This window comes from Monodon monoceros, unplaced genomic scaffold, assembly GCF_005190385.1.
Source record: "Monodon monoceros isolate NGI ecotype Baffin Bay Population unplaced genomic scaffold, NGI_Narwhal_1 Super_Scaffold_18, whole genome shotgun sequence".
Taxonomy (NCBI): domain Eukaryota; kingdom Metazoa; phylum Chordata; class Mammalia; order Artiodactyla; family Monodontidae; genus Monodon; species Monodon monoceros.
Genome location: NW_021703774.1, coordinates 33,086,743 through 33,157,146, shown reverse-complemented (window position 1 = coordinate 33,157,146; position 70,404 = coordinate 33,086,743). Strand labels below are relative to the sequence as shown.

The window sequence follows — 70,404 nt, the reverse complement described above, 5'->3', positions numbered from 1 at the left end:
AATCTTATCGCTGCTAAAACCCTATCCCTTCTAGGTCCTTATGTAGTTGAAGGAGAGCGTGCCTGTGAGCTGGGAGATGCAGGGATTTGGGAGTATTTATAGTGGCAGCTGGAGGGGCTTAGCTGAGCTTCATACATTTTTTTTCTTAATCATAAAGACAAACAATATACCTTACAAACAATTCAGAAAATATTGCTGGCATACACTTGGAGTATTTCTTTCCGTGCTCCTTCACTCTGCCAATAAGTACACATATTTTACATTCGCCTACCTGGAGATCAAAGCTTTACACAGAGCCTGCGGCTTGGAAGCTGGGAGGGGTAGGTGTTATGCAGTGAGGAGGGGATACGAGGCTGGGCTCTTGAGCGGAGCTTCCAAACCACCCTTATAGATCAGCCACCCTTATGAGGGGCGGGGAGGGGAGCAGAGAGAATTCTTCGTCTCTGGAGCTGCGTGTCCAGTTGAGGTGAGGGAGGAGGAGGTAGAGCTGAGCACGGCCTTGCCTGCTGGGAGCTGGCGCCCCAGAGCTATGTGCTGGCCTTGTCCAAGAACAACAGTCCCCGAGTTCCTCCAGCGTAGACGGGGCTCACTGGGGCTGCCTTCTCTTTGGGGGCCCAGGGATGAAAAGGGATTTGCATCCCTCCTGGCTCTTCCTGTGGGTGCCTGAAAGCTCAGCAACTGTGGCTGGGGGACAGGCGGTTTCTTTCCCATCCTTAGTTTTCAGAAAGAAGAGCCTTCCCTAAAAAAGTCCTGCGCCTTCCACCAGTGAGGAGCTAGGCCAGGAGCTCAGGTACAGATACGCTCCAGCCCTAGCGAGATGAGCCCTTCCCCTGGGTCCTGGTAGGGACTCCCCCTGCCATCAACACCCCACACACACCCACAAAAAGAACTCTAACAGGAAAAGAGAGGTCCTTGCCTTTATAGGACTCCCCAGTGTCCAGCCTCCCCTGGACTCTAATCCTGGCCTTAGCCCCCTCTGATTTCCGTGCTCCTCTTTTTTTTTTAACTGTGGTAACAAACACATAAAATTTATCATCTTAACCATTTTTAATGTATAGTTCAGTGCTGTGAAGTATGTTCACATTGTTGTAAAACAGATCTCCAGAACTTTTTTATCTTGCAAAACTGAAACTCTACACCCATTAAACAAACATGAACTTCCCTTTTCCCCCTCCTCCTAGCCCCTGGTAACCACCATGCTACTTCTATTTCTAGGAATTTGAATATTTTAGATGCCTCATATAAGTGGAATCATATAGTATTTGTCTTTTTGTGACTGGCTTATTTCACTTAATATAATGCCCTTTTTTTTTTTTTGCTGTTCGTGGGCCTCTCACTGTTGTGGCTTCTCCCGTCGCGGAGCGCAGGCTCCGGATGCGCAGGCTCAGCGGCCATGGCTCACGGGCCCAGCCGCTCCGCGGTATGTGGGATCTTCCCGGACCGGGGCACGAACCCGTGTCCCCTGCATCGGCAGGCGGACTCTCAACCACTGCGCCACCAGGGAAGCCCAATATAATGTCCTTAAGGTTCATCCATGTTGTTGCATGTAACAGGATTTCCTTCCTTTTAGGGCTGAATAATATTCCCTTGTATGTATAGACCATGTTTTGTTTATTCATTCATCTGTCAGTGGACACTTGGGTTGCTTCTACCTCTTGGCTATTGTGAATAATATTGCTATGAACATGGATGTGCAAATATCTCTTCGAGACCCTGCTTTAAGTTATTTTGGGTATATACCAGACGTGAGATCGCTGGATTGTATAGTAGTTCTCTCCTTAATTTTTTAAGGAACTGCCATATTGTTTTCCATAGTGGTTGTACAATTTTACATTCCATCGACAGTGCACAAGTGTTCCAGTTTCTCCACATTCTCACCAACACTTGTTATTTTCTATTTTGTTTTGTTTTTTAATCATTGCCATCCTAATGAGTATGAGGTGATATCTCATTGTGCGTTTGATTTGCAGCCTTGCTCATCATTAACTATAGAGTTGTCAGTGCTGGAATTGCCTTTAGGGACCATCTGATCTGGTCCCTGAAGTGTACCTTTTATAGTCAAGAGCTCAAGGCCCTTATAACTTGTCTAAGGTACCCCTGCTGGTCTCTGTGGGAGGATGTTGGGGACACAGCATGAGGCCTATCCTTGTGGTCTCTTGTGGGAGACCCACGGCTCTCAGTCCAGTGCCTTTGCTCATTAGAGCACTTTGCCTCCTGACCTTGATGCTCTGATCAGCCTGCATACCTCTGTCTGGCCTCCTGACCCCTCCCCTCTCCAAACCTGAAGGCTTTCCATTCTTAAAACAGATAAAGGCACGGGGAAAGGAATCCACATTGCCCTCAGGGCAACCCAGTCCCAGCCTTTTTTGCAAGTCTTCAGTTTCAACGGCAGCTAAAGTAGCTTTCAAATAACCAATCCTGGCTCCTACATTTTTCCTACTTAGCAGTAAGGAGTGCAGTGCTCTCTGAACCTCAGTTTCCTCATTTACAATGTGGAATAATAATAGCTCCTACCTCACTGGGTTGTTGATAGGCTGTAATGAGAAAATGCACATAGAGCCTTAGGCTGGCACATGGTGCAGACCTAAAAGATGTTAGCTGAAGAAATAGGTAGGAGAGCCAGGCCTGATGGTCTCAGGGCTGGAATCCCTGACTCCCAGTCCAGTGCTCTTCCTTGCAGGGGTACACTTACCTTTCCTAACTGAGAGATTGGGGCAGGTCTGTAGGGTGAGAGAATGCAGAGGAGGAATGAAAAACCTCTTGCAGACCAACACTCTGAGGTTTGGGGGCCACGGTGTTAATTCAGAGCCTGTTCTAAAGGAGAGCTGCTGTGGCTGAGGCACAAAGCCCTTGGAGATAGATAGAAACCAAACAAACTCTCTAATCTCCTCAACCCCAGCCCCATGGAGCCCAGTGCTCAACAGCTGAGACAACACCGCTCAAGGCTGAGGCCACAGAGAAACCAGACTGAAGACAATTGGAAGGGAGATCGCAAAGGAGTTCTGGGGTGTAAGCCAGCCTGGGGTGACTCAGCTGTGTGGGTCCCTGCCGTCTTCTCCCCCAGCTCCACAAAGCAGGCAGAAGAAGCAGAGACGGGCTAGGGCCTCCTGACTGGAAGGGACCCTCCACGTCTCCCCTGTTCTGGGTGGCGGGAGGGGGGGCTTTGTTGTTTGGAGTACCACGGACTTGGTTTGCTTCCAGGGTTCCTGGAGGAAAGGCGTCTGACGTGCTCACTCCCTGCTGATTCCATTTTCTCCTCAAGCCCCTGCTCCCAGACTATCCAGTCGTAACCGAACAAGGGCTCGTGTACCCACAGCACAGAAAGCCAAACTCTGACAGCAGGTTCGCAGCAAAGTAAGGGCTTACTGCAGGGCACCAAGCAAGGGAGTGGGAGACAAGCCTCAGATCCACTCCCACTTGGTCTCTGAGTGAGGGGGATTTAAAGGGGAAGAACAAAGAAGCTGGGGTTAATCATCGTCTTGTGACATTTCTTCATTGTACTTTTGGGACTCAGAGTTTAAGAGTCTATGGTCTGGTGGTCCATGACCCAAGGGTCTGTTAGCTCATTTTGACCTAGAGAAACAGCCTGAGTCTGTACTTTAATGATGTTATGATTGACCTCAGAAATCTTGGTCATGTGACTCTGGCTGATTGGTGTTCAGTTAGCACAGGATTGAGGTCAGAAGGGACAAGAAAGGGATTAAAGTTTTGAATAAAGACATTAATCATAACCTTGGAACAGGAACTCACTTTTAGGAGGACTCAGTTTCACGTTCAACCTCGATGCCAGCCCTTTGGGGCCCTGAAATGCCTGGGTTCTGTTTTCACCTTGCAGCACTGGGAAGTCTTCCAGAAAGTGACAGAGGTCTTCATCCTGGTGCCTGCACTGCTGGGGCTTAAGGGGAACCTGGAAATGACCCTGGCATCAAGGCTTTCCACCGCAGTGAGTGTCCTGGCTGGGAGGAATGGGACACACAGAGGACTCGGGGGCAGCACAGAGCCTGACTAGGAGATCACCACAGGCCTTTCTCAACTGTCCAGGTCTGCAGTGTGGGTCTGGGGTGGAAAGGAGTAGGGAGACCCCAGGCCGGTTGTCCTGCTCCTGGGCAGGAGCTCCCTGCCCAGAGTGGTTCCCAGGCTCGGTTTCTGGATGTCCCAGCCATCCTTGGCCTCCTGCCCCACCCCCTGCTTCGCAACCCGCCTCGTGACTGTTTGTGCAGCTTTGACAGGCGAGCATCATGCTGGTCCCTCCACCTGCACAGATGGGGGCCTCCTCTGATCTCCAGCCCTACTCTGCAGCTGGGCAGGAGCAGAGCCAGGCCTTCCCAGCCCCCCTCCAATCCCATTCCCTTTCCCCCATGGCAGGCTGCTCTTCTGTAAGGGAATAGATGAAGAGGGGCTGCTCATCACTCCCACCTCCCCAAACTCTTAGATCGGCCGTCATGGTTCGGAGACTGAACCAGATACAGGCCCCATGGGTGGGAGGCAGGAAGCAGTACAACTCAGGAGGCCAGGGGAGCCAAGTGACAGGGGTGTCCCTGCACGGCCATGAGCCTGGAGAAGGCAGCAGAGAGAAGTGGCAGCCAGCCTAGCCCTCCCCAACTTGCCCTCCTGGCCTGTTCCCATGCCGCCTCACTCCTTCCCAAACACTCTCGTGGCCTCCGTCCTGCACCAGCAGCTGACCTTTCTCCCCTAAGATGGCAAGCTGGCTTCAGAGCCAGGGAAGGATCAGGTCATTTTAACCCATGTGGGAATGAGCTGCCCAGGTGAGCAGGGCAGAGCATGGAATCGGCCTCTGCTCAGTGGCTGTCCTGAGAGGAGGGGAGAAGAGGAGGCTGCCTTGGGAGCCCCCTTCCCAACCCCAGCCAGAGGCAGGAGCTCAAGGCTCTTTTGCTCCTTCCCTCTCACCCCAGCCCCTCGACCCTGCTTCACTTTCCCTGGGGGTCACGTCCTGGTCCCAGAGTCTTAGGTCACATGCACTGCCTGCTGATCCAGGCAAGGTCCTAACGGATGGAGCTGCAGGCCTTTTCCAGCCTGGAGCTCCAGACCCTTGTCCTCCCTCTCCCAGGCCAACATCGGGCACATGGACACACCCAAGGAGCTCTGGCGGTTGATCACTGGGAATATGGCCCTCATCCAGGTAAGAGAGCAGGGACCAGAGACAGCGGGGCTAAGCTTCCTCCCTGGTCAGGAATTTGAAAGGCTTAAGTCAGCCCCTGCCGGCTCCTGAGTAAAGCTCCAGCATCCTGCTGAGCTGGCTTCTCCTGAAGGGACTCCAGGAGGTAACCAGGTTTCCCAGGAAAACAGCCAAGATGGGGGGGGACCCCAGTATCTCCACTGTCAGTTCTTGGCTTCCGGTGGTGCAGAGGGCTTGTGTCCCCACAGATCAGACTCAGGAGGAGACTCGGGAGTGCTGAAGGTCCTTGACTGCTGTTGTCCCATCTCCCCATGAGGCCACACAGGTTCCGAACTGGGAGTCTTCCCCGTTGAGTCCCAGGCCTTGTGTCTGGACTGAAGTCTCAGGCTCTATTGAACCTCCCCCAATCCCCAGAGGAACACTCATTCAGCCAGTAACATGTCCTGGGTTCCTGCAGGGTGCACTACCCAGTACTTGTGTCTGGTGTGAAACTAAATAAATAAAGACATCATTCCAGCCTGGGAGGACTGGACAGGCCAGCCCCGCCTGCCTCCTGGGGCTGCTGAGGGCAGGAAGAGGTCTGGCTAAGTGCTCAGTGACCTCAGCTAAGACACGCTCTGCTCTCCGAGTTACCACTCCCTTCCTCAGGTGCAGGCCACAGTGGTGGGCTTCCTGGCGTCCATCGCAGCCGTTGTCTTTGGCTGGATCCCTGACGGCCACTTCAGTATCCCACATGCCTTCCTGCTCTGTGCCAGCAGCGTGGCCACGGCCTTCATTGCCTCCCTGGTACTGGGTAAGGAAGGGAAGGGAGGGGCAGGGGTGTAGGAAGGGCTGCCCCAGGGGTGTCAACTAAACCTCCAGTCTCTCTTTTTGTTGGTTGATACCCCATTATCTCTTCTTACCCTGCCTGGCCCCTCTCCTTCCTCCCCAGGCATGATCATGATTGGAGTCATCATTGGCTCTCTCAAGATTGGAATCAACCCAGACAATGTGGCCACGCCCATTGCTGCCAGCCTGGGAGACCTCATCACCTTGGCACTGCTCTCAGGCATCAGCTGGGGACTCTACCTGGAGCAGGGTGAGGCTGAGGCAATCAAGGGTGTGACCAGGGTGGACTCCTGGGTGGGATTGGGAGAGATGGTAGTGGGCTTGCACATGTGTAAGGATTTCTTCTATGTTCTTAACTATTTGGTTGGAGCACAGTTTGTAATAACTCCCTGCCTTAGAGAGGTGAGGCTAAGTACTTATCTCAAATTCATGCAGGCAGCAGGAGCAGGGGTGAGAGTATTTGAGAAATATGCTTGGTGCTGTATATTCTCACTTATCTTGGAGGGGTAAGGGGGTAAGGGCAAAGGAAAGGAACTAGAGGCTGGAATCTGCTTGCAAAATGAAGAAGAAGAGGGGAGATAGGGATTTCTGGGGAATCTAAGCAAGAAACCTAGGATCTGGTCTGTGCCCCTAATAAGTTCAATGTCTGAGGAGGTTTCACCTTGGTTTCCTTATCTACAAATGGAAAAGGCTGGCCCCATCCACCTCCCGGGTTTACAGTGAGCATCAAATGAGGTAATACATTTACTGGCATTTAGTGTGGTGTTACTGTTGATCAGTTGGGGCATTTGCAGGCTGAGCCAGGGGGAGGCTGGGAGCAGGGAGCCGCAGTGCTCACCTCCCTCCCATCTCTGCCTCTCTCAGATGTCTGGCAATATATCTACCCCCTGGTGTGTGCCTTCTTCGTGGCCCTGCTGCCTGTCTGGGTGGTGCTGGCTCGACGGAGCCCAGCCACAAGGGAGGTGTTGTGCTCAGGCTGGGAGCCTGTCATCATTGCCATGGCCATCAGCAGGTAGGCCCGGGCTCTTGATGCCCACCCTCCCCCTCCCCCCTCCCTTCCACAGACTCACTTTTAAGCCCCGGAAAGAGGAAGTGTGGCACAGACCCTAGAAATGCCTTCAACACTGGATCAGTCACATGTCCTTCCGGTGCAAGTGACAGAAGCCATCTGAAATGGGTTTCATTAGAAAGCAGAACACACTGGCTTAGAGAACTAAAGAGGCACAGCTGGATTCAGGGACATAAATGATATCATTAGGGCCCCAGTATTCTCCATGTCTCAGCTCTGCTTTTCTCTGTGTTGGCCTGCAGCTTCAGGTTTGCACTTCCTTATGCTTACTGATTCCAGCAGGGATTCTTTCTCTCAACGATTCTGCAGGGTCCCATTATAGAATGTCATTGGCTGTCATCCAGTCATGTGGCTATCCCTGAACCAATCACTGTGGCCTTAGGGATGTGCTGCTCTGATTGGATGGGCCTGGGGCCTCACCATCATTGGAGCAGTGTCACTCGAACCACAGTGACTGAGTTTGAGAGAGGTGGTTCCCTGAGGAAAAGCCCAGCACTGTTACCAGAAGGGGAAATCATACTGAGCAGGCAGAGCAGCAGGCGGCTCCTCTAGCCAACTTGGGAGGTGGGTAAAGGAGACAGCTGCCTGCCCCAGCTTGCTCCGGGTGCTGCGCCAGTGTGTATGTCAGGAGCATCAGCTGGGCTGGCAAGGGGAGGCGAGGACTGGAAGGACAAGGGACTCCTGGGAGCCACCTTGCTGCCCACGTCCAGATGGACCTGTACCTCTCATCCCGAGGTCCGGAACAGAAGCCTTCAGTGGTCTTTGTGTCTTGTCTTTGTGTCTGTGTAGTGTGGGAGGCCTCATCTTGGACAAGACTGTCTCAGACCCCAACTTTGCAGGGATGGCTGTCTTCACACCTGTGATTAATGGTGAGGTCTTGGCATTAGCTGCCTAGGGGAAAGAAGAGGGCGGGATCAGAGGATTTAGGGGGCTTTGTATCAGTCAGGCTTCTAGCAGGCAAGAGAGTCCAGCTCAGATAGTTCACGACTTGAACTGCTACTTGAAACTGTTACTGGAACCAGCGCATGAGCATTGCATACCTGGGTCCACGCAGAGCTTTGGAGAGGGGCTGAGCCAGGCAGGGCCTTGTCCCCTCGGCTGTGTCTGACCGCAGGTGTACACTCTGCATTGATGGAGAAGGCAGGCTCCCTGAGTCTGCAGATCCACCTGTGTCCCTTCCTGCACTTTCAGCCGTGTTAGGAGTACGTGGGACTGCCACCTCTCCATAGCATGGGGGATGGGAGGAGCCTGGAAGACTCCCTGGAAGGAAGGGTGTCTTTGTCTTCCTTCTTAGTGTCTCTTTTCCTGGGGCCTGGTGAATGGGTCATGCCCTCCCCACTCCCCACCCCCACGTCTCAGGTCTTACGTGTCTCCGCAGGTGTTGGGGGCAATCTGGTGGCTGTGCAGGCCAGCCGCATCTCCACCTTCCTCCACATGAACGGAATGCCAGGGGAGAACTCTGGGCAAGCCCCTCGCCGCTGCCCCAGCCCTTGTACCACCTTCTTCAGTCCCGGTAATGCCAGAGTCCCCACCTCCTAGGTTCACTCCATCACTTCAGAAACAGCTGGGGCCTGCATATGTAGGTTCTCCTTCTCTGTTGGGCTGTATGTACCAGCTGTTCTGGAGGGCAGAGCCCAGGCAGGAAGGCTGTCCTTTCCTGGGTCACCCTGGGGGCTGGGGACCATGGGATGGAGACATAGAGATAGTCAGCTGTCTGCTGCCCTGGAGTGTAGCGTGGTACCTCCTGACTTTGAAAGGCCTCTTGGAGCCCGTTCTCCTCCTCCCCTTCTCCTCCTCACACCATCTCTCCCCTGGTTCCAGATGTGAATTCTCGCTCGGCCCGGGTCCTCTTTCTCCTTGTGGCCCCAGGACATCTGGTGTTCCTCTACACGATCAGCTGTATGCAGGGCGGGCACACCACTCTTACACTCATCTTCATCGTCTTCTACATGACAGCTGCACTGCTCCAGGTACGGACTGGCAGGGGCACGGGGGCGGGGGCCAGGGCTGCCCTGCATGGATGGGAGGGGAGGTCCAGGCTTGGCCCAGAAAGAGTCTTCCAACTCTTTCTCTGTGACTGTGTGGCCGGTAAACACTGGACAGGGGCTCAGGTGAACAGGCTGTAGTTCCAGCAAAGTCACTAACATGCTGTGTGACTTTTGCTCAGTCATTTTACTTCTCTGAGGCTCAGTGATACATTTGTAAATTGAGAGGAGTGGACCAGAGGTGGTGGACTTCAGGCAGGTGCCACCCCCTCTTGCCTGGCCACACAGCTCCATGTGGTTCTGTTCACATGCTGGGGTTCCTTGGGAGATTTCATTTGAATAAAGGGTTTCACAGCTTGAAAACGTGTCAAAACCACTGCACTAGATAATCTGTTGGATCCCATCCAACCTTGCCATTCTGTAATACTAGGATGCTTTCTCCCTGGCTTTTTATTACCTTTTTTTCAACTTTTTGTTCTGAAATAATTATATATTCTCAAGAAGTTGCCCCCCAAAATGCAGAGAGATCCCATGTACCGATCACCCAGTTCCCTGCAGTGGTAACATCTTGCCATAATTATAGCACAACATCAAAACCAGGAAATCAGTGTTGGTACAATGCACAAAGCTATTCAGATTGCACCAGTTTTAACATGCACTCATGTGTATGTGTGTGTGTGTGTGTGTGTGTGTGTGTGTGTGGTTCTAGTGTGTGTGTGTGTGTGTGTGTGTGTGTGTGGTTCTATGCAATTCTATCACGTGTACATTCATGCAACCACCACCACAGTCGAGATACAGAACAGCTCCATCACCACAAGCCTCCCTTATGCAACCCCCTTATAACCAAACTCACCCTTAGTATCACATTTTCAATTTCTACAGATTTGCTTTTTGAATAGGTAATAACAGTCACATAGTTCAAAAAATTTGTAAGGTTCGTAGTGAAACCTCAGTGAAAAGTCTTTTCTCTGCTTTTTCCAGCCATCCAGTTCTGTTCCTCACAGGCCATTGGTGTTATCTGTTGCTTTTTTTTTTTTGAAGTATAGTTGATTTACAGTGTTGTGTTAGTTTCTGGTGTACAGCAAAGTGACTCAGTTTTATATATACATATACATATATATATATACACACATATATATATAAAAGAATATATATATAAGAATATATATATATAAGAATATATATATATAAGAATATATATATATATAAGAATATATATATATATAAGAATATATATATTCTTTTCCATTATGGTTTATTACAAGATACTGAATATAGTTTCCTATGCTATACAGTAGGACCTTGTTGTTTATATCTGTTTCTTATGTATCCTTCAAGTTTATTCTATATTTATGCAAGCAAACATACATATTTTTCTTATTTTCCTCCTTTTTTTTAAATGCACATGTAGCACACTATACGTGCTGTCCACACCCTGCTTTTTTCACTTAACAATTTATCTTAGAGATCATTCCACACCCATATGTGAAGAACAGAACACCCTGACTTTTATGGCTGCATTCTCTCCTGTTGCATAGACGTGCCATAGTTTCATTTAACCAGTCCCCTATTGATAAGCCCTTATCCATAACTCCAACCCCTCATCCCCAACTTTAGAAATGTTGTGTGTTAGGACATCCTAGCAAGGGCTGGGCCAACCACATGCAGTTTCCCCGCGGCAGTTATCCAAGTTGCCACGTTCCATTGTGAGTTGGGGTGAAGCACATTCGGTGGGAAAAGGGAAGGTGTGTGTACCGAGGGTCTGTGGCTGGAGGGTAGCCCTTGGCCACGTCGGGAAGGATGGGCCCTGCTTCATTCCCCATTGTGAACACGCTGGGGGACACTCTCACCTCTACTGTCTTCTCTAGCCTGTGCAGGGCCGGAGCATGGCACTTGATCCCCTCTAAAGGTTCTTCCCGATCCCCTCACTGCCCCCGCCCAGCCATGTGTCCCAGGGCCTGCTCGGGAGGCTGGAATGTGGGGACAGCTGCTGCCATTCCCTTCGTGGGACACGTCCCAAAGTCCTTCTGGCCACACTCTTTATTTGGGATGCTTCTGCAGCTGCTGGCCAGGGTGTGAAGTTATGGGGGGCTGGCCCTCACCCAGGGCTGGGGCCAGGGCCACAGGAGTCCAAAGCAGCCGTGTGTGGGGCAAGGTGGAACGTGAAGGTGCTAGAACTGTAACCTCTGGCTTCCTTGGAGAGAAGACAGGAGAGCAACCAGGTTTGCCTAAAAATAGGTATCACTTCTGGCTTCTGGATCCCCCAGTGGCCCTGGTTCCGGCATCTGAGCCCCTCAGGGCAGAATTTGCATACCACAGTATTTACAAAGTACAGTCAGGAGTAAAACCTCCCAAATGACTGTGTTGGAGCTTTACCGTTAGAAACCGTTTCATTCTCACGCAGATGCAGTCATTTGGGGATCCCCAAATGTCAGGAATCATGCAGACTATATCAAAGATGCAGGCCAGCCCACTCCACCAGAATATTTTAGACCGAGTTCATCACCAACTTAAAAGTGCGTGTGAATCTTGTTAAAATGCAGATTCCGACTTAGGAGATCCAGCGTGAGGCCTGAGATGCTGCATTTTTCAGAAGCTCCCAGCTGTTGTTGATGCTACTGGTCCTGGGCCCACTAGCAAGGTTCTAATGTAGATCATTCTTAATTTTCTGTAGTAATGGAAGAAAAGCAAGGGCACAGATAAATCAAAGCAGCAGATAATCCAAAACGTCTTTTGAATTGGTATGCACTGTCTGCTTTGTATTTAGCCGACTCATTCTTAATTCTGTTTTGCTAGGACTAATGTTAAAATAAACTTGCATTCTCTGAGCCCACAACAGCAGAATGGGAAGGGTCAGGAGGAAGGCAGCTTGGGATAATCAACTGTTACTCAGACAGCTGTGCGGGCAGCAGCCTCAAACGCCGTCCTTATTCCACTCTGCTCTGAGGACAAATCCCTGTATGAAAGGCAAACTCCAACCCCCAGCCCCCTGCTGGGCTCCCAAAGAGGCCAACATGGCAAGAATTGGAGTGACCTGAGGATAGGATGACCCAGAATTAGAGGCAAGAGGGCTGAATTCCTGCAACCAGTGGGATGTCAATTAGGAAGCCTCTTGTTTAGTAAATTTGAGAGCAGAATGTAATGCTGATGTGGGAAACTCCACGGAGTAGGGGCCTCTTCCTCCCCAAAGAACTCGAATTACTCCTGTCATCTGTTCAAGGTGGTCACTGTGGGGTGAAGGAACATAGAGGGGTTGCTGGGGCAGAGAGACGAGCTGTCCCAGCTTAAGGACTGTGGATAGTCAAGCCTTGTGATGTAATGAATGGGTTGATGGCATGGCCTCTGTCTCCCCCTGGAGAGAGGGGATGGCTGCAGGCTGGGCCCTTCTGTTTCTCCAGGTGCTGATTCTCCTGTACATCGCAGACTGGATGGTGCACTGGATGTGGGGCCGGGGCCTGGACCCGGACAACTTCTCCATCCCGTACTTGACAGCCCTGGGGGACCTGCTTGGCACTGGGCTCCTAGCACTCAGCTTCCATGTCCTCTGGCTCATTGGGGACCGAGACACGGATGTCGGGGACTAAGCCTGGTCACTCGGCCTTCTCTCCACCTCTCTGCACTTTCTGTGTGAAATTTTTTTTGGTTTCTCTTTCCCCACCCCACCCCACTCGACACTCCCACCTCTTTCTAGGACTTCACTTTGATACCGAATTCTCATTATTTTCAATGGGAATTTTTATACATTGAGCCAAGTTTGTAGAGCAAGAATTCAGGCAGGACAGATGGACTGAGATGAATAGTACAAGTAGATTTTTGAGACAATCACCAAGTGCAGTTTCATGGTGGGTGCCTCCAGGTGAAGTGGATTGGGGCAGGGGTTTCCATCTGGGATCTGGGGACATTTGGTTTAGCTTTAGCAAACTCAGCCTCTGTGAGTGAGCTCTGGTTTTGGGGGTTTGTCTTTCTTTTTTTCTTTTCGGTTGAACAGAGGGATAAATGTCACTCTCCCTTCCCCTCCCACACACACATACTTTTTCTAGAAATGGACCAACTTCAAAGCACTAAGCAGGAGACAGCTGCTCCTGGCCCCAAATAATCCTAGCCCTATTCTCTACCCTGCTCTCAAAAAGAATGAGGTGAACTCCTTAAATTGTGTACATGCTCCTTACCCAATTGCCTGATAAATACCACCAGCCCCTCCCTTTAATCTTCTTTCCAATTGATTGTCTCATTCCGGAAGATATGAGCAGTGGCCTGGTCTCCCTGTTGACCCACGTCTACCCATAGTTTGCCAAGATCTACATCCTCCCTGGGCCCAGAGAACTGATTATCTCTGTTCAACCTTTATCTCTAATTGCTTCTAAGCACGACCTTTCCCAGAGCTTGCCGGGTTGGGTTCCAAGATTAGGGATGGAGGATGGGTATGTGAAAAATGGTTGGGAGGTTGAGGGCAACCAGGGGTATTTCACTGCTGCTGTTCTCCTGAAGACATAATCACGTGGTCACCTTAGACCCTGTCACTTCCTGAAATCGCTCATTCTTTCATGCCATGGAGGTCAGTTTTCCTCTCTCTTGGCTTCTGCTCACATTCATTATTCATTCACTCATTCATTCATTCAGCAAATACACAGCCTCCCCAAGAGCAGCTCTTCTGCAGGCACGGTCTGAAACATTTGTTGAGCACTATCTGTTGAGTGCCTACTACGTGTCAGGTCCTGTTTGCACAGGCACTGACTAGCCAGCAGTAAGGGAAACACAGTTCTAACCTCGCCTCGTTCCTAGATATAAAGGCCATGTGCCCTTTTCAATCTGGCAGAGAGTTTCCTCGCTGTATTTCCATCTTCGTCACCGAGCCAGCTTCCGCCTCTAGATTCCACTCCTGGATCCCACTTGTGCACAACACTGACCACGGCTAGAGCCCCTAGCCCCATTGCTCAGCCACTGCTGATTTCCCTAAACTCCCCTTCCTCACCCTCCCTTCCCCCCATCTCCTCACCAGCCACGCAAAAGAGGATTCAGAACTAGAAGGCTGGATATCAACCAACTGCTTCCACTTTTCTCTGCCCAGCACAAGACTGGGAGAACACTGGAGTCTGCACCTTCCCCACACGTTACCGTGAACAGATCAGGATTCTGTTGTCCACACTCACATGTACAAATCTGGGCGTTTGGATGCAGGTTTTTTTCTAGCCTGTCTATCCACAGCTTTCCCTTAAGCCCTCCGCTCTGTAGCCTAAAGGGCCCCTCTCCAGGGGAAGGCTAGGCAGTGACCCTGACTTTTACCACTACCATGCCTCATCCCAGGAACTTGCCCTTTACTTCCAGAGACTCCTCTCCCTCCATTTCCACCCAGGCCACCTTCCAGAGCCTAGAACTTTAGAATTGGAATCATAGAGGTTATCTAGCTGGGGTTGTGTCCAGCAGAGTTTATTAACACCAGCCTGGCCTTGTTTCTGCTCTTCCTCAGGCCTTCTTTCGTCTTGTCTTCCACCTCCAAACCCACTTGCACACAGACTCTTATACAGGCACCAAAACCAACTCTTCCGCCCCTGAGGCCGTGCCCCTCTGGTGTGCAGTCACCCCTGCCCCAGTCACTCACCGCTTCCTCATCTCTGGAGTTCAGCCAGGCTGCCCTGGGGGATTCCGGAGTGTCCTTTGCCACAAAAGCAAGAAGGTAGGCGTGCCCCAACCCCTGAGTGTGTGAGCAGAGGGAGGACTGCGGGGTGAGAGGGAAAGAAAATGGACTTCATGACTTTCATGGAAGATCCATTTCTTTTCCCCCGATTGCACAAACTGCATGGACTTGTGGCCTGGCTGTGAGGAGCAACATTGGTTTACGCTTCTGTCCTTAAAAAGTTACAGAACTGTGTCCTATGACAATTATTTATAGTGACTATAACTGAATTGACAAATGTCAACGTAACTGATAAATTATATTTGGTAAAATAAAGAGGACGTTTATTTAGGTGGCTGGTGGTTCCTGTGTGTCTCATCAAAAAGCAGCTTCCACTGTTGCTTTGGGCCCCCTCTGTAGTCCCACCCCCTCCTCGCACAGAAGTGGAAAGGGGCCAGAGTGCGACAAGAAATATTTCTTAAATACAGAGATGCGTGATAGAAAACATCAGCCATTTATTGAGAAGCAATCAGTGCTGCTCTGGGACATATTCCAGAAGCCTTACTCTGTCCTTGCTCTCCACACACTGACTCAGCCTCGGTTGGGGTATTGTGCAAAGGGTGCAAGCACCTATGGGTTAAGATTCCTTCCTGCCAGAGGTTTATAATCTGCTTGGGTCAAATAATAATAGCCATTCTTTGCTGAGTACTTGCACATGCTTTCACTGTGCTCAACCCTATAAACTCTTAGCAATTTACAATTGACTGCAAAGGGTTTAGAGTCAGGTGTGAATTCAAATCCCAGATCGTCTGCGTTGATCTGTGTGACCTTGAGCAGACCATTTACCCTCTCTGAGCTTCAGTTTCCTCATCTGTACTAATACGTATTTCCTAGGGTTGTTAAGCAACTTCAGTAAGATAATTGACATAAAGGACTAGACACTGTGCCTGGCATACACTAAACCCCAACATACTAGTCAACTCTGAAGTGAGGGGGAGGTGGGCCAATGACTAGGCAATGTCAATACTATGACCATAGGGGTAACCCGAGGGTTGCTGGGGAGCAGGCAGACGGAAAGGACACCTAACCAAGTCTTGAGGGGCAGGGAAGTCTTAGAGGAAGCCAACAAGAATAGGAGCAGCATGTAGGAGGAGAGAACCGTCCTGGAGAGGAAACAGTAAGCTAAGCAGAGAAGTGAGCCTGGTGCTTTGGGGAACTACAAATGGTTCGCATGACTGGGGTTTGAGGGCAGGGGGTGATAACACAACCCTCTGAGACACACACACGTTTGTGACGAAGCAGCTTTTCTGAGATGGCAGATAGGGAAGGGCAGAGTCACGGTGCAGTCCCACCCAGATCTGTCTGACTCCAAAGCCTCTGCTGGGAACCACTGCCCGAGCAGGACACGCTCCCCCAAGGATCCTTGACAATGATATAAAGCACAGAGTGCTGAGCATTACCCAGCTTGGTGATCAGCCCTTTTTTTTGAGATATAATTGACAAAGTTGTAATATATTTAAAGTATATAATGTGATTTAATATATGAGTACATTGTGAAAGGATTCCCCCCATTGAGTTAAGTAACACATCTATCACGTCGCATAATTACCCTTTTTTTTCTAGTGAAAACATTTAAGAAATCAGCCTTTTATAACGGGCCTGGACTCTGGGACTAACTCTTCAAAGCAGTAATATGTTAGTAAGGCCATTAAGGGTTAGTGGAAAGAGGATAATTGCTTGTTAATTATTATTAGTATAATATTTAATATATAGTATATTATACTCTGTGATATACTTTTAAATAATAGCCTCATTTACAACTGCAATATTATCTCTCAAAACTTTGCAAAAAAGATATTATCACCATTTTACAAGCGAGAAACTGAGGCCCAGAGAGGTTAAGTGTCTTGCCCAAGGTCATAGATTCACACCCAGGATTCTCTCAGCCTGGTGCCTTCCCACCATGCCTGGAGCCAGACGAAAGAGGTGTCCAAGGTGTCCCTGTGTAGAGAACATTAAAACGTACTGAAATGGTCAAAAATATGGTGCCTGTTATCTGTTTTGCCCTTGAGACACCTTGTATTGCTGTAAAATGATAATTGTCTACAGAAATAGACAATATCTTCCAGTGGACATTTAAAAACAAGCCTCCCAGGCGCCAGCCTATCCCTGATGATATTTTTGCAACATAATTACAGGCAACACCACCAACCCTGAGATCAGTCAGCTGACAGTCTCCTGAAATCCCGCTGTCTCCAGCTAAAATTCAGTAACTGAACAATCACAGTATAGTGCTGTTTAGTGCACGATATGTTATTACATTATCTAAAGATAAAATATTTTAATATGACTCCCAAGAAAATATATGGCTTGATTAAAAAAATTTTTAAGGGCTTCCCTGGTGGCGCAGTGGTTGAGAGTCCGCCTGCCGATGCAGGGGACGCGGATTCGTGCTGCGTTCCGGGAAGATCCCACATGCCGCGGAGCGGCTGGGCCGATGAGCCATGGCCGCTGAGCCTGCGCGTCCGGAGCCTGTGCTCCGCCACGGGAGAGGCCACAACAGTGAGAGGCCCGCGTACCGCAAACAAAAAAAAAACAAAAATAATTTTTTTTTAAAAGCTAGTAAGAAAACCAATTGCAGGGAGTTCCCTGGTGCCCTACTGGTTAGCATTCCCGGCTTTCACTGCTGTGGCCCGGGTTCAGTCCCTGGTCGGGGAACTGAGATCCTGCAAGCTGCGCGGCATGGCACAAAATGCAGGAATGTGAGAACCAATTGGCCAGAGAGAAAAACAATCCTAAACATAATTTGAAAGACTTTATGGCTATATTCATGTTTAGTTAGGTTGGGTTGACTAATATTGTCTAGTTATTTATTGGTGTTTTCTTTTAAAAAGTTAAATGAAAATAATCCCAAATAAGTAAAAATTATGTCATATTCAGACGATAGTATAAGTTCCTTATTTTGAACATACTAGAACAAATTTCTTATTTTGAACATTACAGAAATTATTTTCTCTTAGCTCCTATCAAAGAAATGTTGAGCAAGTAGATAGAAAACCTTGCTTTAAGGGAGCTCCAAATTGTGACCTGCCAGGGACACCCACATGTTTATCCATCCTTGACTCTGCACAGACTATCACATGTGTGACTTTCAAGTACATTACCTAAGTTGTTGACTACCTCACAAATTACTCAGAAATCAAGTATGTATCTGGTTTTTAGGAGTTAGAAATCTGTGGGAAAAGCAACTAAGTCAAATATGAAATATTAACTAAGATTACCAGGCCAAAAATCAAACCAGCCTTCGATACAGGTTCAGGAAGGCGCAGGGGAGAGATGTCACCATTGCCTGAGGTATTCTCAGGGGACCCAATCCCAAGCCTGGAACACAGCCACTGATCTTCTCCCTTGGGACTCCCATGCTATGGAGGACAGAACAGCACATCACGTGCCCACCTAGGCTTCTACATTCTCTATCTTTTGCTTTGCTTAGCATCCAGGTTATCTTTTTCCTGTGTCAGGGTCAAAGATGGTGGCCAGAATCCTCTGGGATACCCCGGGGCATCACTAGAATTCTCCTACTGCTCCAGTGAGGCACAGCTGCCAGCTGCCTTCTCCAATCAAGGCAGATTCTTATTTTTTGAGCTCAATAAGTAAGAGTCATCATGTCCACTTTTGGAATGAGGCAACTCTTAGAAAACATGATGAGGATGCTATACTCTTCTTCTGAGAAGTCACCCTACTTTCCTCACACAGCTTAATTTTAAATATAATAACAAGCACAAGCTTTAGAGGTAGACATAGGTTTGAATCCCAGCTTTCTCAGCTCTTTTGATCCCCAGTTGTCCCTTCTGTAGAATGGGACAGCAATGCCTTCACTGTGGGGCTGTTGAGCACACAGAAGTTTCAATAAACAGAAGCTTTTATTATTATTATACAATGTTGATTAAAACGAGAAGAGAAATACTCAGAATATAGAGTTTGGGATGATATGAAGGAACTAGTGAATTGAGAAGTTAATAGACCTGGACCCACCCTGGATTCTGCTCATTAGTGCCGTGGGTGCAGTTGAAATTGGACAAAGTTGTGCAGTGTGGCAGACCAGCCAGGTTCATAGGTCTCCGTTGGGTAAGTGCACTGTGACCCTGACCCGGCTTCATCTTCAGTGGCCCGAAAACTCATTCCCATCCAGAAGTCATCTCAGGGAGGCTGACTTAGGCCCACAAACTCACAGAGGCCTGTGCGTAAGACCAGATGGTCAGTGGGCCTGACACACATGTAAGCCTGACCAGCACATTCCCTCCCTGGAAGGAAGCTACCCAGGAAAAAGGTGATCAGAAGGTACTCAGAGAGTTGGGAATCTTAACAGAGAAGTTTGTTTTATAACTTGAAAATGTAATGGTGTCAGGCCTTGTTAGTCAGCTGCGGAGTCTCCACAATAGGGACACCTGACAGACAGCCAGATATTCCCTTAAGACTAAGGTGTCTGCCAGACAGAAGCCAGAGATGTGTAGCCACCCTTCTCCTCTCAATGTCTCCTTTCTTTACTTCTAAGACTGACCAACTTCCCTTCAGATCAACACATTTCTTCTTTAGATATGTTCATACTCCAATCAATCTAGTCTTCTGCCTAGGAACCTCTCATTACATGTTGATTTTAGAGTTTAACACAGTATTTCCACGTTCTTGGTGGAGGGGTGGGGGGTTGTCAGTGGGTAACTAAGGGTGGCCTATGGGTACAATAGTCTCTGGCTTGCTCCCCTCTTTCAGAGTTGACAGGTCATAGAAAATTAGAATCATCTGTGTTAGAAGGGAATGCCTTCATTATATAGATGCGACTTTCTCAGTGACACGTTGACAGTTGGGGCCACACACTCAGCTCTTTAAACCAAAAATTCTCCTCTACCCCTTTTCCTATCTTCTTCCCCTGGTTTTATTTGGGGTGGATGGGAGGGTATCCGTGGAAGAAGGCAAATGTGGCAACACAAGCAGTAAAAACTAGGGTATAGTGTTTTCCCTGGATACTCCCAGGCTCAAAGCTAGCTGCAGACTATTGGGTACAAGCCCGCAGAGGAGTGATTGACACATTGCCCTTTGAGCCCACCAGCCTCTCTCTAGAGGGTTTCCTAGGGCACCTTGCTGCGGAAACTTCTGGCTGAATGCTTAGCTGGGTCACAGGCATTCCTGTGCTTCTGCTTCCTGTGCCCAAAGCAATCACCACAAAGTTATGATTACTTAAGTGAATCTGGAGTTTGGGGCTTAGGGACAGCTGCAGCCCCATGGCCTGACCCTTCTCTGGGTCCATCCCTCCCATCCGTGCTCCTGGGCCACGTGCTGTATCACTTCAGTCTCCATTTCATGTTACAAAGCATTTTTCCACCTTCTTCCTAGCACAGGGGTGGAGGCTATGGAGATTATATAAACTTTCTCTTTTTTTTTTTTTTTTGCCACGCAGTGCAGCTTGCAGGATCTCTTAGTTCCCCAACCAGGGACTGAACACAGGCCACAGCAGTGAGAGTGCCAAGTCCTAACCACTGGATCACCAGGGAATTCCCTAAACTCTTTCTCTTCTATTTGAAGTCAAGCTCCCAAGTTCTTAGGCGATTTCCTAGTGCTGGGTCACTTCTTTAATAAATATTTATTGAAATCATATGGTAGTCATCACCAACCTGAAATTAGTGATGTAATAAGCTATACACCACCTCCTTTAGGTAGGGCTCTTGCCAAAAACGTTTTTCCAGAATCTAATCTTGAGAAAACAATCAGACAACCTAGAATACGGATTGACAACCCAGACTCTCTACAATACAACTCTTTAAAAAGAAAGTCAGTGTTATGAAAAGCAAAAAAAATGGCAAGGGATTACTGTAGATTAAAGCTCTCCAATAGAACCGTCAGTGATAAGGAAAACAGTCCACGTCTGAGCTGTTCAATATAGTGGCCACTATTACATGTGGCAACTGAGCACTTGAAACGTGGCCAGTGTGACTGATGAGCCGATTTTAAATTTATTTAATTTCCATTAATGTGAATATAAATAACCACGTATGGCTACTGGCTCCTGTATTGGACACAGCATAGTTCTACATTAAAAAAAGACTAAAGAAACAAAACGACCAAATGCAATGCATGAACTTTTATTGGATCCTGGATCAGAGGAAGGGAAGTGAGAAAAAAATATTTCAAGGGATATAGATAAATGTGAATTTTTTATGATATTATTGAGCTAAAGTTAATTTTTTTAGGTGTGATAAGGGTAATGGTATTGTTACCGAGCCCGAGCTCCTACTGCTTGCGCACAACAGGCCGATAAGTGGAGAGCTGAGTTCTTGGGGCACGGAATAGCGGCTATGTTTGGAAAGCCAGATGACCAAGAAGATGATGGACTAGTGTTCCAAAGAACCACCTTACCCTAGGTAGAATTCAGGCTTCTTTTATACTAACAGAGAAAGTGGTGTGGTTGGTTGTTGAAATGTCTTGGTGTTGGTGATGTAATCCTTTGTGCTTGCAGCTGTCCACATAGGTCAGATCACCATGTTTCTATAAACCTCCAACAGGACAAATGTTATTCTCTGTTCTGCAACTTTTTATCTCTATATGAACGGAAAAGTGTTATACTTACTTTTAAAGGTCAGAGCCTGGACTTCCCTGGTGGCAGAAGTGGTTAAGAATCTGCCTGCCAATGCGGGGGACACGGGTTCAAGCTCTGGTCCAGGAAGATCCCACATGTCACGGAGCAACTAAGCCCGTGCGCCACAACTACGGAGCCTGTGTGTGCTCTAGAGCCCGCGAGCCACAACTATTGAGCCCACGTGCCACAACTACTAAAGCCCATGTGCCTAGAGCCCGTGCTGTGCAACAAGAGAAGCCACTGCAATGAGAAGCCCACGCACCACAACTACAGAAAGCCCGCACACAGCAACGAAGACCCAATGCAGCCAAAAATAAATAAATAAATTTATTTTAAAAATAAATAAATAAAGGTCTGAGCCTTGAGAATGCACTATCCTGTATATTTCAGGTGATAGGCAACATTCTTAACTTACAGCAAAAGTAACAGAATACAAAGGTTAAAGTAAAAGAAACAGATCTAATATGGAGTCAGATTTGTTCTTCCTTATACAGTATTTTGGTTTTATAGGAGAATTTAATTATTAGGGCCTATGTACTAAAGTATTTAGGGATGAAGTGTGTGCTACTTACTTTCAAAAGGTTTGATATGTATACACAAAGAGACAAAGCAGATGAGGCAAAATGTCAGTAATTGAAAATCCAGCTTTAGGACATACTGATATACATTATACTCTTCTTTTAACATTTCTATGGGTTTGAAATTTTTAAAAAAAAAAAGTGGGAAGTAAAAAGGAGAGAGGCAGGCACCAATTGGAAGTGTGATGGTAACAGAGCAAGGCTGACCACTTCCCCAGCTTCCAAAAAGCTGTGTTCCAAACATGTACCTGTAAATCTGTTGTTGGCACTCTGAATGTGCTTTCCCTCTCTCTTATTTATGACTGTCTATCTGGGAGACTGAAGCTTACTATCGAAGAAATACAATACCCCTACCCCCACCAAAGGAATTGTCACTCCTTTAATAGAAACTCTGTGACTTGGGGGGATACCAGGAACTTGCTAATCTTCCCTCTTAAATCCTCACTCTTCACACTTCTGATTTGGCAAACTTAAAGTAGCTCCTCTTACAGACAACCGGGGCCAAAGCCAAAATTTTGTATTTGAAATTCTTGTTTACTTTGCAATGTACTATTTGCATATAAGTTAAATAATTTTAAATTGGTCACACAGTTAAAGGAACACAGATCAAACCGATTGTAAATGCTCCAGGTGATGAATAAGGGTTGCAATAATAAGGGAAATATTCCTAAATCGGTTGATGCATAAGTCAGGCTTTAAAGCAGCATTTCTCAAAGTGGAATCTGGTCTGGGTATCACCTCAGTACTTGACAAAAAGGCAGATTCCCCTGGGTCCTACCACAGCCCTGCAGAGTCAGAATGTTCATATTTAACAAGCATCCCCAGGTAATTCTTATGCACACTAAAGTTTGAGAACCCAAAGTATGGTAAGATTTAGGTGTGTGAAAAGAAGCCTGAAGGGTATTCTGATAGGTGAAGCACCCCGAGCGAAGATACAAAGTAAAAAATGAAATTGGGCTTTTAAAGAGCAGAAGGAACATCACCTTTTGGAGGGGGAAAATTCCCGTTTGAGATCAGGTGAGATAGAGTTGTTAGGTAGGGTGGGGCTTTGGACACCAATTCAGGAAGGTTGGACAATTTTTGGATAATTGGTAGACAATGAAGGAACAATGATGTTTTAGGAAAATCATCCTGAGTGGTTGTACAGGATGCACTGAAGATTTTAAAACACTAAAATCAGGGAGATCAATAAACAGGTTTCTGAAGATGATCCAGGTGCGAATAATGAAAGCCTGAACATGAAAGTGGCACTGGATACAAAGCATAAAGATGGGTGGGAGAAATGTCTTTGAAGGAAGGATCAGTAGGATGTGGTGACTGACTTTTTAAAAGGGAGGGGCTGTAGAGGAATGTGTGTAAGAGGAAATATTAATAATGCTCACTACTACACACTACTATATATAAAATAGATAACTAATAAGGACCTACTGTATAGCACAGGGAACTCTACTCAATACTCTGTAATGACCTATATGGGAAAAGAATCTAAAAAAGAGTAGATATGTGTATATGTGTAACTGATTCACTTTGCTGTGCACCTGAAACTAACACAACACTGTAAATCAACTATACTCCAATAAAATTTTTTTTAAATGCTCAAGGTCTACAAGCAAAAACAAAAACCTAATAACAAAGTTTTAAAATTGGCTAAGGAGTTGAATAGATTTTTCTCCAAAGAAGACATACAAATGGCCAAAAAATACATGAAAAAACGTTGAATGTCACTAATCATCAGGGAAATACAAATCAAAACCACAATGAGATATCACTTCACACCTATCAGGATGGCTATTATTAAAAAAAAAAAAAAGACAACAAGTGTTGGCGAGGATGTGGAGAAATTGGAACCCTTGTACACTGTTGGTTGGAATGCAAAATGTTGCAGCCACTATGGAAAACAGTATGAAGTTTCCTCAAAAAACTAAAAATAGAACTATCATATGATCCAACAATCCGATTTCTGGGAATTTATCCAAGAGAATTGAAATCAGGATCTCAAAGAGATGTTGGCACTTCCATGTCCATTGCAGCACTATTTACAATAGCCAGGATAAGGAAGCAACCTAAATGTCTATCAAATGATGAGTTTAAAAAGTAGTATATGCATACAGTAGAATATTATTCAGCCATTACAAAGAAGGAAATTCTGCAATAAGCGACAACATAGATGAACCTTAAAGACATTATGCTAAGTGTAATACCCAAGTCACAGAAAGACAACTACTGCATGATTCCACTCATACGAGGTATCTAAAATAGTCAAATTTATAGAGTCAAAGAGTGGAAGAAATAGTGGTTGCTAAGAGCTGGGGGGAGGGGGAAATGGGGAGTTACTAATCAATGGGCTTAAGGTTCAGTTAAGCAAGATGAATAAATTCTAGAGCTCTGCTGTACAACAGTGTACCTCTCTTGCACACTTAAAATTTTGTATTTTTTGTATTGTATTGAATACTTTAAAACTTAAGAGGTAGATCTCATGTTAAGTGTTCCTACCACAATAAAATAAAAATGTTCAGGTCTGAAGCCTGAGTGAAAGGAAGAAATGATGAGGCCAGTGACAGAAATAGCTGTTTTTGTGGTGATGCAGTGAGAGGGAGGCTCTGGCAGGACAGCCAAATGGAGGCACCCTTATAGCAGTTGAACAGAACTGATCGGAGATAAAGATATAAATAAAATTTAGACAAAGAGAAATTTGAAGCCAAGGCAATTCACTAAAGTAAAAAGTTTAAAGAATGATCAGCTCAAGGAACAAGACTCAAGCCTTAGGAAATTCTTAGGGAGTGATGGGATGGAAGGAAACCATGAAAGAAAAAGGCGATCATCACAGAAGTAGGAGGATAAACAAGAAAAAGTGTCACAGAAGCCGCGTGAGAAACAAATTTCAAGGAGTGGTCAACTATGTTAAAGCCAATGGGAATTGAGAAAAGACCATTGGAAAAGGGAACTGAGACATTCGGAAAAGATGAGTAGCCTAGCCTGAACTTCCTTACCTGGGTAACAAATATTTTGGGCTAAATACATTCATTGTGAACCGTGCTGATGTTCTCTCCTCACAGAACGTAAGAGGTAGCCTATCAAGAGATCTAACCGGGGCTGTTTTCCCATTGCCCTGTTGCTTTTACTTCTATTCCTGGGAAAAGTATAGAAAATGGAACTTATTTTCTTCGCCGTGAAGCTCATGTCCCCTTAACTGCTACCTAAAGGGCAGGCAGGTCAGAAAAGTTACAGGCTAAAATATTAAAAGTATCTGCAAAACTGTAGTTTAATCGTTATTCATGAGCAACAGCAACAACTGGAGGAGGGCTGCCAGTGTACTCCAATTAGCTTCCAGCCCAAATGATGTGATGACTAGAGATTGTGGAAGTGAGGATAAGGAACCGTCTGTTGTTTTCTGTCTATCTTTACTGCAGTAGCTAGTTATTAAATATTAATAACTAACATTTAACGACATGGGTTTTCCTAAGAGTCAGCCTTTTAATCTGTCCTTGAGTTTGACTGATATTGGGTCTTTGGGGGAAAATATAAGAGCTAGGCTTCATAATGTTCACAAGATCCTGGATATGTCCATCCAACTGAAAGAATAGGAAATAGATTTGGAGCATGAGGGATGAGGCTTGAGCTTTTATTAGTGGAATAATGTATGGCATCTATGGAATAATTTTTAATCTTAGCTCCATAAAACTTTTAAAGATAGTGAGAAATCTATCTGGGGACGGATTTAGGCAGGTGAAATCATGTCGAACAAATCGCTTCTGAAGGATCTTCTCTATTCCAGAATTATTTTAAAATAAGATTCCAAACGGTTGAAACGATTTGAAACTTTGCGTAGTTTTTTAAAAAAGAAAAATAGTGCATTAACTACACTTCCCAGGAGGCCAGGCGGGCGAGTCTCCTCACTCGCCTACTTCTCTTCACCGCGAGGTAAGATGGGAAATGTAGTGCCCCAAGCAACGCTGCACGTGACGCACGCGGAGGAAGGCGAGAGGGACTGCTCCGCCTGGTGCGGTATGGGGTCCGGGGAGTCTAGTTGTGAACGTCTTTTTCCCCAGAATTTGGTTTTTGCAGTGGGGGGAGGGCCCCCATCTTCTCCCTGACCGTGAAATGAGCTGGCCTGGGTTCATTTGCCCGCCGGAGCAACTCCGGGGAAGTCCCGGTGGGTGAGACACCGTGGTGCCTCATCCAGTTTCTCGGTAGCCGGGCGGGGAGGGGAAGAAGGTGAGAACAGCAGGGGGCTAGCAGCTTGCGCCCTGCGCCCCACCCAGGCTGCGGCCGCCCGGGGAGGAAGCGCGTATAGGTTGAGTGCGAAGTTTCCTTTTTGGCTTTCTCGTCAGAGAAGCCCCAACGGGCGGTTCGGCGGGAATGCCAAACTTCAGTTTGAGCGGGGTCGCGAGCCAAAGGGTTTAAAATAAGTTACTCCCCCCACTTCCCGCCGCCGTATAACGTCCATCCCGCTAGCCATGGGCAGCCGCGATCACCTGTTCAAAGTGCTGGTGGTGGGTGACGCCGCAGTGGGTAAGACGTCCTTGGTGCAGCGATATTCCCAGGACAGCTTCAGCAAACACTACAAGTCCACGGTGGGAGGTGAGACGTCGCTGCGGGGGCGGGGTAGACGAGAGGCCGGGATCACGGGACTTGAGCCGCGGACTCAAGTGGGGTGGGGAACGGGGGATTTGGTGTCTTTGGGTCCTTCCCCGGGCCTGGCAATAGGTGTCTGTGTTCCTGAAGGGAGGCATGCTGGTGTTTGATTTGCATGCCTCTCTTGGGTTTCCCCCAATTAAGTTTTCCCAGCCTGAGCTGATTGTCTGGAAAGAGAGCAAAACTGTGACGATGGGAAATGAGGGCGGGTGGATGAGAAAATGAGCGATTGCTGCGTTTCGCTAGGGAACTCAGGTCTCCTCCTGCAGCCTTCCTAGCGGTCACAGGCACATCTCTGAGATCAGGAGAAGCAGCTGAGACCCTCTGGAGCGCCTGGTTAGGTACCAGTTGGGGCTGTTGTCCTGCCTCTCACGGGAGTTACAGACAGCTGTTGATGGAACAGAAAGGTGTTTAACCTGGCCTCATGGAGCCTAGCTTTGTTATGGAAATACCTGCATGGGAGGGCCCCTTGGCCACACAATCAGATGCTTATCAGGGCTGAAGAGCTGTGTGTTTTTTGTCCATCGATTGCTTAAATAAAGACTAGGAATTCTTCCTAGTGTAAAATATACCACTTTTCTGACCTATCTTCCCACACACACACACCGTTTTCTCTCAAACTGGGGAGATGAAGGAGGCAGGGAAGACCAAGGGTTAATTCCTTTCTTTCCAGTTTGGCCTTTGGACTCAACTGTCTTTTCAGAAGTAGAAAAATGCCTTCTAATTAGAAGTTTAGATGGGAAGAGCTGGTGAAGAGGGAAAGTAACAAACATTTATTTATCTCCATTAAAAGAACATTTTTTAAGGAAAAAAATTGCAGTAATGTAAGTTTTGAAATTGTGTGCTAGTGTTCATTCTGGAATTTTTTTTAATTAACGTGCATTTACATTTGCAGTTAAAACACCCTCCTTAAGAACATTCATCAAGGGCTTCCCTGGTGGTGCAGTGGTTGAGAGTCCACCTGCCGATGCAGGGGACACGGGTTCGTGCCCCGGTCTGGGAAGATCCCACACGCCGCGGAGCGGCTGGGCCCGTGAGCCATGGCCGCTGAGGCTGCGCGTCCGGAGCCTGTGCTCCGCAGTGGGAGAGGCCACAACAGTGAGAGGCCCGCATACCGCAAAAAAAAAAAGAGCATTCATCAAAATTAAAGGTTTAAAGTTACAAACAAACAAACAAACAAAAGTTTCAAAGATTGTTTCCTGACCATTCTGCCCCACACTGCTCAATAATATGAGGGTCCCTATTTCATGGATTTGGTTTAAAAGTATCCCACTAATTTTTAGCAATTGTTGTAGTTTTCCTTTAGTAGAGAATATAATTGACTGGCTAATTTTTTGTTCAGTGTTTATTCTTAATTTTTCCTAGCTTTTATTTCTGTCATAGACGTGGAGAAATGTATTTCCAAATCTCAGAAATTATCCTGTTGCTGTCCTTATCAAAAGCTCTCCCCCGCAGCCTTAAGTCATGGACTCAGCATCTACAGATGTGGCAGTAGATTCCAGCAGTGCTCTTAAGCATCATCCATGGAGTATCTTCTTCCTGGTGAATCCTCTGGGACCTTTTCACTTTATCCCATTCCTGCCCAAGATAATTCCTACGGCCTTATGGAGAATGTAGAATTCCCTGAGGGTGTGTTTTTCTCATAATACAGTTGGACTAGAAACCAACACTGAAATGTGGAAGATGCAAAAGCCAACCCACTTACCTCATTTCCCTCTTCTACCCCATCATCCCTTCCCTGAGAAAACCCCCTAAATCTCCCAGAAACTGTTTAACCTGAGATTAGGAGTTGTTTTTATAATTACTCCCATCCTCCTATCCCCAGCCTTAGAGACAAGTAGGATCAAATACATTGGTTTGATGAGAGAGTAAAAGCTGGAGATGCCTTCGGAGATGCATGTGAATTACCTGTCCCACACTTAATACATGAGTGTGGGCTCATCTCAGTCCATTGAGGGCTTAAAAGTAACCAAACAAATAAATAATGAATGAATGAATGGGATTAGAGTTGTGTGTCTCTAGGGTTGTAATTGCATATTTGATATGACTTTGTGGATTTTTTAAGGTAAATTTAATTCAAGTATATTATACATAAATTTTCAGTGGATTTTGCTCTGAAGGTTCTCCAGTGGTCTGACTCAGAGATGGTGCGCCTCCAGCTGTGGGATATTGCAGGTAGGATGGATAAGACTGGACAAGAACAAGGAAGACATTTTGGTTTAACCAACAAGCTCTCGGAGAAAAAGTGGGACAGGGAAACCAAAAGTTTTTTCCTGAAGCTGGAATGATTGAACTGCTCTGAGGACGTATAAGCTGAATAGATGTAGAGCTTTTGTAGATGTTTTCTGTAGATGTTTTGCCCTGAATAAATGTAGAGCAGTCTCTGTGTGGGTGAGGGTCTGGCAAAGTAGTGAACTGTCCAGACTGTAGGTAGGTGCTCCCACAGCAGGGGGAGGGGGTGCTCTTTCTAGGTTTTCAGCTGACCTTGGTGAGAAACAAGAAAAGAGAAGACAATAATAATAATAGCTAATCCTTATTTATTACGTGCCAAGCACTTTTCTGAGCATTTTAGATTCACCGACTCATTATTAATCCTTACAACTATCCTATGATAAAAAGCTACTGCTTGCTTCCCCACTTTACAGATGCTCAGTCTGAAGCACCGAAAGCTTGACTTGTCTGAAGTCACATAGATAGTAAATGACAGAGCAGGGGTTTGGAATTGGGTGATCTGGGCGCAGAATCTGGACTCACCCACTACGCATACTGCCCTCTCTCCCACAATGAAGATGGAAAGGGCAGGGTGTCAGGGAGGGTTCCAAGGCTGGCTCTCAGGATCACCTTCTCAAGAACTGTCTCCTTACTTCCCAGGGCAGGAGCGCTTCACCTCTATGACCCGACTTTACTATCGGGATGCCTCTGCCTGTGTTATTATGTTTGATGTTACCAACGCCACTACCTTCAGCAACAGCCAAAGATGGAAACAGGACCTGGACAGCAAGCTCACACTGCCTAATGGAGAGCCGGTGCCCTGCCTGCTCTTAGCCAACAAGGTACGTGGTCGATATTGGAAAATGGCCCCCGGCCTCAATCCGTGGTCAGAGAGTAAGCGTGTCTAAAATGCACTCTGACTGTGGGTATCCACTTGCCCTTCTCTACCTCCTTTCAAGAGATGTTGAGACTTTCTTTGGGAAGAATGTTGGCTGTAGATTTCAGATGCTGCTGTTCTAGCCATGGGTGGAACTGTTTTAAATCCACACGTATCCGAGCAATGTTTCTATTCCCAGGAAGTTTATGGTGTTGCCTTTTATTTATTTTCTTTGCCAGTGTGATCTGTCCCCTTGGGCAGTGAGCCGAGACCAGGTTGACCGGTTCAGTAAAGAGAATGGTTTCACAGGTTGGACAGAAACATCAGTCAAGGAGAACAAAAATATTAATGAGGCCATGAGGTGAGTAGCTCATACTGTTCTAGGGATAGGCACACAGATTTACCCATCTTCCACTGCAGCCCCTTGGACCTTCTTTCCTTGTTTCTGAGCAAACAAGAACAGACTGAGCCACTGGAATGCCAGCTCCTGAAGGTCAGGGATGCTGTCTTCTCTCCTGAGATAACTGGGGACAAAGGGGCATTTAAACCTTGTGGCTTTACTGAGTGCCATCTGGTGACAAGACAGATAATATCTGCCGTTTCTCCATCCAGCTTCTCAGGCTTGTTTCTTATTTGTTTTCTAGAGTCCTCATTGAGAAGATGATGAGCAATTCCAGAGAAGATACGTCTTTGTCCACCCAAGGGAACTACATCAACCTGCAGACCAAGCCCTCTTCCAGCTGGGCCTGCTGCTAGTAGCGTTTGGCTTGTTTTCCCTCCCAGTTCTAGGAGATCCTTCTCTTCCCTTTGGTTGCCCACCCAGCAGTTTTACTAAGTACATTTGAACCGTCTGCTGCTGACGGTCCAGCAAGGAGGGCCATCATCACTAAGAAAAGACGCATGGGACCCATGGGCGTTTCTGCTGCCTCTGCTGCAAGTTGCCTGTCACTTGCTGCTGGCTCACGGGGCCCAGTCAGTGCCTTCTGTCCAAAAGAGATCATCTCATCTCTCAATTTGTGATCTGGGATTTTGTGGGAAGGATTAGAAGTCAGCATCTGTGTTTTACAGATCATAATTCTCACCTACTTTTGAGCATATTTTTCCATTTAATGTATATTGATATCTCAATCTGATAGGACTTCAGACTGCGAGGAAAATGAGATCAAAGGTCATTTCCCAAATTCCTTGTTGATCATTGCTTTCAGATTCTTTCTGTCTTGGACTTTGAATTTAAACACCTGATTCTGAGATACAGGAGAAGTGGGGCTGGATATCTATGGGTTTAGGGCTACTGGAGGTAAATGAAAGGCCCCTCACTATTTCTTTAAGCTTCTCAAGTCATATTAGCTTTCTTTTGTCTTGGTTTTAAAAATAGTTAACCTTTTAAATGATCTGTCTTTGGTTAGAGCGATTCTTTCCCCAAAAAATTAATTCTCACTTTAAGGTTTTCTAGTGTCTCTCTCCCAGCGGGATGGGGACAGGGTTTGCAGGTTGATGCCTTGCCACGTAATGCTGCAAGTGACATCAGTTGGCCGTGGTACCCTGAACTAGGTCTATTCCTCACAGCTCTGGGAGTCTGAATGGAAGAAGAGGGTCAGGTTAACAGAACAAAATCCTATGGGACAACTTGCTTAGGAGCACTTTGGGTGTCTAGCACTTAACAGCCATAGAAAATAAATATTATGTATAGACCTTTGCCTGGGGATGGAGAGTAGATAGACAGAAAATCATTAGGTAATTTAAGTGCTAAATTGGGTGGAGTTTTTAGTATCAAATCACTTCTAGACAGTTTAATTTGTTAAATTCTCACAGGATGGTGATTTATAACCTGCCCAAAGTTATGAATATTCTCAGTGAGCTCAGGCTTAGAGCTCTTTGAGAGACACTTACCTAAATAAGTGTTCTAAGTCAGTGGTTCCCAAATCTGACTAATGAGAACCACCTGGGAAGTTTGTTTAACGATTTTAAAATAAAATGTTTTAAGATTTCTGTTTCCCAACCTCAAACCTACTGAACCAAAATGTCCAGGGATGAAGCTTGGGGATTTGTTGTTGTTGTTTTTCAGAGTTTCCCAGGCAATTCTGATCAGCCCGGTTTGGAAACCCTTGCTGGAGAACGTGGTAAAGATGCAGAGACCCAGGCCTTCCCTGGGCTTCTGTAGGCTCCATTAATTCTCCAGGTGATTTTGACACACACCAGACTTTGGAAAGCACTGTCCTAAGAGAGATCAGAGGCCAAATATCAGAGCCTTCGGTGGTTTGTTTGTTTTTAATGCCAGTTGTTATAAATTTTGCAGTCTTCTGAGACCTTCAGGTTCTCTTGTATTACTCTTTCCAGGTAGGGTTTTTATTACAATGATTCTGAAAATAATAGTGGAATAACAAGTTCTCTATGAAAATAAAATTGATTTTTATTCACTGGTTCGAACCCCTGAAAAATCACAAATAAATGGGAAATAAGTATTGTATTGATAGTAGTTATTGGCCTTCAATGTGACTTTGTTATTTTATACTGATAGAGTATTGTGGAAATGGAGACTTTATTTTTTAAATACCTTCTTTAAAAATGAAGGTTATTTTTTAAATACCTTCTTTAGAAATGAAGGTAAGGGCTTCCCTGGTGGCGCAGTGGTTGAGAGTCCGCCTGCCGATGCAGGCGACACGGGTTCGTGCCCCGGTCCGGGAAGATCCCACATGCCGCGGAGCGGCTGGGCCCGTGAGCCATGGCCGCTGAGCCTACGCGTCCGGAGCCTGTGCTCCGCAATGGGAGAGGCCACAACAGTGAGAGGCCCGCATACCGCAAAAAAAAAAAAAAAAAGAAGGTAAGTGTTATTCTGTTTATCTATTAATTTACCAGTACTGATCGCCTCATTCCAATTCAGAACTTGATGTAACTTCTCAAATACTGCAATGGTGACCATTTAAAAAACTTGAATATGCTTTCTTTTCCTACTTGCTGACTGAGGATATTCCTGCCTTTTCAAGCATTGCTAGAGGCTGGCCTGCCAGCCCTTCTGGTTTTTCTCTCTCAGTTGGTCAACGTTATGGCCCTGAAACTAATTAAAGAAGAAAGTGAAATATTTCTCTTTATGTCCCTATCTATAAAGAAAAGGGAAAGCAATTAAGATAAGGAAGAAGAAAATATTTACATGGTTAGAAATGTGATTATACTAAAAATAATTAGATTCTATCATTTGGATGCTACCTCCTGGATAAAAATTGTTTGGAACATGGATATCATTGTAGCCCTTCCCTAGAGAAATTTCCATATTTGAGACAAGATACCCCTTCAACCATCCACCTGGTCTGTGGCCAAAGAGAAAACATAAGCATTCCTTGCAGACTGTTCTAAGAGACCCAAGGAAAGGCTGAGAATAGAGCTGTGGGATTGTGACTGCCCTGGCTTTCAACTTTGAACAGAATAGCTGAGTGATCAAACAAGCCAGGAAAGGAACCCTAAGTCAGGGAAGGCCCCTCAGCATAAGTGATGGTTTGCTGTTTTGTACTGCTAATGAGCCGGAATTGCTCCAAGATGCTGTTACTCACTTTCCTTTCCTATTGCTAGGGAATATTTGGGTTCCTTATTTTTCCCTCATCGCCAGATTTAACTGTTTTCTTTAGATGGTCTGTCTTCTGTCCTCAGGACACTGTCCCATCTAACAGGAGGCTCTTCCTGTCTGTTGTCCTTTTGTAGGCAGTGGCCTGCTTTTGACATGATCTAAGGCCATGGTTAGAAGATGTAAAAATCTCCATGGTAGGTATTCTGTAAAATCTAGTGACTAGATTGCTCAGGGAAATAAACCTCTGTGCCCTTTTCTCCTTCACCCCGCTTGGTTCACTATGTATAGGAAGAGGCCTCAGCTGTGTACATGACTCATTTATTAAAACCAAATAACCCCCAAGTTGGAATGGATAGGAAGCCACTAGAAAATGTGTATTGGGGACTTCCCTGGTGGTACAGTGGTTAAGAATCCATCTGCCAGTGAAGGGGACACGGGTTCAATCCCTGGTCTGGGAGGATCCCACATGCCGCGGAGCAACTAAGCCCGTGCACCACAGCTACTGAACCTGCGCTCTAGAGCCCACAAGCCACAACTACTGAAGCTCGCGTGCCCTAGAGCCTGCGTGCCGCAACTACTGAGCCTGTGTGCTGCAACTACTGAAGGTCGTGTGCCTAGAGCCTGCGCTCTGCAACAAGAGAAGCCACCGCAATGAGAATTCCGTGCACCGCAACGAAGAGTAGCCCCCACTTGCCGCAACTAGAGAAAGCCCACGCACAGCAAAGAAGACCCAACGCAGCCAAAAACAATGATAAAAAAAAAATGTGCATTGGAAAGAACTTTACATGTATTTTTGATTCAGCCATAAATACCAGAGACTTGAGAATATATCTACATATGACCTTTGTTGTTGTTAGAAAACCCTGCCTTCTCTTTGGCTTTCAAGCATAATCTGAATTCTGTTCAGTTTTATCTGCAGAGTTTCAGTATAATACTGGTATTGCTCCGTTTAGGGTTCTCCAGGGAAACAGATCTAATAAGATATGTGTGTGTGTATGTGTATGTAAAGGGATTTATTACAAGAATTTGGCTCATGTGATTATGGAGGCTGGCAAATCTAAAACTTATGGAGCTGATGTCCCAGTTAAAGTCCCAAGGCTGGCAGACTGGAAGAGCTGATATTCCAGTTCAAAGGCCACCAGGCAGGAGAATTCTCTCTTACTTAGGACAGGGCCTTCAACTGATTGGGTGAGGCCCACCCACGTTAGGGAGAGGAAACTACTTTACTACAACTACCAATTTAAGTGTTAATCTCATCCAAAAACACCCTCACAGAAACACCCAGAATAATGTTTGACCAAGTATCTGGGCACCCCATGGCCCAGTCCAATTGACACACAAAATTAACCATTACTTGCACTTAACGGTACTTTACTATGTGATGGTGCTGTTTTGATAACTTTTCTTCATACTCAACTTTAATTTGATTCACACTCATCCGATTAGGAACTAACTACATATTAATGGGAGTAAAGAAGAGAAAGCAGACAGGAAAGGAAGACGATAAGATAGACGTTTTATGATTTATCATGATATGAGAAGGGCAGCCCAGTAGCACTGGATACCAGTATCTGACTTGGTATAAACTCTTCGCTCAGCTCTGTGAGTTGTGTGTGCTTCTTACACTGTCTTGGAAATAAGAAAGCTGATAGTTCTCATTTTATGTTTGAGGGAACAGATATCTCAAAATTTGACTAACTGAAAGGCAGCTGGTTGAATTCGTAATAAAGCCAAGACATAACTGCAAATCTTCAAGTTCCCCATCTCCATTCTGTCATTTAGGTTTGTGTGAAGCATTTGACCTGAAAAACCTATTTTAGAAAATAAGCCCAGACATTTAGAGAAACAGAACTGGCCCCTTTTGGGTTTGAAACTCTTAGTTTGTGTTATATAGACTTTGAGACCATGTTCATGTGTTGAATAGAGACGTGTGTAATTAAATTTGGAGCCAAATTAAGTGCAGGTTGAATAGCATGCAGCACAGATATGTCCTGAGATGTTTGACAAGTTCCACTTACTAAGATATGTCACCCAAGTGCAGTGACTGTTATTTAATTTTGAACATCAGCTTTCTTGTTTGCAAATACAGGGATTAAAATTTTTTTATTCTTTTCCATTGTAGTTTATTACAAGATATTGAGTATAGCTCCCTGTGATACACAGTAGAACCTTGTTTTTTATTTTTTATATACAAGTACAGGGATTTTAACAGCCATTTTATTTTCGACTGTTGTTGCCAGTAGTTGACATCTGAGTGTTTCTGTAAGCCAAATACATATTCTTCTAAGCACTTCACATGGATTATTTTTATTTTCACAATGACTCTATGATTCTACATATATAGACATTTAAGGCACAAAAATTAAAACTGCTCAAGGTTAGACAGCTAGGGAGTGGCGAACGGATTTTTTTAAATATTGCTTCTGGTTTTTTTTTTTTAATATAAATGTGTTCATTTTTGGCTGCGTTGGGTCTTCGTTGCTGCGTGTGGGCTTTCTCTAGTTGTGGCGAGCAGGCAGGGGCTACTCTTCGTTGGGGTGCGCGGGCTTCTCATTGCGGTGGCTTCTCGTTGCAGAGCACGGGCTCTAGGCACGCGGGCTTCAGTAGTTGCAGCACACAGGCTCCGTCGTTGCGGCACACAGGCCCTAGGGTGGGCGGGCTTCAGTAGTTGTGTCTTGTGGGCCCTAGAGTGCAGGTTCAGTAGTTGTGGCGCACGGGCTTAGTTGCTCCATGGCATGTGGGATCTTCCCGGACCAGGGCACGAACCCGTGTCCCCTGCATTGGCAGGCGGATTCTTAACCACTGCGCCACCAGAGAAGTCCCTGGCAAACTGATTTTTAACTTTAAGCAGTGTGACTCCAGAAACTCCCTTTACTATAATACACTGCCTACCATTTTGTATGTGTATGTTTTGATGGTGGCATCCTTGAAGTTTTCCCACATAAATATTCAGTAAGGTGGGAACAAAGAGTAATTTATTAAATGTATATACAGGTTTTCAAATACTTTTATGATGAAAAATTTAAATCTACTCATTAAGGAAAATGGAGAAAAGAAGGAAAATCCAAACCACTATAGACCCAAAACCCAAACAAAACCTCTATTTGCATTTTGATAAATTTGTGTTCAGTCCATTGTTTTTAATGCAAAGATTTTTTTGTCATATATTTGTATTTACACTTAAATCATTTCTGATTACATACCTTTTATGTATCCAGTATTGCAGTAGGAGTTGTGGGGGATATAGAGATCTATGCCATAGAACTTCAAAGAAGGAGGGCAAGAAATGTTTCTTAAAGGGAAGTAGGACAGGAGATGGACACCAATCGAGAAAGAGGTGGGATAGGATTTCAGGTTGGGAAGAAAGGGGGTTTCGAATTTTTACACAGGTTTGAGAAGTAGCCAGTAGACCAAAGGGCTCATGTTGTAGAGCAGTGGGAAATAAGGTTAGAAAGACTGTGGACAGATTATATAGGTCATTAATTAAGCAATAGTGGCACACGTACCATGTGCCAGGTACTTTATTAGAAGCACGGGATGAGGCCTGGGGAAGAGCGTTTATCATGGGAGCTGTAAGGACATATTGAAAATTTGAGTGTAAGAATGCCATGAGTGCTGTGCTTTAGGAAGGTAGCATTGTCTGTTGTATCTACCACATATTCCAAAAAGAGAAGAGAAGCTGTTGCAGTAGTTTAAGCACGAACTGGTGACAAGGGACATGGCGAGTGAAAAGTGAATTTGAGAAATGCAATGAAGAAAGAATCAAGAGGTCTCTATACTGAAGACAGTGAGGGCTTGGGGTGGAGTCAGTGACACCAAGGGGTTGAGCCCAGGTGATTAAGAAGAAGGTGCTTCTGGCAGAGGTGCAAGAGTCAGGAAATGAATGTGGGTAGGGGAGATAATTTGTTTGGCATAGATAAATTGAGCCTGTGGGTATTCAAGTGGAAATATCTGTTAGGCAGTCAGGATACTCGCTGGAACTCAGAAGCAGAGGGGGGGGCAGTAGTTGGTAGAATGATGCCCATACTGGGCATGGTCAGAATACATCAGTTCTCCTAGGAATGGTTAGGAGATAGTGGAGAAAGAGCGACAACGCCTTGGACATTCACCGTGGTCAAACATGACTGTCATCACTGTCACCTTTTCTCCATCTGTATGCTGTGGGCAGTGTTTGTTAACTCTGTTCCCAGGGCTCAGGGATTGTTATGTTCTAGTGGAGGAACAAACCAGCTGTTGGATTTGGGGTTTTTCCTTCAGTGAAGACAGTGTGATCCATGCTGCCTCCCAGAGTGCTTCACAGTGTCCAAACTATTATACCTTCGCAAGGGAGCCCTTTTTGTTGTTATTGTTATGCCAATCATGTGAAGGCTGTAAGGACCAATATAATTATCCCCATTTTACAGGTGAAGGAGCAGAGGCACAGGAGTTTAAAATTTGCTGAAGGTCACCTAGGTAGTAATTCACAGTGCTCAAGGCCAGTAGTTTTCATTACAAGTTCAGTGCTCTTTTTTGTTATACCTTGGGGTCTCCGCTTTCAGCACTGTTCACTTAAAAGTATTTGTTGGTGGTTTAGATGGATAAGGCTCTGTCTTCTTCAATGTTACAAGGGCAAGTTTTCTATGGATTTTATAGGTGGTGAGCAAAGCAACAAGTATTAGTCTTCTGGGGTTTCTTCTTCAATTTATACTGGATGTCAAGTTGTACATCCTTTTTATTTCAGTGGTAGAAACCCATCTAAACTTAGGTCTTAACATTCTAAAAGTAGAGAGGAAGATGGAAGTCTGGAGCAGAAGAAATATACACTTTAGAAAATGAATGTAAAAGTTAAAACTGGGGACTTCCCTGGTGGCGCAGTGGTTAAGACTCCGCGCTCCCAATGCAGGGGGCCCGGGTTTGATCCCTGTTCAGGGAACTAGATCCCACATGCATGCCGCAACTAAGAGTTCACATGCCACAACTAAGGAGCCCATGTGCCGCAACTGAGGAGCCCGCCTGCTACAACTAACAAGCCCACCTGCCACAACTAAGATCCAGGAAACCAAATAAGTAAATAATTTTTTTTAATAAAATGAAAATAAATAAATAAAAGTGAAAATTGATTTTGGCCCAGTTTTTTTCTGGCCGTGACCTGAGGCAAGGGAGCATCCTCTTTAACCATGCACCCATCTCCAAGCAGGTTTTTGGCCTCTGGGGTTACAGAAAGACTAACCAGACACACAGCTCTTCTATCCCACCCTTTCTTGTGAGTATTGTGATGGGGCAGAGAGTCAGCAGGTTGGAAGTAGAAGAGTAAAAAAGAAAAAGCCTAAATTTTTACGAAGCTCCCGGCAACTATAGCATAGCGTTGAAGGAAGTGGGTCTTTTTTTTTTTTTTTTTTTTTTTTTTTTTTGCGATACGCGGGCCTCTCACTGTTGTGGCCTCTCCCGTTGCGCAGCACAGGCTCCAGACGCGCAAGCTCAGCGGCCATGGCTCACGGGCCCCGCCGCTCCGCGGCATGTGGGATCTTCCTGGACCGGGGCACGAACCTGTGTCCCCTACATCGGCAGGTGGACTCTCAACCACTGCGCCATCAGGGAAGCCCGGAAGTGGGTCTTTGATAGGGATAGGGAAGAGCCATCAGGCCCATCACCCACATGCTGCCAGATTTTTTGTTTGTTTTTTATTTATTTATTTGGTTGTGCCAGGTCTTATTTGCAGCAGGTGGGCTCCTTAGTTGCGGCATGAATGTAGGATCTAGCTCCCTGACCAGGGATTGAACCCTGCTCCCTGCACTGGGAGCTCAGAGTCTTAACCACTACGCCACCAGGGAAGTTCCTGCCACTTCTTACTGTCTTTAACATATGCAGGGGAGAAGGAAAAGGCTACTTCTCAAAATATAACTAAAATCATAGGAGAAATTAAGCATTGGGTTTCAAAGCCCATTAAATCTCATTTCCAGGGAGAAAGAATAACTGTCTTTTCTGTCTCCTGAGCCTGTTTCGTTTTCACAGTTTCTCATAGTTTTATTACATGTATTGTCTCTTCAAGGTTAACCGACATGCATCTAAGATCTAACCTGTCATATGATCAGTGTCTTTCTTTAGTTTCCTACACACTGGCTGTGCTTGAGACGTGTCCAGGGAAGATTCTCTGGGGATGCACTGGAAGGATCTGACCTTGGAGGTTGCACTCCAGGTTCTCCTGACAGGCAGGGAAAGAGTGCCAGGGCTCTTGTAGGCATAACTCTGTACTTGCCCACTAAAAAGTAAACTAGAAGTTCAAGTCTTACGTTACTTCCTTCTTAAGAGACAGTGTTTGTTGAAATACTGAGCGAATAAACAAGCACATAGAGGGAAGACTTTAGCCAAAGCTGAGATGAGGAGAGATATAGGCTATGACCCTCACCTTGGAAGAGGAAGAGCCTTCATTCAGTGGCCATCTATATATAGGCCTTGAAGTAAACTACAATGCCAAGGCCTGGAAGACCTGTTCTGAACTTTCCACCTGCCTGGACATGTAGACTATGGCCAGTTCCTTTCATTACCTAATAAGTAAGTAACAAGAATTCCTCTGCCTTATCTCACGATAACAAATATTGGTATTTGCTAAATAATGGCAATCTGACCTAATAAAAGAGCCTCCAACAAAGTCACTCGTGATCACTGCACCACTCCAGCCTCTGCACTGGCATTTTGACAATAATATGGATGACAATACACTTAGTCAAAACAGATTCCAGCACCCATTATGCCCCATCAAAAAAAGCAAAATAAATGTTGACAAGATATGGAGAAACTGGAACCCTTGTGCACTGCTGGTGGGAATGTTAAATGGTGCACCTGCTATGGAAAATAGTATGGAGATTCCTCAAAAAATTAAAAATACAATTACTATATGATCTAGCAAATCCACTTCTGAGTATATGCTCCAAAGAATTGAAATCAGGGGCTGGAAGAGAGACTTATACACTACATTCATAGCAGAAATTATTCACAATAGCCAAAATCTGGAAATGACCCAAGTATCCACTGACAGTTGAATGGATAAACCAAATGTGGTATATACATACAATGATATATTATTCAGCCTTTAAAAGGTAGAAAATTTTGATACATACTACAACATGAATGAACCTGGAGGACATTATGCTGAGTGAAATAAGCCAATCACAAAAGGACAAATACTGTATGATTCCACTTATATGTGGTTCCTTGAGTAGTCAAATTCATGTAGACAGGAAGTAGAATGGTGGGTACCAGGGGCTGGGGAGAGAGGGAATGGGGAATTAGTGTTTAATGAGTATAGAGTTCAGCTGGGGAAGACGAAAAAGTTCTGGAGATGTGAATGTACTTAATGCCACTGAACTACACATGTAAAAATGGTGAATTCTATGTTATGCATTCCTTTTTTGCTATCAACAATAGCGTTCAGGGGTGAAAGGGTGGAGTGACATGGAAGAGGAGATATGTATATAACTTGTTTAATGCTTTACTGGTGGACCGTGCTGTTCTCTTCCCTTAGGGAAGCCAGATTTTACAAGGGGAGACTTTCAGGAGGCAATAGTGATGGGTTGGTTTGTTTGTTTATGGAGTGTAGCTTCAGTTGGTTATTAACAGGCTGCCTGTGATAGGGATTGAAGTCTATTTTACAATGGTCAGGTAAACCTTGGTCGTTCCCATAGGGATCCTGAGCTCTGCCTCTGAGAGTTTTATGCATCCAACAAATGTTCATGGATTTAAATGGAATGATCTCAGTTACCCTCAGTTATTTGACTTGAGTCTTGAGGCAGCCCCTCCCCCATCCCCACCCAGGGATAAGGGATTGAATTTAACAAATACTTACATTGCACTTACTGTCTGCCAGAGACTGTCCAAAAGCCTTTTCGTATATCAACTCATTTCATCCTAATAATCCTATGAATTAAGTACTATTGTTCCCCATTTTACACATGAGAAAACTGAGGCAGGCACAGAGAAGTAAAGCTATACAGCTGTTAAGTGGTGGACCTAAGGTTCAAACTGAAAAACCTTCTGGCCCAGCGCTCATGCTACTAATCATTAGGCCCCGAAGGTCCATGTCTGGGACTCTAATGACCCTGAAGTGATCTCAAGGTCCAGAATGGAGAATGGAAATTGGTGGTTAAGTTATTCCTTGACTGTGATCCTGCCTCCCTGCTCCAGCAGCGGTTGGGCTCCTGAGGTCTAATGCTTAAGCAAGGAGAAGGGGCTTGTGGGTTTAAGGTCAAAATTTTTGAACCTATGGAATTTCCCTCCAATTCAGAAGCAGCCCCTTGCTGACGAATCAGCTGCCTAGCCCACGGGTTTTTCTATCAGTGGAGTTTCTAGATGATCAAGGCAGGCGAAATGATACATCATTAAGCTAACATTAAATGATATTAAACTCTTAATAAATCTTTTTTCCTAGTCATCCTAAGACGCAACCCAAGACGAATCTGCAACTCTGGAGTGGAAACCAGGGGGCGGGCCGAGCAGCGACCATTTTTGTTTTGCGGCCGTGCGCTCTCAGAGCACCTTGACTAACAGGACCTCACGGAGGAGGCGGAGCCTATCAGTGAGTGGGGCGGAACCTGGGAGACGTGATGATTCAAACGGACGAATGAGCTCTGCGCATCTGGCAGAAGCCGCCAATGACTGGTCGTGTTGGGGCGGAGCCCACAGGCCCTAGCGGCTTTGGTTGTACGGCGGCTTTGGCGCATTTTCGGCTGGTTTGATTCATCCATTTTGAAGAGACAGGGGAGCGGGGGGCTCGTCTGATTAAGGGGCCCTGAACCAAGGAGCGGCGGAGTTTGAGAAGCCAGCAGCTCGGGGTTCGGCGGCAGCGGCCCCCTCGGCCGAAGTTGGGGGGGGTGGGGCGCCGAGCGCGCGGGGTGGGGGGGGTCCTGGTCTTTGGCTTCTCGACTCGGTCCTGTTTCGACAGCGAACATGTCTCGGCCTGTCAGGTCAGTGCGGAGTCCGAGGCCTGGAACGGGTTGGAGGGGGTTGGGGTGAGTGGTGAAGGAGTGGGGGACAGAAGCCTAGAGTCGGCCCTCTCCTGTGCCACGCGCGGCCTCTTCCTTTTCGGGGCCCGCGCGCGCCCTTGAGCGTAGGGGGCCTTGCTGGCCCGCGGGGCTGCGTGGGGGTAGCGGCCGCGCGCCCATGCGCGCGCTTCTCCCCGCCCCGTTGCAGGGCTCTCGGCTGCTTTGCTGCCTCCCCCACTCGCCGCACTGGAGCGGGCGGGGTGTTCCCTGAACCTCCGTGGGTCGGAGGGGGAGGGGTGTGAAGTCAGCGCCCCCACCCAGGCCCCACCTCCTCCGGCCCGGCCCCTTGGAGCCGGCCGCGGGGACCAGCGGACTGGGTCTCGGACCCCACCTTAATGGGGGGGGGGGCGGAGACGCCGTATTGTCCCTTCCCCCCTCGGCTTGCGTGGGGGTGGGGGGGGAACTCAGCCCTTTTTCTCTAGCGGACGGGGGTGTTCCATGCAAAGCAGGAGGGGCAGCTCTGCCGCCGGGCCCCGCCTCCGTCCTCCGGGTCGCTGCAGAGCCCCGCCTCTCGGATCAGGCCGGGCGTGGGCGGGACGCGTTCTTTTTCCCTCCGCAGCCGAGAGAGTTCGGGACTAGGCCCTGGAAAATGACTGCTGTGTCTCCCCCAACTCGGAGTTTTGAGCTGGTTAACCCCCGCTCCCCCGCCTCGAGTTCGCTCTTTGCCTCCGACTAGAAATGTCCTTCCTCGGAAATGTCCCTACTCAGGGAGGTGTGGGTTAACTGCACGACCTAAATCCCGTGTGGTTCTCGTTCCCGCTACCTCTCCTCTTCCTCGGCGTACACGTCTCGGATGTTTTTGTAATCTTATCTTTACCTCGAATAACTTTAATAATAAACGGGCTAGATTCGGTTAATCGTTAGACTTTATTCTGAGAATTTGAACAAGTTTGCTGTTCCCCAGCGGACGGTGGAATCGCCCTTGGCCGTCCTCCCGGCTATCGTATGGAATGTGCCATTTTTGGAGGGGTGTGGCTTAATCCAATCTGTTGAGGCCTTACGAAGGAGAGCTGTTGAAAATAAATATTACTTTTAATATAATGTCCTTGGCGCTTTCAGTGTAAGGAATTGGCTGCTTTGCATAGTGCTTTATGGATAAATAGGTTTAGTTTCTAAATGTTTTAATAGTTGTTGCTTCCCCTTCATTCCAAGTTGTGAGGAACGGAAGTATTTTGAGCTAGAGTTCTAAAGGGAGGTTTGGAACCCCGGAAAGGGTTTTGTGCTACACCGTTCTGTCTGCAGACTAGAACAGCAGTCTCCAGCTGGTGGGGGTATGGGGCTGCATGCTCCTACGCTCGGGGTGGGCGTGAGGAGAGTGCTAACTAACTACCTGACAGCTTTTCTGCCTAATTTAAACCCACATCTCCGATAACTCACCATCGCCACCGGGAAGAGTTTTGCCTACTTTTTGGCACGGAGTCTGAATAGATATTGCAAATTATAGTTTGCATACTTTTTTTGACATAATAAATGACCAGTGTATCCCATCAGTTTATGTAGAGTATTTTCTTTAGGATCAGGAGAAATAGACAGTATCATAATAAAGATTTGTTTCTTCTGGATTGGATCTTCTGTCTTCTGGGAGTAAATTACTGTGTGGTGAAGTTGGACTATTACTTTTCTTTACCTTTTAACTGCAGTTCACTAGGTTTTGATGACTTTTAATTTTATTGTTGTAATTTTACTCATTTGCCTGAGTTTGTGCTCCCAAATTTAGACGCTGGAACACGAACAGAACTTTTTTTTCTTGAAAACTTGGATTTTTAATGTCACCGGGTAGGAGTAAATATATTAAGCACGTTCTAATCAGTTTTTTGAAGGCATTGGGATTTGTGCACAACTTTTTTCTTGCTCAGTCTGTTAAAAGTAATTTTAACTGTATATTTGCCCCTAATTGAAGAATGAAGTTAATATATTGTGGGCTTTTTGGGTCACTTTCAAGTTATTAATTTTAAAGCAACTTGGTTTTTGATTATATATTTTAGTGAAGAAGTCTCTTTGTAACTTTTTTGAAAGCCTTTAACATACTCTTGACCAATAATAAAGCAGAAATAATTAAACTTGACTTTGGTGGTTTGTTAAATTTTGCAATAAAAAAAAGTTCTGCCTTAGGGAAGTGCTTTTGTAATTGAAGAGTCTGTGTACTTGAGGGAATGTAACAAAAAAAAAATAGATGTTGACCCAATATCAGAATGATCAACCTTGTTTAAAAACAAACCAAAAACAGGAAAAGCATGTGTTGGAAAATGTGTCCCTGCAGCTTCTTTTGGGATATGTTTCTGCCCTTAGGCCTGTATATAATTTTGAGGATTTTCTGCTTTTCATTTTTTACTGTGACTATTATTTTCATTTTAATATTAACCTAAGCATTTAAGGAAGATTTAGAAATGTACTAATGGCTGCTTGACACCAGTTTCCAAATGAATGGAATGATGAACTGACCAGCTACAGCAGGGTTTTCCATAGACATGTGTGCAACACATATCTAAGTAGTTTTGTTCACACTGTATTGCTTTCACCTTTTACAGTATCTGACTCATATATAAATGAGAGCTGAAATATTTTAGGCCTTGGATTCAAATTTATAGCGTAAAATTGCAGTCTTAGAGCCAGAAAAAAAATTAGGCAAATTCATTTTACGAGTGACTTAATGTGGGGACCTGGACAAGTGAAGTGCCTTGCATCACACACTAGTAGATGCCAAGATTGGGCCTAGAACCTAGATTCTTAATTTACAGCCCTGCTTATCCTCATCCTCCCCCCTTTCCACATAATCACTTGTTTCTTCTACCAGATAAGGGTTGATGTTATTTTAGTGTATGGCACTTTTAACTTTTCAAAATGCTCTCATGACTCTTACCCTTGTGAGGTAGGGAAGAAAATGCTGTTACTTTTGAAAGAAAGCTCAGAGATTTACTAACTTGCCCAGCCTAGAAACCAGGTTTTTTGAAATTTACCTTTGTATATTCTTCAGAAATCTTCCTCCCTTATTGAAAATGGTCCAGATCACTCAGATCAGTCTGTTTGCTCCTTTCTTTATAATGTAAGTGTACCTGATGTCTTCTTTTGTTTAGTACTTGAGACTGCAAGGAACCTTTAACATTGAAAGTTTAGATGTGAAAGCATAGGCTTTTACAGATTGATATAAAATTTTTTTGGTCATTTTTTATTTATGTTGAGAATCAGCTTCCCCAAGATTCCAGATTGCTTTCTTTTCAAAGAGAATTCGGTTGGAATGTGTGTGGATTTCTAAAAAAAAATGGATATTTTCTCTTACCAGAAAATTAGTTTCAAAAAGCCCTCGGTTAAAGGGAAAAACTTGGAAACCTGAAAATTCAAGGTAGCTTGGAATTAATGATACACAGGAAGACACTTAAGATTTAGTATACTAGTAAATGTGGTTTTAGATGAGCCTGGTTCCTTGTATCTGATCTTATTCTCTATGTCCAGGTCGTGTGTGTGTGTGTGTGTGTGTGTGTGTGTGTGTGTGTGTGTGAAAGAAGTGTGATTTTATTAACCTTTGATCTGTACATTTATTATTACTTTCATGTCACTTTCTTCTAAAAAGACATAAACTCTTCTGTAGACTTTACCTTCAAAGATATCTCACATAATAACTTGGAAAGCCTGAATAATGGGGGAGTTAATTTTATAACAACACTTAAGTATTCAACATTTCCCAACATATATGTCTTTAATCTGAAAATTACAAGAAGACAATGTTGGGAATTCCCTGGCGGGCCACTGGTTAGGACTCAGCACTTAAACTGCCGGGGCCCAGGGTTCAATCCCTGGTTGGGAAACTAAGATCCAGTGTGCGGCGAGGCCAAAAAATAAATAAAATGCCAAAAAAAAAAAAAAAAAAGACTTTAAAGTTTGGTTTTTTTTTTTTTTTTTGGAGTCATTACCAAATAAACATTCACTAAGAGTAAGTGCAGAGTCAGGTACAGAGGATTTCACTTTATCTTGTTTTATCCTTATTACAACCCTGTAATAGAGGATTTTTTTAAAATTCCCATATAGTAGATGATGAAATAAGCTTAAATAATATGTTACTCAAGGTCACAGAACTGTGAAACAGCCAAGATTTGAACCTAGATTTTCTGAATACAATGCTGGCATTCTTTCTGTGGTAACACTCTTCCCTTCCTAGTGTTTGGCATGAAGATGGTCAAATGCTATTTTATTTTGTAATCTCCAAATAATGGTGAGTGCATTCTGTATGCACCGGTTTTTAAGCTCTATGTAGAAAATATTTGAGGGGAAATATATGGTCAAAATATTTTAAATAGCAGTTTTTTCAACTTACTCTTCAAAACAATTCTCAGAATAAGTTTTAATTAAAAGCATTTTTTTTTTTTAACTAGAAAGAACTGAGATTAAGTCCAGTTCCTTCAATTTACTACTGATGACTTTTAAGTCTAGGAGCTAAGGCGTAGAAATAACAGTAAAGCTGGATTTAGACTGCGTGAGTCTTACCTACTTAACTCTCCATTAGATTTACATTTATTGTATACATTTGATTCACGTAGAATGTTTTACAGGTAAACAATCCTTAGTTTGAAACCATTGGGGACTATATGTGTTCAGAAGTTCAAATTTTTTCAAAAATTAAAAAAATGGGCGCTCCCCTGGTGGCGCAGTGGTTGAGAGTCCACCTGCCGATGCAGGGGACATGGTCATGCCCCGGTCCGGGAAGATCCCACATGCCGCGGAGCGGCTAGGCCCGTGAGCCATGGCCGCTGAGCCTGTGCGTCTGGAGGCTGTGCTCAGAAACGGGAGAGGCCACAACAGTGAGAGGCCTGCGTACCATTAAAAAAAAAAAAAAAAAAAAAATTTTGAAAGGTAACAGGGCGCCTATACTGTATGTATAATGTACCATCACCAGGTCTGGGGTAGTGCTCCTATAATCAAACACATTAATCTCTGTGGTAAAACCTAGGAATTTTCACACTAAAAGAAAATCCTAAAAAGCCCCTCCTGTCTGCCCCACATATGTTTACCACCATATAAATTATGAAAAGGCTTGGTTGTCAGAACTTTCTGAATTTCTAAATTGTAGATAAGAAGACTAGACCTTTAACAGCACAGTTCCTTTCTCAATCTTCAATTTTAGAAAAAATAAAATTACTCGAAACTCAATAGAGCCATCACTTAATGAGCAACACTTTTTGTGCCAATTCTGCCGGATACTCCTCATGTTTTTCAAAATCTTGAACAACTCTGAGCAAGGTATATATTATCCCTTGTTTCATATGTGAGAGGGCTGAGGCTTAAATTAAGTAACTGATCCAGTTCACCTAACCATTAAAAAGGAAGCAGGAATTCAAATAGAAGTTGTGGCCAGTGTGGTCTTTCCAATCAGACACTGCCACGGGGTGTTAACTCTTTCTCGTGGTAGTAGCACATTTGGGGGTTATGGTTCATAGCAGGACTTTGGTGGGGAAGACCAACTTTAAAGTGAGCTGGGGGGGGCGGGGTGGGTGGAGGAAACGAAAATTTTTTCGAAGGAATAAGAATATGAGAAGGGGTTAATTAAAGGAAAAGACACCTGAACGTAGAGGAAAAAGCACTGAAGTAGTGTGAGGCTTTAAAAGTGGGAGGAAACATGAATGTTAGATAAGTGGCATTTAAGTGTATACATAATCAGGGACATTTCCCCCTGACCAAAATAAGTGAATAGATTCCAAAGCCACCTAAAGGACACCACAGAAAATTAATGGGCTCATTTTACGTACATGTATAGATGCAAGAATGCCAAACAGTATTAGCTAACTGAATCCAGTATGTATTAAAAATACATATGATCTAGTAGCATTTGTGCCGGGAATAAAACTTAAAATCTGTCACTGATTCATATTAAAAGACCAAAGGAGAAAAACCATAGCATTTGAAAAGATTCAGCACCTATTATAAAACTCGTCAGTATATTACAATTAGAAGGAAATTAAGATTAATAAATTGGGGTTGATTTAACTTGACAAAAGTTACCAAGATAAGTGGTTGAGTTTTAGTGTTTGAAATCATTGCAATACAACTAGTTAATAAGAAGAAAGTAGTTTTGAATAAAGAAAGGGAGATTGATTTTATTTATGTTTTTGGTCTGTTTTCCCCAGAAATATAAAAACAAGGCCACCATTCTGTGTAACTCTGGGACACCATCTGTGTTACATCCACATTATAGTCCATGTGAATAGTGCCCCTCTGGCACTTAGAGACTGCGGTGTTGTGGTCAATAAGAGAAAACATTTGATTTAGTATATGACCACTTTGGTCAAAATGGGGCATCCCTGTGTTTTGTTTAAAAAATATTACTATCTAGGTTCTAGGAAGTGGAACTAATTGTTACAGAATTACATTGCCATATTTTAAAATAGTATCTAAATAGCCATAATTATAGGTCTTTAAAATATTTTTGGTGAAGAGACCACAGGTTGCCAAAGAGTGTTTCAACTGGCTATAGCATGTTTTCAGGTGCTTCTTAGTGCCTATCTACTTATTGAACTGTGCACCTGTTCAGTTACCTGCAAAGCAGGGTGATCTTCAGGGAGATTTCATGTGTCAAGATAAAATGGCCCAGAAGATGAATTACTTGAGAAACTAAAACTTAGCTCCACTGAGAAGTAAAAATCCAGCCGGCTATTCATTGGGCTGGGGTAACAGACTATCTTCCACAGATACGCTACAACTGGCAAGATTTATAGCAGTGCTTCTTTGACTACTGCTTTCCTGCTACGAAAAGATTCTCTAAAATCAGACTGTCAGAAACTTAAGCTATTTGAAATTATATCAATCAGAGTGAAACATCACACTTTTGTTAGGAAAAGCTAACTCCTTTTGACACGGAGAGCTATCCTTGATTTAACATTTTTAGAGCTTCAAATGAGGGGTTGCTGGGCACAAAATTCACATCTACCTAAACTTCTTTGTCAAGAAATAGGACCCAAGGTCCACTTCATTGTCTAGACCTGATGTAGACCCCTTTTCACAGTCTGCTGTGCTTTGAGCCTATCAAGGCACTGCTTCATTTAAGTTTCACCTAAATTGTACCCTTCCCCAAATCCTTAAGTTTTCCTCTGTTTGGTGAGATGCTCCACACTTCTGATGTTCCATCACCTTTATTGTAATGAGTCAGTAAATCTTTTTCAGGCTACAGATTTGTCCCTGGTAATTGGGTTAAGACAATTGGAAGAGTCCACTGACAGTCCCAAGACTCTTGCTGCAGACAGGACTACTTGGTAATGTGCTTACCTGAGACCCCTTTAATCTCACCTGCTTGAGGTTTACTCTGTTCCTAATTGCATAGTTTTTGCACTAAACTTCTGTTGGGAAAAACCTAGCCCATTTTATTTACACAATACTTTGTTATACTGAGAAATTTGTGTGTGACTTTTAAATAAAATAGTATACTATATGGAGAGAATATGGTGGAACTGAATGTATTTTGGGAATAAGGAGTGCCATATAAGAGTTCATATTTATTCATCTGGACTGAAATATTAGCAAGTTGATAAACGAATTTAGGAGGGCATTGTGACAACTATCTCAAACATATACCTGGCTCATCATTCAGAACTCCTTTATTCCCCTTTTGTGCAGAAATTTACTTTTTCCATTTGAAAAACTTTAAAGGGCTATTTCCTGTAATGTTCTTGATTTTAAATATTTACTTAAAAATTTTTGCTTTCTTGTATCTTGTGACTGTTTTTGAATTGTTTAATTGTAAAAAGCAGAATGATATAAGATGCAGTCAAAGCAATATATCTTAGCCAAAAGGAACGTGAAGCTCAAAATAAGCAACTGTGAGAAATTAACCTGAATTGAGTTTAGGTATCCCGGCTTCTATGAACTAATTTTCTTATATCCTGAGAAAACTTGGCATATGAAGAATCTTGAGGGATAGAAGAATGGAGAGAGGTAAATGTCCTAAGTTTTAAGGACATTTGATATGCAGAAACTTTAGTATTTAGCCTTGAAGAAAAAAGTGGAAACTGTTGCACAAATTTTAAGGGCGGCTCTATGCAAGAGGGTTTAGATTTAGACCATGGTGATCCCAGGAGCTAGACAAGACAGAATTGGTCAGTGGACTTAGAGGCAGATTTCACCTCGCTGAGAAGAACTGTCTCATTATCCGGTTTTCTTGGAATTATTTGCCTTGGGAGATCATGAAAGGTTCTCAGTCATGCCCTTCCAGGGACATTTGTTGATAGGACAACACGTTTTGGGTAAGATTGGATTAGATTGTCTAAGGTCCAGTAGCTGTAATACACCTGGTGGTGTATCACCCTTCCCTCTGTCCCCCACGGGCCACCAAACTTTGATAGGTGTTATGAGTGCTTAAGTTTAAAAAAAGTGGTTTTCTTTTTTTTTTTTTTAATATTTATTTATTTATTTTTGGCTGCGTTGGGTCTTCGTTTCTGTGCGAGGGCTTTGTCTAGTTGCGGCGAGCGGGGGCCACTCTTCATCGTGGTGCGCGGGCCTCAGTATCGTGGCCACTCTAGTTGCCGAGCACGGGCTCCAGACGTGCAGGCTCAGTAGTTGTGGCTCACGGGCCTAGTTGCTCCGCGGCATGTGGGATCTTCCCAGACCAGGGCTCGAACCCGTGTCCCCTGCATTAGCAGGCAGATTCTCAACCACTGCACCACCAGGGAAGCCCCCAAAAAGTGGTTTTCTTAAAACAATGAATTAAAATAGGAAGAGATGTTATACTTTTGTGGCCGTGGATTAATAACAAATCGTTTTTTGTAAAGGTGAAACTAAAAACTACTTTGGAAATCATTTTATTCTATAGCAGTGGCTCAGACCTTTTTGATACGAAGTTCCTATAAGATATACATTTTACATTACAATTTGCTACACACAAGAATACAAATACCTGAAACAAGTTTCAGGAACTTGCCAGTTATTTAGGTGTAATTTTCTCTGATATTTTCTATTTGCTTCTTTTTCTTTTAAAATGCTGGTTATAGGGAATTCCCTGGCAGTCCAGTGGTTAGGGTTCAGTGCCCTCATTACCAGGGGCCTGGGTTCGATCCATGGTCAGGAAGTAAGATCCCACGCGAGCCGCAGCCAAGAAAATAAAGTGCTGGTTATACATCAGTAAATTGATTTCAGGACCCAATAGTGGGTTGTGACCAATAGACTGAGAAACATTGTTCTAGATGTTTATCACTTAGGTGATTAGTGAAAAGAGCTATGTTAGCTATTTTGGGTTTCTCAAAACTCAGATTTCAAGTGCACTTTAAGTGCCTAATGAGAAAATTGCTGAATTCTAGAAAATTAGCTAGGTGTTTCTTCTCCTTCCCTGCATTGGTCAGAACAATAGGACTTCTTCAGGGTAAAAATGGAAGATAGCTTGATTGAGCTAAATAATGTAGTAAATTGTCTAAAAGTCTCTCTGATTTGCCTTGAGAAAATGATTTTGTGTTCTTTAATACAAAGCTTAGGGTGTCAATAATTAAATGTGGGTTTCTATTTTAAAGTTCTGCTTCCTCACCTGGAACTTAATTGTTTCTCCATATTTTGATGTGCAGGCTTGTTAAAGAGTAGCACTGAATTTTGTGGTTTTAAGTTGTTTTCTCATGTTTAAGGTTCAAAGGGTTAGATGAGATCATCTCAAAAAATGTGGTAGTTTCCATCTCTGAAATACTGTTGATCCTTGATTCTTTAGAATGTTAGTTTTACATACCTCACATTTCAGGAATATTATTGATTTGGTCTTGGATGGTTGCTGCTGTAAGAAAGAAAAGGCATTTTGGGGGGTAGACTTACCAGTATTTAGTGAAAAGAAGTTGATGATTAAGAGAATGGAAGAAAAAAAAATCCTATTGCTTGAGTTATCCACATTTGGTGCCAAAAATGGATCTTTTAGTGTTCTTTGTCTAGCTTTCAACTTTACCTTTCATTTTTGCACTTTGATGCAAAAGTAAGGGCTTATCTCAAAGCCCTCTGGTGATCATCCAGGAATTGGTTCATTTGTGACCAAGGTACCTTTAGAATCTAAATATAGCGATTATATCAGCTTTTAAAGTAAGAGCAGGCACATAATTGAAGTTTTTCTTTTTCTTTTTTTTAAACTTATTTATTTATTTATTTTTGGCTGCGTTGGGTCTTCATTGCTGCGTGCGGGCTTTCAGTGAGTGGGGGCTACTCTTCGTTGTGGTGCGTGTGTGGGCTTCTCATTGCGGTAGCTTCTCTTGTTGCAGAGCACGGGCTCTTAGGTGCACGGGCTTCAGTAGTTGTGGCGCACAGGCTTAGTTGCTCCGTGGCATGTGGGATCTTCCCGGACCAGGGATCGAACCTGGGTCCCCTACATTGGCAGGCAGATTCTCATCCACTGCGCCACCAGGGAAGCCCCTTAATTGAAGTTTTTGTGTTCTTATAGTTTCTATTTTAAACATTTGTTTTCCTTACTGGGTTACAGTTCTCTTTTCTAGTGCAAACTTTTAGACTGACTTAGATGGAACTCCAGTTGATCTGAGTGATAGAAATCGATCTGACTTAAATGGTGGACTTAAAATAGCTACTGTTGCTACTTTCTCTGGCCTAAATGGCTACTGAAAACTTTATCATAAAGTTGGAAATAATATAAAAATAGGGGAGTATTTTGATATTGCATTTTAATGAAATGAGCAACAAACTCTTAAAGACAATCTTTCTAAATAGCACTAGAATCAATACTCTAAGACATAACGTTTTTATTTTATTTTATTTTTTAAGACAATGGTTTTAAAAGGAGCAGCTTAATCGTGCTGTTCTAATAAATAAGAGTGTTACTTGTGTATTTACATGGGTTCAAGATTGCAGTAGTATTCTGGGTGGAACAAGTAAGTGCTTACAAGAAATAATGGCTGCTATTTATTGGATAATTGTGTACCTGGCCCTCGAAACAGTCTTGAGAGGTATTGTTATTCCTATTTTACAGGTGAGGAAACTGAAGTTCAGTGAGGGCAAGTAACTGGCAGAGCCAGGATTTCAACCCAGTTTTAAAAATCTGTGTTTTTAACTTTTATGCTATATTGAAATTTTGTATTGTCCTCCCAGTTCCAGTTTTTGATGCTCATTTTACACTGAAGAGTTGGTTTAGCTTTGGAATTTAATTTAAGTAATAAAAATGAGAATGTTTCTTTGTTTTTAGCTAGAGGTAGGGCTTCCTATGCCTTTAGACTTAAATATTGACTTCTTAATTTCAACTTTGCATAGGAATAAGTTCATCAAAAATGTATATCAACCCTGAATAAGGTAAATCTCTAAGTAGTGGAAAACAGTATGTTTTGAATAAGCATCTTTAGAAAGCAGAAAATGAACCAAACTATTATTATAAATCATTATAATGAGTTTTTGTGAATGACCCTTGTTATCATAGATCTTTTATTTAAATTATTTATTTATTTTTGGCTGTGTTGGGTCTTCGTTGCTGTGTGAGGGCTTTCTCTAGTTGTGGCAAGCGGGGGCCACTCTTCATCGCGGTGCGCGGGCCTCTCACTGTTGTGGCCTCTCTTGTTGCGGAGCACAAGCTCCAGATGCGCAGGCTCAGTAGTTGTGGCTCATGGGCCTAGTTGCTCCGCGACATGTGGGATCTTCCCAGACCAGGGCTCGAACCCGTGTCCCCTGCATTGGCAGGCAGATTCTCAACCACTGCGCCAAGGGAAGCCCCTTTCATTTAAATTATTTTTTCTTTTCCCCTCTTTAGCATTTATAGATGGATTTTTTTTTGACTAGTTACCCTTAAGGCAAGAGTGCTTCTAATATTCATATTTTGCTTTACTCAGGTTTTAGTTTTTGTGATAAATAACATTTGTTATGTAAGATAATTCTGGCCATTTTCACATAATTGAAAGTTAAAATATTTTGTGTTTCAAGGGAAGCAGTAGTCTTTCAATTTAGTTTTGAAATTTTTTAATTTAATTGCTTATATGATGTCAGTATAGTCTATGTGACATTTTTGTAGTTTTCCTGTGTTGAAAAGTAGGATAGAAAAAAATGTGCTAAATAATTGCCTTTTAAATCTTTCTCTTTTTTTTTTGGCCGCACTGTGCAGCTTGCAGGATCTTAGTTCCCTAACCAGGGATTAAACCAGGCCACCGCAGTGGAAGCGCCGAGTCCTGACAACTGGACCTCCAGGGAATCCCCCTTTTAAATGTCTTAGCTTTTAAATAACAAGTTTTTCAGTTTGGGGAAAACTAAATTTTCTTTTGTCGTTGGCAGTGGGATTAAATGTCTGATAAGTTGAACACTCCAGTGGTACATGCATCCCCTCTACTGATTCCCTTTCCCACACTAATCCTTTGCAGATGCCAAGTCCAAGTCCATTCACTCATCAAGCCTTCCTTGAATTTGGTGTTCCAGATGAAGGAGAGACAACCCCGGCCTCAAGATGTTCACATTTAATAGGGAAGACAGACATTTAGTAGTTTAGTATCAATAAGGGAGTAAAGTTGTTGAGAGGTGAGGTTATATCTGATATGAGTGAGAGTGATATGAATAGCATTCTAAGCAAGGGAACTGCATGACCAAGTGGTAAAAAAAACAACCTGATTGGTGGAATTCAGCCTCCTGGGGTTGCTTGCTTGTTAAGTGGCAAGAGATTAGATCTTAAAAATCTTTAAGGAGATTGGATATTATCCTCTAGAGTATTTTCTAAAATTAGGTTTCTAACAGAGCTCTTAAAATTTGGTCCTAAGAGCAAAAAGTTCAGAAAACATTTGAGTGCCTACTTTTTACCTTGTTCTGTACCAGAAATGTGGATATAAGACATGATTGTTACTTTCAAGAAGCTTAGATTAGTGAAGAAAACAAATGGTACATGTTAAGATGTATGATGTGCAAAAGGATAGTTGACCATTTACAATTGAAAAAGTAGTCTTTTTCATTAAACTTTGATAATTTTATTTAATTTTATAGAGCAGCTTTTTAGATCTGTCAAGCAACTTAGGTTATCAGTTCCAACAGATGAGGAACTGAGGCCCAGAGAAGTAAGTGATTTGCTTGAAATTCTAGAACCCAGGATTCCTACTAGCAGATTCTTTATCCTGTACTATATAATTCCTTTTTGGAGTGTTTCTAGTGATAGACTAAGGAAGTATCATTAGTAAACTGTTAGGAAGTTCTTTATATTGAACCCACACTTAATCTGATCACCAAAGCTAACATGTTTTCCCTTTTGCAGGTTAAAAATCCCAGTTTATTCAGTAGTTCTTCATATGATCCTTTGCCATATGGTTACCCTCCTTTATATAGTCTCGTAGGATGTATCTATTGATATCAGAAATTGATACCGGAAATTGTACCAGTATTTTAGCTGCAATTCCACCAGCTAACCTAAAATTATTATGCCCGCGATTTCAGAACCTGTACCTAATTGTTAAGAGATAAAGATTTAAAACTCCCTCTTCTGGATCCTTTCTCCCTAGTTCCATGTCCCATTTTCCTTGATCCTAAGTAATGCAGAAAATGGTCATCTTTGCACTGTGTTCATAATACTGTTTTTCATGGCATCTGTCATTAAAAATCCCTATTTCCCGGAACATGATAAGCATTTGGTTACTAGCGCCCCCCAAATAGGGTTTTTTTTTAAGAAAAAATATTTTTATTTTATTCTTTTTTTTTAAATTGTGGTAAAATAACATATTTACCATTTTAACCATTTTTAAATGTACAGTTCAGTAGCGTTAAATACATTCACATTTTTGGGCACTCAATTTCCAGAACTCTTCCTCTTGCAAAACTGAAACTGTACATACCATTGACTCCCCATCCTCCACTACCCCACCCCTGGCAACCACCATTTTACTTCCTATCTCTATGAATTTGATTAGGTAACTCATGTAAGTGGAACTAATAGCAATATTTTTGAAATTAACTTTACTAATAGAATGGTATCTTTAATATATAAACTCAGTTTCTTATAACAAAATATAGTTACAACATATTTTATATAGTTTTGCATCTTGACTCATTGAGGCAGTAAAGTCAGAAGATAATTCAGTGTTGGTAGACTAAAGAAAAACAGAATACAAAATTCCTTAAGAGCCTTTCTTTTTTTTTTTCTTTCTTTCTCTTAAATCAAGGATGTGGCTATACCTTCCTCCACATCTAAGCCCCAAACGTGTTCAGAATTCACCCCACCCTATCATTTTTTGCATATTATATAGAAGTTCTGCCTGCACTTGAATTCTGACTCTCCTGTTCTTGCATTTAAATGGTGTCTTAATCTATAAAACCAGGAATAGTCCTCAACTTAGGTTTAAGTGTAGTTAGTGGCATGTTTCCCTTATAGTTCTTTCGGTTCACTTGTTCAGTTTCCATTTAGTTACAGTACATCTAAGGCTCTTTTAAGTTCCAGGCTGTTTGGATACTAACATGGAAGCTCTTATATCTCTCTAAGAGAGGAATTTTAGACTTTTAAGTTTAGAATATGAAGTAGGAAAATGGAAATCAAATTTGTTTGAGATATTAAAGATGCCTTACCTAGTAAGGAGTACTTAAAAATCACTGAGTCAAAAAAAAAATCACTGAGTCAAGTAAATACATAAATTTGTATCTTTAATAAATGCTCTTTAGGGAGTTCCATGTAGCCTAGTGGTTAGGATTCCAGGTTTTTCACTGCTGTGGCCCGGGTTCAATCCCCGGTCAGGGAACTAAGATCCTGCAAGCTGCGTGCCATGGCCAGAAAAAAGAAAAAAGGTCTTTAATAACGAGCATCTTTTGAATGAATCCATTTTTTTCCATCCCTTCCTATGTAAGGCTTAACTTACCGTCACCATAGTGACGGTAAGTTAATTAAATATAATTAACTATTATAATTAAAAGTCACTTTGCCGTGAAAAAAACTCAGTACTAACCTTATTTATCAGGTGTACACGTGTGTATATCAGTAAGAATAAAGTAACATTTACAGTTTTGGTTTGTGTGCATATGATATCATCTCTGTATAATGAATATTTATGGTAGTTTGGCTTATTTTGCTGTTTTATGTACTTGTGGGAGGTGGGAGGTTGTTTTGTAGGAAAGGATAGTATTTGGGCTATGCCTCAGATGAGCAATATGAGAATTGTCATTTGAAATACTTTTGGTTTAAGCTATACTTTCCTATAACAAAATGTGACATTTTTTGGCTGAGTTAGGGCCTTGTTGAAAAATAAATTTCAGAGAGCTAGTTCTAATTCTGTTTGTGAAGTAGAAATGTGGGTTCTGATATCTTAGAAAAGTCCTACATTTTTGTGATCTTAATTAGAGTCTCTTCTTTCTACAGAAATAGGAAGGTCGTTGATTATTCACAATTTCAGGAATCTGATGATGCTGGTAAGTTTTGTGATTTCAATAAGTTGTAAATTCGACTGACTAGTGGAAGAATACCCAGTTTGTGTACATTCTTATTATTCTTTTGAAATAGGTTTCATTTTTTATTTTTAGACTGTTGGTGTATATAAATTATGTCAATCTGTGTCACTCAAAACAAACGTTGAACTTGCATGGATTTTAACTTTTCCTTAGTAAATCATTGAAAATAAACACTTGAATAATTTTTTTTTCTTATCTGGTTTTGGAGTCCAAAGTTTAAATGTGTGATAATTCTGATGCAGTGTTTATTAGTTTAATATATCTCCTGCTATAATCACGGTAAAACTCATACATTATAATAGGGAGTATGTAAATTTTTTGCATAATAAAGTACGATGAGAGTATTTTGTGAAATACCTTTGATTTGTGAACTAAGAGTGAGTAGTGCATCTTAAATTGTAGCCATAAAAGGTCTTTTTAGAGTATGTCCTTACTCTCATTTTCCAGATGTGTTTACTATTCTTTTTCCTTTATTTTTTTAAAATCTAATTTTACTTTATAAACATAATATTACATACCTTGGGAAAACCTAGAAAATGCAGCAATGTATAAAGAAGAATAAAAACATAATCCACCCTCCCAGAGGTAATACTAATATTTATTAAATGCTTACTAAATGTTTGCACTTATTTAATCCTTAGATCATTCCTGTTAAAATGGGATTATACTATTTTTATTTCCATTTTACAGATAAGGAAACTGAGGCAGAAATATTATTCCAAGTCCTTTAGCCAGCAGATGGCCATTTTAACTTTTTTGTCCTTTTTTTCCTTTTAAAAATATAGTTGACATCTTGCTATAGAATTTTGAGTTCTGTGCCCCTCCCACCCCACCCCTACTTATCTTTCTTGTGTTACTAAAAGTTTACGTTGGTTAATGGTTGTATGGTATTCCATAATTTATAATTATCCAACCATTTAATAATTGCTGAAGCTTCAGACTATTCTAGATACTCACGATTATATATGATGGTGTAGTAAACAGTTTTGGAATAGTCACTTTTTAAGGTTTTATAGGACTTTTTAAATTGGAGGTATTTTCCTCAAGTGCCAGAGTGTGCTATATATAATACTTTAGTTTAAAAGTAATTTACTTGATAACAGTAATTGTGTTAGGATTGTAGAATTGTGGGTTCTTTACAGTCTAAAATGCTTGTAATATAACCATATTACTATAATAGTTTCCAAATAAATATGAAGATATGGAAACATGTAAAAGTCTTTAACAAATTAAAAGGCTAGAATATAAAGTAAGATATTTGACTGTGGGTATATTAAAATATACACATGAGGACTAGAGAGTGATATGCAAAAATGGAAATGATTGAGTTAAGGCGGAACTGGAGTAGAAAAGATTTTTTTTTTAATGAAAGAAAATTATTTAGGAAATTCTGCCCTCTCACCTTTTAAATAGCATGAGAGAATTATCAGTAAATAGAGTGGTAATTTTGACATGTAAAAATCATAGTATAGTTCATTGAATTTGAAAAATACTTTGTTTAGATGAAGATTATGGAAGAGATTCGGGCCCTCCAGCTAAGAAAATTCGATCATCTCCCCGAGAAGCTAAAAATAAGAGGCGATCTGGAAAGAATTCACAGGAAGATAGGTAAGAGGCATAAGTCTGATTCTTCTTACCCTGTCACCACTCAGGTGAGGATAGTGTCTGGTCTCTAAATTGGTAGAATCTTCAGTTACTTTGGGAAAGTGCTTATTGTTCACTTAATGTTGTTTTGCATGTTTCATGTCAGACAGTGCTTCTGAGTCTAGAGGTTAGCCTCTTTAAGGTCATGGAATCCAAGGTGAGCTGCAAGTATGCCAGAATGACTTTGGTGCTACTTCAAACCTCTGAACACAGGCAGAAAGATTGTTTAAGTATATAATTTGTTGCCCAAGGTTAGTATTGGCATTTTCATTGTAGAAATGGCAAAGAATAAGTGGCCTTTCCTATTCAGTCACAGATCATTGGCAGAATCATAACTAAAGCTTATAGAATGTTGCATTGCCTGCCAAGTTTTACTATCTGTAGTCAATTCTACTTTGTTTAAATAATTTAATCATTTTGGGCTGTTTCCTTTCCCTTAGTTTTATAAATGAATTCAGATGAGTTGTATTTTTAACTGTAATTGCCTCATGAGACAAGGGTATTGTAGCTTTCATCTCTGCTCTTACAGCTATACACATTGATTCACTCTCGTACTCAGTGTAGCATAACTTTAAGACCTCCTTGACGGTGGTGGTGGTGGTGGTGGTGATGATAGTTACCGTTTATGATTCTTATGTGCCAGTATCTATTATATGCTGATTTATATCCATTATCATTTAATTCTCACAAAACCTTTATTAGGGTAAGTAATATTAACTTAGAGGGGTCAGTGATTTATCCAAGGACCAGCAAATAGACCAGTAGGTTTTGAAACCATGTCTGTTGGACTCCAAAGTCCATTTTTTTAACCATTAGGCTATACCACTTCCAAACAATACTATTAAGTATGAGCAGTTCAAAGAAATGAAATAATAATTCTCACTAACTCTTCTAAGTTATTTACTTTTGAGCACTAAAACCACTATAATTCCTAGGCAGAAATCTTTCCATTCTGAATTCACAGAACACTAAGTTTGTAAAAATAATACTAATTAATAAATGTACCTAAGTATTTTCTGTTTGCTTGAATCGCTAACATCTAGTATTTTCTTTCCTGGAGAATTTCAGAAATCTGGAGAAACTTTGAGGAAAAATAAGACAAAATTATACTGTAGGGAGACACATTTTCCATAGTTTCATAATATATCTCTCTAATCCAGTTTTATATAGCAGCCCAACTTAGAACTATCTTTCATTATATTTATTTTATTTCTCCTAGGAATGAGCATCTTCATGGCCTCTTGTAATGTCTCATCGATATAATTGATATCTAGCCTAAATTTTTCCTTGTTGCAGTCATCTGGCTTTATTACTCTCTGCTAAGTGTCCAGGAATGGTTGAAATAAATATAGCTTTTGTTGCCATTTGTATTAAGTGCCTTGTACGTTTATTCCCTTAGACCAATATTATGTTGCTTTTTGTGTTGGTCTCTACTTAAACCATTACAGTGAAGTCAAGTAAAAGTTTAGCTTTTACTTGACTTCACTGTAATGGTGCTCAAGGATTAATGGTCTCTATAAACTCAATAATAAAAGAACTAGAGGAAATGATACCGTTCTTCATCATTGTAATAGACTTGTGAATTAAACGCTTACTTTGCATAAAATATTTATATAGAACAGTCATAGGTTTCAGAATTATAGTATATTTGGATCAGATTACTTAGTAAATGTGTTCGGTTTTTCTTTTTGCTTAGGAATCTTGGGTTCAATAGGTGGTCATTTGAGTGTGGTCTAAATTATAGGAATACCAAAAGAGATTTACAGGATCTGCTGTTTGAGAAAAGAAAGCTATCAACTTTTATGTGACTTTCTTTTTTTGTTTGTCAGAATTTCTCATGGAATCATAAAATTTTAGCGCTGAAGAGTACAAGTGATTTGCCTAAGATCATACAACTAAATAATTCATGACAAAGACAGAACACTAGAACCCAGATTTCCAATTTAAGATTTGTGAAGATATAAAATGTGCATCTTTGTGACCTAAAAAGTTACTTTATAAAACTTTCCTTTGAAGCTCGTTAACTTCTTATTTTACTCTGCAGTGACCTTTAGCTCACTTTTATTTTCTCCATGATACAAGGCAGGCCTATGTGTTGAGGTTTCTGATGTATAGAAATATTGGATCCTAAATATTAATATTAGGAGGTAATTAATTAATTGATTTGTTTTCATTTTGTTTTAGATAATTTTTTTAGGCATATTGTAATTTATATAACTAAACTCCAGTTTCCTTTAATAATTATAAAGGTGTTTTCTACATCTATATTTGGGGCTATCCATTTACTTGCCTATTTTACCACCATTGATACATTATATAATTTATTTTCAGTATATTCATACTTTGACAACAAAAAATTTTTCTTAGTAAATGTTCCTGAACCAGGTCTTATCCATAGGTGAAAAGTTTTTAGCTTGTGTTGAGATACTTTCTTTTTTTCCTTTGGGTCTTCAGAGGGAGCAGTGTTTTCTAAAAGTAGATAAAATTGTTCTTAATCACCAGCATTCCTATGAAGTAGGGAAATAATGCAAGCAAGCAGTTGCACTCCTCAGCATCTGTTTGAATATTTTATGTATAAAAGAGGTTTTCTTCGGCGTTCTTCTCCAGTCAGATACCAGAGATTTACGTTCACTTGGATTTTGATCTAAGATTTTTCATCTTTTCCCCCTTCCACTTACAGTGAGGACTCAGAAGAAAAAGATGTGAAGACCAAGAAGGATGATTCTCACTCAGCAGGTAGTAAAGAATTTTTAATGTAATAGGTGTAATTCTATTTATATATTTATTTATTGGGCATTTTAATAAGTGGCTTTATTATAATGCCAGGCTCTGTGGTAAATGCTGCATTACAAACATTATGTGTTTTCATCTTCAAAGAGCTCACAGCGGTTCTCAATCCTGGTGGCTTATTACAGTTTCCTATGAAGGAGGTTTGTTTTGTTTTATTTTGTTTTTTTTTGTTTGTAGGTTTTGTTTTTGGGTTTTTTTTTTTTGCGGTACGCAGGCCTCTCACTGCTGTGGTCTCTCCCGTGCGGAGCACAGGCTCCAGACGCGCAGGCTCAGCGGCCATGGCTCACAGGCCTAGCCACTCTGCGGCATGTGGGATCTTCCCGGACCGGGGCACGACCCCGTGTCCCCTGCATCGGCAGGCGGACTCTCAACCACTGCGCCACCAGGGAAGCCCTGTTTGTAGGTTTCAAAAAAAAAAAAAAATTTATTTGGCTGCGCCAGGTCTTAGTTGCATTGCCGCGTGCAGGATCTTCATTGCGGCGTGTGGGATCTAGTTCCCTGACTAGGGATCAAACCCAGGCCCCCTGGATTGGGAGTGCAGAGTCTTAAGCGCTGGACCACCAGGGAAGTCCCTATGAAGGTTTTTTTTGTTTTTTTTTTTTTGGTTTTTCTAATTAATTAATTTGTTTTTGGCTGCATTGGGCCTTCATTGCTGCACGCGGGCTTTCTCTAGTTGTGGCGAGCGGGGGCAGCTCTTCGCTGCCGTGTGCGGGCTTCTCCTGTTGTGGAGCACAGGCTGTAGGCGCGCAAGCCTCAGTAGTTGTGGCACACAGGCTCAGTAGTTGTGGCACACCGGCTTAGTTGCTCCGCGGCGTGTGGGATTTTCCCGGACCAGGGCTTGAACCCGTGTCCCCTGCATTGGCAGGCGGATTCTTAACCACTGCACCACCAGGGAAGTCTGATATGAAGGTTTTTATAATGTACTTAGTATTCATCCCATCCCAGGACTTCTCATTCAGTAAGGTCTAGGTGAGATGTTGGGGCTTTGTTTTGTATAAGTATTTACAGATTATTCTCATAGTCAAAATTGAAAACCATTTACATGAACAAATAAAAGATATCAAACTAAATAGAATAATAAAAGTAAGGGGGAGTGATGACTCCAGGTTGGAAAGCAAACAACGATTAGTTTCAATCTGACTCTTTAGCTGGGAAGTAGACCTTTGAAACAGTAGCCACAGAGAAAGTTTTTTTGTAAGAATTCTAAATTAAAAGAATTAATGAGAGGCTTCTCTGGTGGCGCAGTGGTTGGGAGTCCACCTGCCAATGCAGGGGACACAGGTTCGTGCCCCAGTCCGGGAAGATCCCACATGCCGCGGAGCGGCTGGGCCCGTGAGCCATGGCTGCTGAGCCTGTGCGTCTGGAGCCTGTGCTCCGCAACGGGAGAGGCCACAACAGTGAGAGGCCCGCGTACCGCAAAAAAAAAAAAAAAAAAAGAATTAATGAGGAACTGACTAAATTAAATGTTAAATCCTGATTACTCATTGGTATTTATTTTTTAAAATGTAACTCTTAAAGGAATTGAGAGTTTATCCCATCTTGCTCCCAACCATTTTAGTTGTGGTCTATATTCCCCTGCTTTTGCCTTCCTGGATCCCCCTTTAAATGAGACTGCTGGGCTTCCCTGGTGGCGCAGTGCTTGAGAACCTGCCTGCCGATGCAGGGGACACGGGTTCGAGCCCTTGTCTGGGAAGATCCCACATGCCGCAGAGCGGCTAGGCCCGTGAGCCACAACTACTGAGCCTGCGCGTCTGGAGTCTATGCTCCGCAACAAGAGAGGCCGCGACAGTGAGAGGCCCGCGCACCGTGATGAAGAGTGGCCCCCGCTTGCCACAACTGGAGAAAGCCCTCGCACAGAAACGGGGACCCAACACAGCCAAAAATAAATAAATAAACAAACCAATGAACCGACATTTAAAAAAAAAAAATTAGACTGCTATTTAGCTAATATGTAGAGAGGGTAGACAGAGTTCCACTGGATTCACTCCACTGAGCTATTTTGCGTTTGTTTTTTTCTCAAGTCTGCTAATTGTCTGAAAATAAATGATGTTAACCTTTTGCACTAGTGCTGTTGTGATAATGTAACGTACACTTTTATCCATCTGCCTTGTGAATCCGAAGTTGAATCTCTTACATTTGTAAGCATTTGAGCGATTCAAGATGAGTAACTCTGTACGAGTGTTAAGCTGCCGTGAGGTGTGTTTCGTTTTGAGTCCGCCAAAGTCCGTTCCGTTCCGTGTGTCTGTCTGTCTTCAGGTGAGGTTCTGGGTAGTGAAAGTGATGACTTGAACACTGACCATGGCAAAGCTTTTAAGAACCGAGTGTTTCTGGAAGAGTAACAGCTAAACCTTAACAGAATAAGAGAGCCTCGGAGTCCAGAAGGGCTGTAGGTAGAGACTAATAAAAATATAACTTGGTCTAGAGCCAGTAGGCTGGCATCCTGTTGTTTAACCAGATTTATGCACAACCACAACTGTGTGTTGAAAAGAACTTTTAATTAATAAACTATAGTATATGAAAGTAATTTTTTTTATAAAATTGTATTGAGATCTAATTGATTTTAATATGTGTTTTAAAGATTGCCCTCAATCTCCTCTAAACTGAAATGGCCACACCTCATTCATTGAAAAGGATAGTAGTTTGGCATTATTTTAGATTCTGTATGTTTTGTATCTTAGAATAAATATCATTGGAAGACAATGTTCCCCGTTCTACTATTTAAAAATATTTTTCTAACTAGTTTCTAAAAACTGTGTAGATAGGTTTGAATGTGATTGCGAATTTCAGGGCAAAGCAATGATACAAGTTTAAAGTGTGTTATAGGAAACATGTGCTCACACCTTAATTCAGCTTTATTATTACTTAGAACTACATGCCTGAGTTATTTCATATGTGCTAGTGGGTGCAGAGTCTTATTCAAGCTCATTCTTTGAATTTTAGCTCTTTTGTGTATTTTGTAGAAATTTTTAGGGATAAAATTTACCCTTTTTGAATGAAATAAAGCTGCAGGTTATATCTCGTCGGCTTTTCTAGTCAGCTGTCAAACCCATAACTCTTTGATCATTGCATTATAACTTGGATATTGCAGAGGACAGTGAAGATGAAAAAGAAGATCATAAAAATGTGCGCCAGCAACGGCAGGCAGCCTCTAAAGCAGCCTCTAAACAGAGGGAGATGCTCATGGAGGATGTGGGCAGTGAAGAAGAACAAGAAGAAGAGGATGAGGTGCCATTCCAGGAGAGTACGTAAAGCTGCCTTATTACTTTGGTCATGGTTGTAGTTTGTGACCTCGATTACTTCCACGTTTTTGTGGATGCTCAGTGTTAAAATCAGTCGCTTAAATTAGATACTAACTATTAAAAGAGATGACCGTTTTGATATCTATGTATATTTTATAAGGTTCAGAGATTCCCATGATCATTATGTCCATCATTTCTAGTCAAATACTGAATGAACAGTTGTTAGACTAACAGTTACATGGTGGGTGTTGTGATTAAGATTTGTATTTTGGCTTGGTGGAGAAGGGTGTAGACCTCTCCTTGCAAAAAAACAGTGTTAACTAAATTTAGATGTTTCACGGGTTACTCAGATTAATTAATTACATGTATATCTGCTTTGTATGTAGTTTCCTTACTTCATTTGTTTATACTTGGGCCAAACACACCAAATCAGTTGTTTCATTTCCCTAGTCTCATCAGGACTATATAGGAGTGATGGAACTACCAAAAGTTACTTGATGGCTTCAGTTTTTATCCAGATTAAGTCTTATCTTTTCCTGTTTTCAACGTACGCTTCAAACAAGTCAGTCATGTAACCCTCATGGTGCGTGCTAAACCATTTTACAGGTGGGGCCAGTGACAGCTCCAACCAGATTGGTAGTATCTGCAAATAGAATCCAAGAGTGTTTGACTTCCAAATCCATTCTCCATTCTTAGCACTCTCTCCCTTTGTTCACTTGGAAGGCTGTATACATTAAGTTGGACGTTGAAATTCTTCTTTCCTCTCAGAAGATTCCGGCAGTGATGAGGATTTCCTAATGGAAGACGATGATGATAGTGACTATGGCAGTTCAAAAAAGAAAAACAAAAAGATGGTTAAGAAGTCCAAGCCTGAGAGAAAAGAAAAGAAAATGCCCAAACCCAGGCTAAAGGCCACAGGTGAGCTCTGCAGAAGTCAGATTAAATTACTGCTTTGAAAAATGTGAAGAACCAATAAACCTCTACAGAAGTTCTTCATTAGGGCTTGGCATTGGCCACGTACTTAACAAAAATAAAAGGATCCTGTGTTCTATACCTGGAAGTATCCCTTATTTATTAATAAGGACTCCAGCCCCTCTGAAATTCTGGTGGCTTAGCCCTGTTCTTCAACTACTGCCATACGAGAGGCAAGATTTGGGAATGACCTATTAGTGTCAGGTACAGTGGTAGAAACACCCCACCAGCATAGCTGTTACTGCCCTTTTTCCCCACTGATATCACAATCCCAGCAGCTAGTAAAGACTTGAAATTGTGAAAATACACACCTACAGTAATACATTTAAGTTCTGTGTTCTGATCCCTACACCATCCTCTGTGCTAGCAAAATAAAACCACACTTGACAGCAAAGATTCATTTTCTTTAGGCCCTTGTGGTTTCTACCAGGTATTCTCCTATTTGAAGCTAGCTTGTGATTAAATCAGAAAGCTGGATTTGCTTTTTCTTTATTCTAGCAAATAGAACTTTTACTCATCATGTCTTACTGTTAGTAATGATGGAACTGTTAAAAGTTATTTGATGGCTTTAGTTTCTATTCAGGTTAAGTTGCATCCCCTCTTCTTCACCCAAGTTTTAAACATAAACAATTTTTAGTTTCACAAGCCACTAAGGATGATGTGCAGTTTCTATAGCATCCTGTTTCTCTATTGTAAACATTACTGCTAACATAACATTACAGTGTTGGTTAAAAGGGTTTGGAAACCAGCACCCACCTTCATTTTTAGTAAGTTAGGGTGTTGTCTTTATAGATTTTTTTCTTACAGATTATTTTCTTTAGTAGCTGATTTTGTTAAAGATGCTTTCTTCCCTTCCCCAAATTGGTATTTTTCTTCTTTCAGTGACGCCAAGCCCTGTGAAAGGCAAAGGGAAAGTGGGTCGCCCCACAGCTTCAAAGGCATCAAAGGAAAAGACTCCTTCTCCCAAAGAAGAAGACGAGGAACCAGAAAGCCCTCCTGAAAAGAAAACATCTGCAAGCCCTCCACCTGAGAAATCTGGGGATGAAGGGTCTGAAGATGAAGCCCAGTCTGGGGAGGATTAAAAGTGATGATGGTTTGGGGAGAGATTTTATTAAAAAAAGAGAAAAAAAAAAAGAAAAAAGAAAAAAAGAGGGAAAAAAAAAAGAAAACCTACTTAAGATAGAATATGGTTTTGGCTATGGCTTGACTCATGGGCTTTCAATGCTTTTTTTTTTTTCCTTTTGTTGAAAATAACTTTTTCTTTTTCTTTCCTGTTTTTTTTTTTTTTTTAAGAAAACCATTGTATGTTTAATTTACCTTTTTTGTCTATGGGTCTCTTTGTCACGACCCCCTCTTTCCCCTCCCCCTCTTTCCCAATGAAAGCCATGTTAAATTAATCACTGGATTGACTGCTTCATCTTTTTATTTTTAATGGAGGGTATGCCACATTTGTAAAGCAATAAGATTTGAGGTGAACACTATGGAAATTTTGCTTTTTGCTAAATGGTAGCAAGTTAAACAGTAATCAGAAAACATAGAAGGTTTTAGTTAAAAATGATTGTTTCTCTACCTGAACTTTTTAAGAAAACAGTCGTCATCTAATACAAGTTTATATTCTATATACAAAAATATGGATGTCTAGAAAAATCATGACTTTAAACTTCCACTGATGGGGTAGGTAGGAGATAAAGATGAATTCAGAATTGTTACTAAAAGTATTCATGTTTTTTTATCCTGGGGCAGCACAGGGAATTGAGGTTACCTGACCTTGTTTGAGGGTGTGGGTTATTTTTTTTTTAATTTCATCACTTGTTATCTCTAAGAGACTCGGAGCCAGTGATCCTTTATCCTGCTACAGTCTTTAAGGAACTTTAAAAAAAAAAAAAAAAAAAGCAAGGGCCGCCAAAACTTAAATCTCTCTTGATTTTCTATTTCATTCTCTAATGGTTCATGTTTTAAAATATATATATGTATCTATTCTGTTTCTTGGATAAAATTTTACCAAGGATCAAAAGAAGAAACCCTAGAATTTAAATGGGGAGATCTATATATCACAGTGGATTTCTTCTCAAACTGACAATGTTTAGGTTTTAAGCAAATAAAGTACCAGTTAATGTGAAACTCAATCACAAAGACTTGACATTTTTGCTTTATGAAAACAGAGAATTGAAATTCTTGTATGCCATAAATGTGCATTCAGATCCCATGAACCATGCTCTGTTTTTATCTGGGGATAGAGCGTTTTCCTTTTCATACCCCTGTCTTCCCATTTCTTCGTAGAAACATGGTATGAAGTCATCTCTTGGATTCCTGCTAGGACATAGGACACTACTGCACAGCCCCACCACTAATGTGTACCAGCCCTGCTCTAGGACACGAGTTCTCCTGGCTCTGTTCTTCACTTACATTACCTCCTGTGCTTGACGGGAGTATGTTAAATGCTGCTCCAACACTATTCAGTCAGCAGTTATCTTTTTACTGGTGCCCTTGCTCACTGCTCATGTTGCTTAAAGCAGGAGTTTAAGGGGCTCTGAGGGGCTGGAGAAACCATGTGTTCAGGAGGTCTGTGTGTAGTTGATAACAGCCTGTTACATGCCTTACGAAGGCAGTCACAAGACAGATCTGTGGGTTTGCTCCTCCACATTCTGGTACCATGAGCTAATGGGAACAAGGTTTAGGGGGTCTTAGTGTGCTAATAAGTCGAAAAATCAGTGAAATTTAACCTCTGCCTTTTTATCTAGATTTGCTTCCTCAATATTTACTGCGCAGTTTTCTTTTACCTATTGAGTTACTACATAGTTTTCTCTCATACAACCTGGTTCTTACAGATGTTCATAGAACAAAGGTTATTTAAGGAATATTTTTACTCTGATTTTTAAGACAGTGTAAGGAATATCCTTATTCTGTGATTTTTTTTCTTTTTTTTTAAGAAAGCTCCCAGTGGCAGAGAGTCATTTCACTGTTGGCACTGTGCGTGTTAAAGAATGAATTTGGAGATTTTAGTACTCGGCCAAAAACGCAAAAACTTGAACATTAAGTAGCAATTGGATTATTATCTTTCGTGAAGGTTAACTTTATAGTTGTGAACTTTGTAATGAGGTGTTAAAGATTATTCTATTTGCTATATGGGTTTGTTCAGGTATTTTAACAAGAAGGCTTGTGTTCACGTACTGAAAAAACCTATCAGTGTTTCCACCATGCACTTCTATTTGTAGCGGTTTATAACTTTGAGTCTTACATTCCTAGTAACATTTGTGCTTTCCTTAGATTATATTTCGTGAAGATTGGGGGCAAGTGTCTTTTAAAACTTTAGCCTTGGTATTTTATGTAACACCGTCTCTGTAATATATTAATCTGCACTAACATCTCTGTGATATATGCACATCCTTTAGGGGTAATCACATCTTCTAGGTTATTTGTGTGCGTTTGGTTGGGCTTTTTGTTTGGGATTCCTTTTTTAAAGATTAATTCATGAGATTGAAAAATGTATTATATATTTCTAATAGACTGGACAAAGGATCTGTGTCCCCAAGAAAGACAGGCTCTGAATGACCTTTGTTTTCTCCACTTTTTGCTAATGATTTAAAACACTCTGGCCTTCCCCTCAAATCATGCATGCCAATAGGACAGTTGTGGTGTCTCAACTGGAAACAGGTGCTCAGTAGTCAGGCTTGATAGGGATGTCAGAACAGGTTACAAGCGATAAGCTGATAGCGACTGGCCATTGGCACCACCCTTGACTAAATGCCCTCTTTCTCTAGTGTGCCTATGGTGAGGTGGCAGCATTCACTGTCTTGCAGTGCTCAGGAAGTGGGACATTCACTTTGAACGCGCTTGTTTGTATTATCTCAATTCTCTATGTTAGCTCTGTTAGGTTTACCTCTGGAACATGGATTTCGGCAGCTATGCTAACTGACACTACGTTCTAGTACTTAAGATTCCTTTTTTGAGACCTCCCCAACACGCACGCACACGCGCACGCACACACACCCACACACACACCACACACACCACACACCCCCAGAAATGGGTAGCTTCCATCGTATTAAATCTATTTGTAGCCTGCTGCTGCTTTTAGCCTTCCCCACCTCAGATTATAATCAATGGAGTGGGCCCAAAGGATACATTTTAATTTCAGTAATGGTATATCTGTCCTGCTTTCTAACACATCTCTGCCTTTCATCCCTCCATGCCCTATTGAGTCCATGTAGGAAAATTAATGGCTGTGTCCTCCTTTATGGAGGTAGTGAGTGAAAAATCTTTAAATCTGGAAGAA

The 70,404-nt window shown here is 42.8% G+C and overlaps 3 protein-coding genes across 7 annotated transcripts in view; all 3 read left to right on the top strand.

Annotated features, from left to right (window-relative positions):
- Positions 1–14,983, top strand: part of SLC41A1 (solute carrier family 41 member 1) — a 22,488-nt gene extending 7,505 nt beyond the window's left edge. For both annotated transcript variants that reach the window (XM_029231163.1, XM_029231162.1), the window contains exons 3-11: positions 3,836–3,943; positions 5,069–5,140; positions 5,786–5,930; positions 6,069–6,215; positions 6,830–6,977; positions 7,824–7,903; positions 8,413–8,547; positions 8,856–9,004; positions 12,418–14,983. In XM_029231163.1, coding sequence (XP_029086996.1) covers positions 3,836–3,943; positions 5,069–5,140; positions 5,786–5,930; positions 6,069–6,215; positions 6,830–6,977; positions 7,824–7,903; positions 8,413–8,547; positions 8,856–9,004; positions 12,418–12,603 — 1,170 coding nt within the window. In that variant the 3' untranslated portion in view covers positions 12,604–14,983. The remainder of the gene's footprint in view (positions 1–3,835; positions 3,944–5,068; positions 5,141–5,785; positions 5,931–6,068; positions 6,216–6,829; positions 6,978–7,823; positions 7,904–8,412; positions 8,548–8,855; positions 9,005–12,417) is intronic.
- A 10,718-nt stretch (positions 14,984–25,701) lies between these two features.
- RAB29 (RAB29, member RAS oncogene family) lies at positions 25,702–32,180 on the top strand. Of its 3 annotated transcripts, none has more exons than XM_029230519.1 (5): positions 25,702–26,423; positions 28,581–28,652; positions 29,349–29,530; positions 29,805–29,926; positions 30,210–30,647. In XM_029230519.1, exons 1-5 carry the CDS (start codon positions 26,300–26,302, stop codon positions 30,319–30,321), a joined length of 612 nt encoding a protein of 203 aa, XP_029086352.1. In that variant the 5' UTR covers positions 25,702–26,299; the 3' UTR covers positions 30,322–30,647. The 3 variants fall into 3 exon arrangements, with proteins under 3 accessions (XP_029086352.1, XP_029086354.1, XP_029086353.1); XM_029230521.1 differs by having other exon boundaries at positions 25,814–25,842; positions 30,210–32,180; XM_029230520.1 differs by lacking the exon at positions 25,702–26,423 and adding an exon at positions 27,567–28,019 and having other exon boundaries at positions 30,210–32,180.
- A 9,665-nt stretch (positions 32,181–41,845) lies between these two features.
- NUCKS1 (nuclear casein kinase and cyclin dependent kinase substrate 1) lies at positions 41,846–67,525 on the top strand. 2 transcript variants are annotated; one of them, XM_029227720.1, is made up of 7 exons: positions 41,846–42,063; positions 57,395–57,444; positions 58,986–59,091; positions 61,808–61,863; positions 65,006–65,158; positions 65,925–66,074; positions 67,011–67,525. In XM_029227720.1, the coding sequence occupies exons 1-7, from the start codon at positions 42,047–42,049 to the stop codon at positions 67,208–67,210; spliced, it is 732 nt and encodes a 243-aa protein (XP_029083553.1). In that variant the 5' UTR covers positions 41,846–42,046; the 3' UTR covers positions 67,211–67,525. The 2 variants fall into 2 exon arrangements, with proteins under 2 accessions (XP_029083553.1, XP_029083554.1); XM_029227721.1 differs by having other exon boundaries at positions 41,951–42,063; positions 65,928–66,074; positions 67,011–67,301.
- Positions 67,526–70,404: the final 2,879 nt, after the last annotated feature.

Excerpts from the sequence above, each read along its gene's own strand:
- RAB29 (XM_029230519.1), top strand. The coding sequence starts at position 26,300 with ATGGGCAGCCGCGATCACCTGTTCAAAGTGCTGGTGGTGGGTGACGCC. Across the intron at positions 26,424-28,580 it reads CTACAAGTCCACGGTGGGAG|TGGATTTTGCTCTGAAGGTT; the intron begins GTGAGACGTCGC and ends ATAAATTTTCAG. Across the intron at positions 28,653-29,348 it reads CCAGCTGTGGGATATTGCAG|GGCAGGAGCGCTTCACCTCT; the intron begins GTAGGATGGATA and ends CTTACTTCCCAG.
- NUCKS1 (XM_029227720.1), top strand. Across the intron at positions 57,445-58,985 it reads TCAGGAATCTGATGATGCTG|ATGAAGATTATGGAAGAGAT; the intron begins GTAAGTTTTGTG and ends TACTTTGTTTAG. Across the intron at positions 59,092-61,807 it reads AAGAATTCACAGGAAGATAG|TGAGGACTCAGAAGAAAAAG; the intron begins GTAAGAGGCATA and ends TTCCACTTACAG.